Source organism: Humulus lupulus, chromosome X (genome assembly GCF_963169125.1).
Source record: "Humulus lupulus chromosome X, drHumLupu1.1, whole genome shotgun sequence".
In the NCBI taxonomy this organism is placed as follows: domain Eukaryota; kingdom Viridiplantae; phylum Streptophyta; class Magnoliopsida; order Rosales; family Cannabaceae; genus Humulus; species Humulus lupulus.
The window spans coordinates 225,378,610-225,450,698 of record NC_084802.1 but is presented as its reverse complement, the minus strand read 5'-3'; the positions used below and the strand labels follow the sequence as shown (position 1 = coordinate 225,450,698).

At 38.0% G+C, this 72,089-nt stretch overlaps 4 protein-coding genes across 4 annotated transcripts; 1 reads left to right on the top strand and 3 right to left on the bottom strand.

Annotated features, from left to right (window-relative positions):
- Positions 1-13,416: 13,416 nt before the first annotated feature.
- On the top strand, positions 13,417-14,985 carry LOC133804132 (uncharacterized). Its single transcript, XM_062242290.1, has 4 exons — positions 13,417-13,881; positions 14,007-14,069; positions 14,198-14,272; positions 14,369-14,985. The coding sequence occupies exons 1-4, from the start codon at positions 13,495-13,497 to the stop codon at positions 14,723-14,725; spliced, it is 882 nt and encodes a 293-aa protein (XP_062098274.1). The 5' UTR covers positions 13,417-13,494; the 3' UTR covers positions 14,726-14,985.
- Positions 14,986-36,766: 21,781 nt separating this feature from the next.
- On the bottom strand, positions 36,767-40,312 carry LOC133804093 (tubulin beta chain). Its single transcript, XM_062242247.1, has 3 exons — positions 39,819-40,312; positions 37,868-38,137; positions 36,767-37,766 (listed from the first exon to the last, which is right to left on the bottom strand). The coding sequence occupies exons 1-3, from the start codon at positions 40,216-40,218 to the stop codon at positions 37,084-37,086; spliced, it is 1,353 nt and encodes a 450-aa protein (XP_062098231.1). The 5' UTR covers positions 40,219-40,312; the 3' UTR covers positions 36,767-37,083.
- Positions 40,313-43,302: 2,990 nt separating this feature from the next.
- Positions 43,303-48,809, bottom strand: LOC133803282 (uncharacterized). The gene is made up of 13 exons (XM_062241260.1): positions 48,533-48,809; positions 48,295-48,385; positions 48,036-48,228; positions 47,839-47,929; positions 47,522-47,557; positions 47,302-47,400; positions 47,068-47,198; positions 46,910-46,958; positions 46,725-46,814; positions 46,595-46,648; positions 46,248-46,313; positions 43,744-43,841; positions 43,303-43,651 (listed from the first exon to the last, which is right to left on the bottom strand). Exons 1-13 carry the CDS (start codon positions 48,608-48,610, stop codon positions 43,585-43,587), a joined length of 1,143 nt encoding a protein of 380 aa, XP_062097244.1. The 5' UTR covers positions 48,611-48,809; the 3' UTR covers positions 43,303-43,584.
- A 5,914-nt stretch (positions 48,810-54,723) lies between these two features.
- Positions 54,724-55,355, bottom strand: LOC133806811 (uncharacterized). The gene is made up of 2 exons (XM_062244898.1): positions 55,074-55,355; positions 54,724-54,978 (listed from the first exon to the last, which is right to left on the bottom strand). Exons 1-2 carry the CDS (start codon positions 55,353-55,355, stop codon positions 54,724-54,726), a joined length of 537 nt encoding a protein of 178 aa, XP_062100882.1.
- Between the last annotated feature and the right edge of the window lie 16,734 nt (positions 55,356-72,089).

Below are 72,089 nucleotides of genomic sequence, written 5' to 3'. Positions count from 1 at the left end.
CTCCGATAAGCATGTCCCGGAAGTTCAACAACGAACGGGAAAACAACTAATGGGTCATGGCGATACCGAAAGTTCAGCGTCACTGCCTCTGAATCCAAACCCCGATTACTTGACCACCGTAGAGATTGAGAACATGCAGTTAAGAAGTCATCTGGCCCAAGCAAACAAGAAAATCGAGGAGGTTTTGGCTCGATTACCCCCTCTTGCAACCGACATTAATGTCGGAAAGAGGCAACGTGGGTCTCGTAAGACCCACAGGAATGATCGGTCCAAACCAAATCGGTTAGATAGAATTGCCACTCCAAGTTCTGTGCCCACAGCGAGAAATCGCCTAAATGCTCAACCTGGTGGTCCTCCCAGGGATCTTCGGCAAGACAGCCAATCGGTTAGAACCTCGACCCCAAGCTCAATACCATCGTCGAATGTGCCTGGGAATATTCACGGCAATTCGCGGGGAAGGGCTAGAGAAAACCCGCAAAGGCAACATATTTCCTCTAACCCCCCTGCCTCACGATCAGATCGCCAAACGCAAAGAGCTAGAAGCGGGGGAGTAGAACGATCGCGGGAAAATTTAATCTGCTCTGATGGGACGAGAACCACCTCGCCAATCAGACATCACCTGTCACCTATAAGACATCCAACGCCACTCCATTCTGCACGGAATGTTCTTGCCTATGGGGACAACAGGAGAAGTCCTCCTCCAGCTACCACTGCCCATGTCCCCCGGACGCGCGAAAATGTCCCTGATCCTCAGCCTCAACCTCAAGCACTGATTTTCGCTAACAAGAGTTACTGGACTGAGGACCGGCGAAGTGGTAGGTCTGGTATAGATTTGAGAAATCATCTGAGTTCGACTCAGAGCCCTCGAGTCGATCCACAGACCGATCTGCGAGATCGCCTAAACTCACAGGGGAGAAATTCGGCCCACGATGGAGTCAGTTACATTCATCAAGAGGGAGGTCCTTCCGAAGTACGCGATAACGGGAATGTCCCACCAAACCAAGCTCGAGCTTGGAGGGACAATAACCCGCTGAACGCGTACAAAAGGATGGGAGTTGTTGAAAAACCCCATAACAACCAAACAACCAAGGACCAAACCCTCGAAAGGTTAGCCCAGATGGAGGAACTGGTTAAAAGACTCCTATCCGGAAAGGAGAAGGACGAGTACAATTCAGGGGATGAGCTCGAGTTGTTTGACCCGAGCATAGCGGCGACGGCATACTCGCCAGGTTTCAGGATGCCCTATTTATCAAAATTTGACGGAGATGGGGATCCGTCCGACCACTTAGGGATGTTCAACACCCTAATGATGGCCCACAACATTGGGCCTGAACTAAGGTGCCTGATATTCCCCTCGACTCTGATCGGGCCGGCTAGACAATGGTTCAAACAATACAAAAAACACTCTATCACCTCGTGGAAGAGTTTCTCCGCTGATTTCAAGAGAGCTTTCCGGGCTTCTCAGGTGGCTCGTATCAAGGCGGACTCCCTCGCAAATGTAAAGCAGCAGCCCGAAGAATCTCTGAAAGCATATCTGAGTAGGTTTGCCAACGTTGTTGCACGAGCTAGAGACACTGATGAAAGTTCTAAGCTCATGGCGATAAGAACAGGAATTCTTGTTGGAGGCGACCTATGGCAAGAACTACAAAGAAAGGGAGTCAACACTGTGGATGAGTTCCTGAACCGGGCTCAAAGGTGGATTAACCTGTAAAAGGCACGAGCTTCAGTTGCTGGAACCAGTTAAGTCCCTGTTCAACCCGTTGGAGCAACAACAAATGTGGCCGGGGCTACAACTCTGGCCGTTGCTCAGAATAACCAAAGGGGTATTAAGAGAAAGGGAAATGGCTCGGGCAATCGGAGCGGGTTAAAGAAAAACAAACCCGTGGAGAGGTTTAAACCAGTCTATGCTACTTACACCGACCTCACTAATACTAGAGAGCACATCTTCTTGGAAAATTATGGTCGCCTTCCATGGAAAAATCCCGAGCCGCTAAAGGATCAAAGGGCGAAGAGAGATCCCTCAAAATTATGCCAGTTCCATAATGACATCGGTCATAACACTGATGACTGCAGACAACTGAAAGATGAGATTGAGACTTTCATCAGTGCGGGACCTTTGGCCCAGTACGCCCGGAATCGGGTAACCCCCAGGCAGCCCGCTGTACAAAACACTCCAGCGACCCCAGAGGCTCTAATAAGCCAAAATGGAGCTCAGATGAACCAAGAAGATCCTCCTCTGATAACGGGAGGAGATATAATCACCATTTCTGGAGGTCCTCACCTGGCAGGCACGAGCAGGGGTGCCTAGAAGAGGTATATCAACGAGCTAAAATCCCACAACGGAGTGGAATTTGTTCTGGAGCTGCGATCGTCAAAGCTTCAGCGATTGGAAAAGCAACCAATCACTTTTACCGGGGAAGACGCCAGTCATGTCCAATTCCCGCATAACGACCCTCTGGCCGTAACGGTTCAACTCGCCAATCGAAGAGTTAGGAGGACACTAGTAGATAACGGAAGTTCTATGAATCTACTTTTTAGGTCCACCTTAGAAAAAATGGGGATATTATGTAACAGACCTGAAGGCAACTTCCCTGATTCTATATGGATTCTATGGTGAGGGGTCAACAGCCATCGGGACAGTCGAGTTAGTGGTAACACTGGGTGAAGGACCACAGACTGTCTCTAAACTCCTGGAGTTTGTAGTCATTGATTGTCCGACAGCCTATAATGCGATCTTGGGCCGACCTACGTTGATGGTGTTTGAAGTCATAACCTCTATCCGCCACCTAGCAATCAAATTCCCCTCCTCTGTGGGAATATGCATTGTAAAAGGCGATTAGTTCGCTGCCAGGGAATGCTATAGCATTTCCATTAAGAGAAAATCACAACCCGGGCAGCAAACAATGGCCTTACATGGCAGAGGCGAGGAGTCCCAGGAAGTAGAAGCTGCTTCTAGAATGGAAGAACCTCAGGGAGCCAAGGATAAAGGTATCGCCCCAAGTGATGATATTGATCCGTGAGTGGGCGAGGATAGATCTGAGCTCTAAGCTATTGAAGAGCTCAAGGAGGTAAATATCGATCCCAAAGACGCTTTGAGAGTTGTTAAGATTGGGAAAAATCTTGACGATGAGAGGAAAACGGAGCTGATAAAATTTTTACAAGGGAATCTAGACGTTTCGCCTGGTCCCATGAAGACATGTTGGGAATAAGCCAGAGTGTGATCATGCACACCCTAAACTTGGATAAAAGCGTACCTGCGAAATCCCAAAAACAGAGACGTTTGGGAACAACAGAAGCTGAGGCCTTGGAAGAACAAGTAGCTCGGCTATTAAAGTGCGAGTTTATTCGTGAAGCAAAATATCTGATCTGGGTCGCAAATCCTGTCCTGGTCTCGAAGCCAAATGAAAAGTGGCAGATTTGCATCGATTTCTCCGACCTGAACAAAGCTTGTCCTAAGGATTGCTTTCTATTGCCGAGAATTGATCAGTTGGTAGATGCCACTGCGGGGCACGAATTCATGTCCTTCATGGATGCGTATTCTGGATATAACCAAATTGCGATGAATCTTGCAGACCAGGAGCACACTAGCTTTATGACTCCAACAAATGTATACTGTTATAAAGTTATGCCCTTCGGACTAAAGAATGCCGAGGCTACCTACCAGCGGCTAGTTAAAAGAATGTTCGTTGGCCAGATCGGAAAAAACAAGTGTATGTCGATGATATGCTAGTCAAATCCAAGACTGCTGATAACCATGTATCCGACCTAAATGAATGTTTTGATATCTTGAGGAAATATAACATGAGGTTGAATCCCCAGAAGTGTACTTTCGGAGTGTCGTCAGGAAAGTTTCTGGGATTCATAGTCAATACAAGGGGGATAGAGGTAGATCCATATTAAATCAAGTCACTATTAGAAATACCTTCGCCCAGCTCACGTAAAAAGGTCCAGAGCCTAACTAGAAGGGTGGCAGCCCTTAATCGGTTCATTTCAAAATCCATTGACAAATGCTTGCCATTCTATAACTTGCTCCAAGGGAATAAGAAATTTGAATAGACTGAGGAATGCAAATAGGCATTTCTCGATCTAAAAATGCATTTGGCCGAGCCCCCAGTATTGGCTAAGCCAGTGGTAGGAGAGCCCCTATTCCTTTATTTGGCTGTGACAAAAAATGCAGCCAGCGCCATGTTGGTTCGGGAAAAAGACCGAGTTCAAAAACCGGTATATTATATAAGCAAAAGACTTCTCGGAGCTAAATCACGGTACCCCCTGATGGAAAAGATGGCGTTCTGCCTGATATTAGCCTCCAGGAAACTTAGGCCGTATTTCTAGTCCCATACAATCCACGTCATGACCGACCAACCTTTGCGGCAGGTATTACAAAAACATGAAGCGTCGGGATGTCTCTTAAAATGGGCGATCGAAATCATCCAGTTCGAAATAATGTACGTACCATGGACCTCGATTAAAGGCCAGGCCCTTGCTGATTTCATGGCTGAGTGCACCGGATTCCAAGTAAAGTCTTTGAAAGAACCGGTGCAGCAGTTGTGGAGAATCTTCGTGGATGGCGGAGTGGGGATCATCTTGATCTCTCTGGAGGGGCACCGATTCCATTCGGCGCTACGATTCAGATTTGAAGCATCAAACAACGAAGCCGAGTACGAGGCTCTGTTAGCCGGGCTTAGAGTGGCAAAGGAATTAAAGGCCAATGTCGTCTAGTGTTATAGCGATTCCTAGCTCGTGGTCAATCAAGTGTTAGGGGAATACCAAGCACGGGGTTCCAAGATGGCGGCTTACCTAGCCAAGGTGAAGAAAGAGCTATCAGAATTTGAGTATGGCACTGTCGAACAGATCCCTCGTGAGCAGAACGCTAATGCAGACGCTTTCGCGAGGCTCGCCACCTCAAAGGAAGCTGAGACTTTGAACGTAGTACCAGTGGAATTCTTGGAAAGCCCAAGCGTGGCAGGAAACACGATGGAGGTCGAGATGATCGACATTAGGCCGACTTGGATGACCCCCTTAGTGGAGTATCTTACGACAGGAAAGCTACCCGAAGAGAGAAAGGACGCGAGAAGGATACTTTATCAAGCCCCAAGATATGTAATTGTGGATGGAATGTTCTACCGACATGGCCATTCTTTACCCTTTCTACGGTGTGTTCTGTCAGAGGAGGCCAAAACCACTCTGCAGGAGGTGCATGAAGGGTTCTGCGGGGATCATGCTGTGGGGCGAAACCTCGCCTTAAAAATATTCAGGCAGGGTTATTTTTGGCCCACTTTAACAAAGGATTCCATCTCTCATGTTAAGAAATGCAATAAATGCCAACGCTTCACCATAGTCGCGCGAGCAGCACCGGTCGAACTAACGATGATTTCATCCCCATGGTCGTTTGCAATATGGGGGATTGATTTAATATGAGCCCTACCTATGGGAAAGGGAGGAGTTCGTTATGCAGTGGTGGCCATTGATTATTTCACGATGTGGATAAAGGCTGAGCCTCTGGCAACCATCACCTCAAAAAGAGTCCTCGACTTTGTGACTAAGAGCATTGTGTGCCAGTTTGGGCTTCCCAAGAATATTGTGTCAGATAATGGAACTCAGTTCGACAGTGATCTGTTCACTGAGTTCTGTGAAAAGCACGGCATAGTTAAAAGTTTCTCTTCGGTTGCGTACCCACAGGCCAATGGGCAGGTCGATGCCGTGAATAAGACCCTCAAGGCAAGTCTTAAGAAAAGGTTAGACGAGGCCAAGGGAGTCTGGCCTGAGCAGCTCGCGCAGGTACTATGGGCGTACCGAACCTCCCACCGGACCTCCACGGGACACACCTCTTTCTCCCTGACTTGCGGAAGTGAGGCCGTCCTTCCCGTCAAAACAAAAGTAACTACACATAGGCTCCAGACATTCAGCTAGGAGCGGAATGATGAGTTGCTCAATGCGTCTCTCAACCTAATTGATGAGAAACAAGAGGATTCACAACTACAGCTTGTGCATTACCAACAAAAATCACTCGTTATTTTAATTCCAAGGTCAAAAGGCGTAGTTTTGGTTTGGGCGACCTAGTCCTTCGAAGGGTCTTTTCGGCAAACAAGGACCCTAAAGATGGTGCTTTAGGTCCGAACTGGGAAGGGCCCTATCAGATAATGGAAATCATGCGTGAAGGAACTTTCAAATTAGCTTGACTTAGTGGAGAAACAGTCCCACGGACCTGGAATGCCATGCACCTGAAGAAGTATTATCAATGATGATACCATTATTATATTTTAATATAATGTTTGATTGATTAAATAAGTGTTACAAAAAGTGATTATTTAATCTAGTGAGGGAATGTTATATTATTTCATATAATATAATATTAGATTAAATAATGTGACAAAATATGATTTGTCACACCTTGTAACATATTATTGAGAGTCACAAAATTGGACACATGTGTGTGCCCAAATGTGACATATTTTGGAGTTACAAATTTGTAACTCACAAATATTACCCAATAATGTGTGTATTATATGTTACATATTTGAGATTGGATTTCATAAAGCCATAATGAAATATGGCTGTTGGAGACATGTTTTTAACCCCAATAATGTGTTTTGGGAGTTACAAAATCATTTGGGAGGGTTTGGAACCGTTTGGAAAAACAGCACATTTTCAAGTGCTGAAAATAGGCTGTGGCCGCGGCCACTGAATGATGGTGGCCGCGGCCTGGGGGACAGAAAGCAGTGGCCAATGTCCTTGGGCGCGGCCACAGGTGCATTTTAGGCCAATTTTTTAGTTTTTTCCAAATGTGTTGAACGGTTCCAAAAACCCAGATAACTCCCAAATCTCAATTTTAATTCCATATTAATCCAATTAAACATTGGTAACAGCCATGGGGGTTGGTGGAATTTGAAATTCAAAGGGTATCTCAAACTCTATAAATAGGAGTCTAATGCTCACTTGTAAGACACCATTTTTCACCCACAAAGCACTTGGCTGAAAAATACACCTTAAGACTTGATTATTCCAGAGAGCTATTTCCTTGAGAGATACCTTAGTGCTTAAAGAATAGGGGGAAATAAGCTTTTGGACAAATTTTTTGAACCTTGTTCAAGTTGGTGATCCCCATTACTCTACACTTTGGTTGAGTGTGAGTTTGTGTTTTTCATTCAGTTGTTCTTCTTGTATTATTATTGTTTTGAGTTTGTAATCCTCTTCTTCTATTTCTATTTACATATTTATTGGTATCTCTTGTTTTAGAGTTTTAGTTCTAATAATTCTCTTCTTTCTCTCTTTTCTACAATTTACTTGTATTGTAAGTCATTGAGTGGTAAACTTATTTATCTATCATCTTGTCCATTGTATTCTTTGCATAAAGTTGTATTTTGGCTTCTCCACTTTTCATTGAGCAATAAAATATATTCTCTAACAATAGTCTAACAATCAAAAGCTTAGTTTCTCTTTGTTTCAATGGAAGGGGAGACCATCAAGATCATGAACTAAGACCTAGTGAGGTTGGATAGGTTTGATGGATCCAATTTCACTAGGTGGCAAGATAAGGTGAAATTCCTTTTGACAACACTCAAGATAGCCTACATCCTTGAGTCATCCTTGGCACCTCTAGCCGAGCCATCCGACAAAGACACTCCCGAGGAGGTGGAGAAAAGAAGGAAGAGAGAAGAGGACAACCTTCTTTGTAGGGGTCATATCCTTAATGCCCTATCCGATAGGCTATATGACCTCTATACCAATACCAAATCCGCGAAGGAGATTTGGGATGCCTTGGAGAGTAAGTACAAGGCTGAGGAAGAAGGTACAAGAAAGTTCTTAATTTCTCAATATTTTGAATTTTCTTTCATTGATGGGAAAACTCTTTTACCTCAAATTCATGAGTTACAAGTGATTGTGAACAAGTTGAAAGTGCTCAAGATTGAGCTTCCCGAGGCCTTCCAAGTTGGTGCAATAGTGGAAAAGTTGCCACCAACTTGGAGGAGCTATAGGAAAAGAATCCTCCATAAGAATGAGGATTACACTTTGGAAGAGATCCAAAAACACATTAGAATTGAAGAGGAATCGAGAATAAGAGACAAGGGTGTGAATGAATCTAAAGATGAGACTTCCAAGGCCAATGCGGTTTCACACAAGCATCCAAAGGGCAACAACAAAAAGGGTAGTGGGAACCCTTTAGGTCCAAAGAAAGATCATGGACAATTCAAAGACGTGAGAGGTCATTGTTTTGTTTATGGAAAACCCGGGCATTATGCTAGAGTATGTAGGTACCGAAAGGACCCACATGAGAATGAGGTAAATGCTATAGAAAAGGAAGAAGAGATCCTAGCATGATTACCATGTTTATGTACCTTGTTGGGAAAATTGATAATTTGTAATAAAGCTTGTACTCTTGAAAGCTATCAATAAAATTAAAGTATTATTCTATGATAATTCTTTATTTTGCTATGAGACAATTGTGTGAGACATTAACAAAGTTTCAAAATGAACTTGTTAAAATAATAGGTAAGTGTGTAGACCTATTATTTCATAATGTGATTATTTGTTTGAGAAATTCTCACATTACACTTGTGTTCACATTTTATTTTGTGAAATATATAAAAGAAAGCAACCGAGTGAAAGTTACTTTCAAATAAGTGTGCCTTGCTTTAGCAAGTAAATGAATCAAGATAAACATTGAGGTTTTTTATCTTGATCTATTGAGTGTTTATCATGAAGCTTAAGGACTCATGATGAACTTTGAGAATCATAGGTCTAGATTTATCTTGGAGGATAAATGACTTATTAGAAATGAAGAGATTTCTATTTTAAAGTGATATTTTATTGTCACTATGTGAGAAATGTGGGGGTGATGCTCCAAAGTTAATCAATTTATTTTGTTGTTAATTAATTGATTAATTTGGTCATTCTATCAAATAGGTGATTTGGAATTCCACATTGGCTATATATGTATAAAATGGATAAATCTAGACATGCTTGGTGTCTAAAGTTACTGTTTGTAATATTTTGATTCAAGAAGGAATCAATTTAAAACATAAAGGAGAATTTTAGAAACAAAGAGATTTCTAGAATTAATATTCAAATGTTTATCTTGGATATTAAACTATAAAATAGTGGGGGTGTTGACTATGGTCAAAATCACTATTTTAAAGGGGTAACTATTTTAATCAAACTATGGCTAGCAACAAAGTTTGAATAAAATAACTAGAGTGTCTAAGTATGCATACATGAGAAAAGAAATGATTCAAATGAAATCATTTCTACATCTCAAGGGGTGGGACTTAGACTCCCTAAAGAGATTCACGGTTGATGGTAACCTATCTTAATACTAGTCACTAAACTAGTATTAGGTTCAATAGGTAATAACAAGTCAATCAAGTGAATAGCAGTAGTACTCAAATTTTGTCCCATCTAAGATAAGAGTACTAGTGTGTTACCAAAATGAGGGTTAAAACCGAAAGGTTTTTAATAGAACTTAGTCTTGAGAAGACAAGTATTTTAGGGTAACAAAATACTGTAAGAGTTCTACCTATATAGACCTAGGGGTGGTGCCGCCCCTCATGAGAATTGGGAGTCATTCTCAAGAAAAGTCTATGAATGGAATGTGCACATGGCCATTAACGGTGCAAAACCGAGACATTAAGGTCTCAAGTGAACACAGCAAAGGTGTGTGTGTTATCACCGGTTTGTTATCAAGGGATAGTGGTTCAATGCTTCGACAACCAAAATTTCAACAAACTTTGTGATAATTAAACTAAGGTAAAATTTAAGTCGAAAGACATTTTACTTTATGCACCAAAGCAAAGGTTTCAATAGAGAGTGATTATTTAATCAAGTGGCGGAATATTATGTTTTAATATAATGTTTGATTGATTAAATAAGTGTTACAAAAAGTGATTATTTAATCTAGTGGGGGAATGTTATATTATTTCATATAATATAATATTAGATTAAATAATGTGACAAAATATGATTTGTCACACAAATGTGATTTGTCACACCTTGTAACATATTATTGAGAGTCACAAAATTGGACACATGTGTGTGCCCAAATGTGACATATTTTGGAGTTACAAATTTGTAACTCACAAATATTACCCAATAATGTGTGTATTATATGTTACATATTTGAGATTGGATTTCATAAAGCCATAATGAAATATGGCTGTTGGAGACATGTTTTTAACCCCAATAATGTGTTTTGGGAGTTACAAAATCATTTGGGAGGGTTTGGAACCGTTTGGAAAAACAGCACATTTTCAAGTGCTGAAAATGGGTTGTGGCCACGGCCACTGAATGATGGTGGCCACGGCCTGGGGGACAGAAAGCAGTGGCCGCGGCCACTGATGTCCCTGGTCGCGGCCACAGGTGCATTTCAAACCAATTTTTCAGTTTTTTCCAAATGTGTTGAACGATTCCAAAAACCCAGATAACTCCCAAATCTCAATTTTAATTCCATATTAATCTAATTAAACATTGGTAACAGCCATGGGGGTTGGTGGAATTTGAAATCCAAAGGGTATCTCAAACTCTATAAATAGGAGCCTAATGCTCACTTGTAAGACACCATTTTTCATCCACAAAGCACTTGGCTGAAAAATACACCTTAAGGCTTGATTATTCCAGAGAGTTATTTCCTTGAGAGATCCCTTAGTACTTAGAGAATAGGGGGAAATAAGCTTTTGGACAAAGTTTTTGAACCTTGTTCAAGTTGGTGATCTCCATTACTCTACACTTTGGTTGAGTGTGAGTTTGTGTTTTTCATTGATCTTTTCATTCAGTTTTTCTTCTTGTATTATTATTGTTTTGAGTTTGTAATCATCTTCTTCTATTTCTATTTACATATTTATTGGTATCTCTTGTTTTAGAGTTTTAGTTCTAATAATTCTCTTCTTTCTCTCTTTTCTACAATTTACTTGTATTGTTGGTCATTGAGTTGTAAACCTATTTATCTATCATCTTGTCCATTGTATTCTTTACATAGAGTTGTATTTTGGCTTCTCCACTTTTCATTGAGCAATAAAATATATTCTCTAACAATAGTCTAACAACCATACATCTATGTAAAGCTTAGTTATAAAAGCCATTTGATTAAGAAATTAAGGGATCGTTATGTATTTCTTGTCTTTCATATAGTTTATTTATATATTAGTTTGTGTGATAACATTTGTCCAAGTAACCGAGAAAGTTCACATTCTGGTTACTTGGGGGGCATATAACCTGAGATAGATCAGAACATTTGAAACACTTAAAATCCTGGATATAACCAGGTACAAAACTATCCTGGATACAACTAGGTCCAAAACTTAGAAGTTAGTGAAATTGATTAACAGATGTTTTTTTTTTTAAGAAAACACAAGGTGTCAATAAACCTAGCACAAACTAAGTTTTAAATCATTTAAAACCCTGGATACAACCAGGACCAAAACTTAGAAGTTAGCAAAATTGAAAATTTGATAGCTTCCCTAGAAATATTTAAACCTAACGTGAACTAAGTTTGAAATATTTAAAATCTCGGATATAACTGGGTCCAAGGCCTGATACTTAACAGGTATGATATAAATCAACACATTAATTTTGGATATAACCAAATTCAAAATATCTATCCCGATCTAAAAATCGATTCCTAAGATTTTGAGTGTGCAAGTCTAGAAAAGCATAAACATGAGAGACAATCAAGGAAAAGACAAATAGATCAAAAGTTAGATATGTGAATTAAAAGCAAATTGTCTCGAGGAAAAATAACCTCAAACTATACCAAATGGCGAATGTTTGCAAAAAGAAAAAGAAAAGAAGGGAAAACGTCATCAAGCCCCTCCAGGGCGCTCTGAGGATGTAACCTCTTCATTCTCCTGCTCGCCCGCAGTGGAACTTCTCGAGGTATGGATCCCACACTTCAGGAGCCAGGAAGGAGAATTTACCATCCTGGTTGAAGGCCCAACAATGATACAGCATGCTCTCCATGGAAGACAGGGAGGCCACTTTCTCCTTTTTAACAGCAACCTCGGCCTCCAGCTGCTTGGCTTTGGCCTCAGCGACCTCGACTTGAAGAGCGACCAAGGCAACCTTTGTAGCCTGCTCGCTTTCTTGAGACGATGCAAGGGCAGCCTTGGCATCGAGCTCGCCTTTTTGAGCAGCTGCAAGGGCAGCTTTGGTAGCAGTTAGGGCGGTCTGAGCAACCTGGAGCTCAGCTTGAAGCTCCTCATTCCTAGCCTTGACCTGGGTAATACTGCGGTGCTGAGCTAGGACCGACTGCAAAAAATAAGGAAACAAGTTAGACGCATACTGGGGTGGCACGCAGCTCCGTTCCCCTTCGAACAGAGGGCGAGCAATTAGGACGCCGGACCCGACCTCTATGTTGTGGCTCAGCATTATTTTATTGACCCTTCCTTGGGTCGTGATCTTGGAGACAATTGTCTCTACCTCGAAGAACGCATTAGGATCAACCACGATCTCCCTCTCCACCACGGGGCCAAAATGAGGAATAGGATATTCAAAGGCGATCTCTTTTCCCTTGTTAGTTTGTTGAGACAAGGGACCGACTGCATTCTTCTTGGGTGCCATTAGATTGCCTAGCGAACAAGAACGACGAGTCACTTAATAGGTGACCTAATATTTTATAAAGATAAAGGCAAAGGAGCACGAAGGGAAATAATGCTTTTGATGTCCGAGCTGAGTTAATCTCAGCCCGTTGCGTGATGCCACGCGCTACCCTACGCTACACGCTTCGGTATCCCCAACAAATCCCTGGTGTTTAGGGATCCGTATGTCAGAAAAACCCAGCCACTAAAACAACAATTATAACATTCAAATATAATAGAATTATACTTTTATTTAAAACCAATAAAATTTATTTACATACTTTTAGACATCAATCCTAACTTTTACTATTGAATATTTTGTTATCATATTGTTTTAGAAAATATGCGAAGATGGGGGAAGCAACAAAGAATGAATTTCATGCATATTCCCTTCCACCCTGTAGACATCACTGATATGATATATATATATATATATATATATATTAATCTTTATTTTTTTAAAATATATTGGAAGAAAAGAGGGTTCGAAGTTCGAACTGATACCTCTACTTTGAAAGGAGGATATAATGTCTACTAGACTATATGTCTATTTATGATCAAGTATCAATCTTAATTAAATTGGTAATTTTTAAATTTTATATTATATTAGTTTATAGGGCATAACATCACATATAACACTTCCTAACCATGCTCACAAAATTATATAATAATTAAAATTAAACTCTTAACACCTGGTGGCCAATCTAAAAAGTTTACTACGGTGTAAATCTCCCAGTCTTTCAGGCAATAAACCCTAGACTAACCTCAGTCGTCATCCTCTCGACACGTGTCAGTTGCGACAGCCTCGCTAAGAATTCGTCTTATTTAAAACCCCGTCTCCAAGAAACAATTCCACTCATCCAATCCTCTCTCTTTCCGTAATGCACAACTCTAGAGAGAGAAAGGGAAATCACTGTAGAAAGTAGAGATGATCAGGAAGAAGAACGACGACGACGACGAACGTTCCGGTTCGAAGTTTGAAGCGCGCGAGATTAAGGTGGCCGAAAGCTTGATACTCCTTCACAAAGGAAGAATGCTGTACGAAATTGAAGATCGTTTACGACTCAAGTGGGGATCCAAGAGGAGGAGATCTGTACTCAACGACAAAGACTCGTCTCCTTCGGCCATTCCGGTGGGCTCGCAGACGTTGAAGCTCGTTACTTGTGATGTGGGGCCTAGTTCAACCGAGCCCGCGGTTAAAGAACCTCGCATCACTGCCAAGTATGAGAACTCAAGTCCTGCTTCGCCGCTTTCTTTTCCGCCGAGCGAATCAGAGGAGAAGCCTAATTTCTTGAAAAGAAAGCGCCCTGGAAGGGTATACATACAATCTCTTTATCTTCTAATTTGATTTCATTTAGTTTTCTCTCTCTCTTTTTCTTTTTGTTTAAATTATTTGGGCTGCACTGACATCTTAATTAATCTCTGTTCTTGATTATGCAGAACAAAGAACAGTTGTCGAAGCTCATAAACGAGTTTACAGAGGGCAAAGAACTGTTGACTAAAGTGAGTGGTTTTTTCTCTTTTTTTTTTTTTTAATTTTGTAGTAATTAGTTTATTGTTTTCTAAAAAAACCCTTATCTTCTTGTTTTTCTATTTTTAATTAAGATTCTAAAAAAATATATTCTAAACAGGAGCATAGGACTGTGACTACATATTACGACAACCTGAAAGCGTTGAATTCTGATTTAAAGGCAAAGATTGAGGAGGTACTCTCACAATTTCCTTAATTTTCTCTCTCTCTCTCTCTTTATTTTTATTTTTAAAAAAGAATTGATATATATATAAATATGTCTATATTACAGATTAATGCAGGAAGTAAAATAAGAACACCAAAATTGGGAATTGGTGAAAGCTCGAATGCTGCGATGGAATCTTGCCAAATCCAGTCTTGTCCCAGTCAACGGCTTGATCATCCGCCGTTGATCACCATCGATCGTAGGGCTCAAGAAAGAGGGAACAACTACCAAATTCCTGATCTGAACGTGTCAGTACCAGAGGAGGAGTGCTGTTGGTCGGAATATCATCCACCGTTCGATGTATCCGTGGCTGATGTGAAGAAGGTGCAAATGGCTGCTGAGGCTAGAAAAAAAAGGCTTAACATCTGCAGGGTCAAGAGTCGGGTTTCTTCTGCCAACAAGCTGCGTTATCCCTGTACCTGATTGTCTTCTATTCTTTCTAACCATTATTCTTATTTAGATAAGATATTTTTTTCCTACAGTAACAATTAGGACTCATTTTCTTTTAAAGTAGGAGGAATTTTATTCAGGGCATTGTATCTAATTGGGTTTCTGAAAATTGTAAATTTGATGGAAACTCTATAACCAGATTTTGGTCAGTTCTATAGGATTAATTGAGCTGGGCTGTTGGTATTCTTTTTGAGTAATTTGACTCAATATAATGAGTTTTGTCTTTTAATCAATTTGAAACTATTCATTCGAATTCGGTATGTTACTTTGCAAAAAAGTACATCTTAGTCAATTACCTACTTGAAAGTCGGGGACAGCAGTGACCAGTGGCCGAAACATACTAATACTATGGGTCACGGGCCACATCCATTAGTAGGCTAAGTTTAACCACTTGAAAGTCCAATTAGCAACACTCTTTTAGATATTAGAACACAAGGTATAAATGATGAAATCTACATTTAACACCTATATTACAATGGGAATTTTTAAAAAATATGGCTTTTATACTATTAATGTGCAAAAATATGGGAGTTATACTTCTTTTGTATAGAAAATTTATTAAAGAAAAAGTCAAAATATGGGAAACACAATTAGTAGCTAACTAAAATATGGAAATGTCACATTTTTTTTATCATAGTTATGTTTTCTTTGATTTTGAAGATAATTTTATTTTTATTTTTTTCCATCATTTTTTTATTATTTTTTCTTTTTTTTTCCTTGTTTTTTCTTCCATTTTTTCCTTTTTCTTTTTTTTTCTACCAATTTTTTCCTTTATTTTTTTTCTTTCTATTTTTTCATTCTTCTTTTTTTTTTTTAATTTTTATTCATTTATCTATTTTTTTCTTTTATTTGTATTGTTTTGTTTTTTTTTTCATATATTTTCAGTTTTTTTTTTCATTTTATTTTTTTCTTCATTTTTGTATTTATTATTTTCTCTTTCTATTTTTTTTCTTTTTTCACACATATGGGCTTTTTTTTTTCTTCTTCCATTTTTTTCTACCAATTTTTTCATTCATATTTTTTTTCTTTTCATTTTTCTATTATTTTTCTTCTTCTTCTTTTCATTCTTATTTATTCATCTATTTTTTTTTCATCCATCATTTCTTTTATTTTTTTTCATTTTTGTACTTATTCTTTTCTCATTCTATTTCTTTTTTTTCACACATATATTTTAACATTACATAATTATTCTACTATTTTTTTATTTATTATTGTTAACCGAGTTTTTCGGCAACTATCTTAAAAAAAGATATTTACTGATTATAATAAAGAGAATAGAGGATCGACACAAGATTTTTACGTGGTTGGGGCATTAACTAGCCTTAGTCCACGAGTCTGTATTAGAGCTAGAATAAGCTTTTACAATGGAGTTGTTTAACTGTATTTGAGCAGAGTTTCTGCCTTCTCCCCCCTTTCTACGGTGCATTACAACTTATATTTATAGAATGAGGGGGACATCAGGTTTGGGTCGTGCCTGACCCGGGCCCATTTGGAATATGTGTACAGGGGGCCTTCCTAGTAGAGGCCCGAGCTAAAAAGATATATAGTACATCAAACCCAAACCAGCTCAGGCCCAATTAATTACCCTGAGATGCAAGCATTCTCCCGACAAAACGGCACTTTGGCTCTGACCACTTCGAATCACGAGGCAGATTCAGGGGACAAGACCGGTTAGAGTACTTGGCTGCGCAGTCCTGACACGCCAGCAGACAATCCCAAGGAGACCCTTTCTGCAGGTGAAAAGTGGGGGGACAAGACCCACGCGAAATGAGGCGGCTTCAGTGTCCTGGACGCCTGGCCCATAGCCTGGGGATGAAGCGGTCCAGGTTCGTTTACCTTGGGCCCGCTGCGTTTACTTCGGGCCCGGACCATTCTGGGCCCGGGAGCGGGACGCGATGGCCGCGATGGTCCGGGGCACTCCGGACAGTGCCGGGACCGTTCGAGCCGAATCATGAACCCGGAGGTACTTCCCGGACCCTTCTACACAGGCCCAGTCCGTAGTCCGCGGATTGGGCCCAAATACCGAACCGGCCCCTCTGACCGTGGGCCGGGGCGAGGGCCCAAAACCCTGAGAGGAAATGGGGATAACAATTATCTTTTATTATTGTAATTTTTTTATAGCTTTTTCCACTATATGTAAAAAAAATTCAAATCAATTTTTTCAACATTTTATTTTTACTATAACACTTATAGGAATACCGAAATTTGGAAAGAAAACTAATAAAAATATGAAAACGTGAATGAGTAACTGGTTACCTTCACATTCTTTGTGTGTATATTTCTGATGGTAACTGGTTGCTTTCACGTTCTGGTGTGTATATTTATGGTTTCTTTATGGTAACTAGTTACTTATGATACTAAAATCATAGTTACTTATTCTTCCTTTTTTAATGAAGTGTTCTTCCATTTTTTTTCCTTCAAATTTGATGTTTCTTTTCATATTTAATATGAGTAACTCGTCACCCCTCTTAGGTAATTGGTTACCCCTCTTATGGCAGAAAGTTACTCATCTCAGGATAACTGGTTACCCCTCCGGGTGCATGTTATTTAACCTAGCTCTAGAATTTTTTTTAAGATCAATCAAGTAACTGGTTATCCTACCCAGGATTTGAAAAAAAAATATACAATCTTAAAAAAACATGTTTATAATAAATAAATAATAATTTTAAAAACAATTCATATTACAAAAAAAGAATTTGCAAAACAACCAAAGAAAAATTTTGTATAAAATTAATAATATAAAAAACAAATAACCTAAAAAAATAATAGTCAAATTACAAACATAGCCTTCCAAATTTGATTAAGAGTAAAACTATGACATAAACCAACTTTTATACAAAAATATGGGAAAATAAACCCATAAAAGTGAAAATTCTTAAAAAAACCCATAGATTAACTTTTTTTTTAAAAAAGTCATATTTTTGCACACTCTATTAAAAATCTCATATAACATGTAATTTCCTCTATTAGAAAAGGGTTTTCCACGATTTTTTTTTATTCTTCTAATGTATAGTTCTTCTTGAATTTTTTATCTATCTTTTTTTTTTTGTGTGATGAATTGATAATAAATAAGTGCTCTCAAAGCTAAATTGATGAAACAATAGTTTTATTTTGGCTCTTTTCTAGGTAGGGTAGTCCTCCCAGATGGGATCACATGACGTAGACACTCATGTCATTTAATCAAAAACAATAAACAGGCATAGAAATTTGTAGGATTTTTAAAATTTAAATGTGCAAATATTTGGATTTTTGTGTGCAAAATGATTTTTTTTTTAAAATTACTACCTTATTGATTCATGATTTCAAAAATCTACCCAATCGTCTGATAGTCGAATCAGCCAATTAAATAACAAGAAGTTTATTTATATGTAACATAAAAATGTGAACATCTTTTTATAAAATATGAGCAACGATATATGCACATGTATTAAAATAAATTATATACTTACATAATAGTTTTCTCAATTAATTATATTTACTCGTAATAAGATCCACTATTTTAAATAATATTTTAGTTCCAATGGTGTTGTTTGGTAACTCTATTTTTATTTTTTTAAATTTTAAACAAAATTTATTAAATTTTGAAAATAGAAATTTTTCACTTTCAAAATTTTTTTAAACAGTTTTCATTTTTTATCTCTCTTCTTCAAATTAACACATCACATTGTTAAACAAAAAATAAAAATAAAAGTTATCAAACACGTTTATTATTTTTTGTTTTTAAAAACAAAAAACATAAATAGTTACCAAACATATTTTTATTTTTTAAAAATAAAAAAACAAAAATAAAATACTATTTCTATTTTTGTGTTTAAAAAATTTAAAAACAAAAATTTTACCAAACGGACTCGTACACATGTGGACATATCATAAAAATACAATACACAAAAGCTATGTCAGGTTGAGTTTCAAACTTAACCCTGTTTCTATTTCCATGACAAAATTAGAAATTAATGACAACCTTGAAATCTCCATTATACATCGACTATTTTCCTATTAATGTTATCTCTATTTCTTCTTCATGTTACTCCATTGTTGCCGAATTATAAAACAAGATTTTTTTTACACTGTTATTTTATTAAATTGGAGAGAAAATTTATGCTAACTTAAATATCAAAAGTTATTTTTACATGTATGAGAAGATATTTTATTCTTTATTCAATAAAAAACATATTAAATAAGGTAGATACTCGTTTGGTAGCCTGTATTTTGATCTAGTACAACTTAGATACTCTCTATTATGAATAATTATAATCGAGTACCATCTAATTGTAAAATCAATCAAAAACGGTACCCTTTGCTTGAATTTGAACATAATTTTTTTCATAATATCTTAATTACCCTCAGTTATAAATCCTTAACTAATTAGAATATAGGGAATATGCGCATTTAGTATCCTACATTTTTTGTACCCTCTATTATGAATAATTATCATTTGGTACCCTGTAATTATAAAATCAGTAATAAAAAATAGTACCGTAGACACAAATTTACTCAACATTTTTTTTATAATACCCAAATTACTCTCAATACAATTTTTTTTTCTTATTCATACTTTCAAACAATGAATGAAATCATATATAGAATTCAAATCAAAATGCATAATATTCATATTCCAATTTTATACACAAAATCATACATAATCTGAAATATCAAATCTGAAAGTACCAAAAATATCTATGGCTAAACGTGTAGCGAACTTGACCTTGTGGACTCTGTGGGTTTTAAAAGGTGTTCTTGATTTTTTGTATGGTTGAAGTAATATTTCTTTTTCTGTCTACTTTTCGTACGATTTTTTTTACTAATTTTACAATTATGAGGTACCAGAAAATAATTATTTGAATAGATGGTACTAAAGTTATACTCGGACAAAACATAGGGTACTAAATACACATATTCTTATTTAAAGAAGAAAAAAAAGTAATTCAGGTTAAGCAATGGTAAATTTGTCATTTTAAAAAATTATTGATCAAATTTGTGTATAGAGTATCATTTTTTACTAATTTTACATATACAGAGTACTAGATGATAATTATTTATAATAGATGGTACTAAAGTTATATTAGGCCAAAATACTGGATAACAAATGGGCATATTCCCATTAAATAATTGATAAAGTCAATAAAAAATATAAGTGATAATAACTCTTCCAACTTTGGAAGGCTCATCATATACATCTCTTATAAGGTCAAGTCCAACACTGCAAAAGGCCAAAATAGTGTTCATTTCACACCTTATATCAATCCAACCAAACGACATTTTCTCCCTCATTGGTGATGAGCTATCATATTTGGTGGGACACTCTAGCGGCAAATTTTGTTTTGTTTTTTTTTTTTTTTTTTACTTTTTAAATTTTAATATTAATATATTTTAAATATATATAATAATGACTATAATTTAATAAAATAATATAATAATGTTGTAAATATTGTGTTATGTAATTTTTTGTGTTGTAAGAGTACTCCCAATGAATGAGCTAAAATATGTTATTATTTATAATATAGAGAAAAAATAGTTAAGTAGTCTTCCAATGGATGATGTAAAGTTATATTTTTTTACCTAAATGAATAGTATTTCTCTATATGTAGTGAAATACTATTCATCAAGCTATAAATATTTTATTTTTATTTTTATAAACTTTTGTATATATATGAGTGTGAAACTATTATATTTAATTATTTTATTTCTTAAAATGAATAAAATATTTTTTAAAAATATAATATATAAATGATGTAGAGAAAAAAATAAAGAAGTAGATGCATGATATAATGTAAAAGTTTTGAGGTAAATTATAAAAATGTATGTTTTGGTAATATATTTTGTAATACACTTTCTCTATAATATTTAGCTAAAACTCATAAAAGCATCTTCCATCAGCTCATTTATACATATATTTATAATAGCTATACACAAACTTCAATTAATTCATATCTCCATTAACATAACATTCACATATCATTTATATAATATTTTAATATTATTATTTTTCTTTATAAGTTTTCTCTCTCCCATTTAGTATATATATTTATTATTTCTTTTTTTTCAATTATTTTATTTTACTTTAATTAATAAAATATGTTTAAAGATATAATATTTAAATGATGTAGAGAAATATATAGAGAAGCTTGTTGACGCCGTTTTTCGTCAACAGATAAAAGAAGAGAGCACATAAACAATTAAAGACAATGGCCAAAAGAAACAAACGAATCAAACACACGGTTTTTTACGTGGTTCAGCAGTTAAATCTGCCTAGTCCACGAGTCACTGTTATTAACCTCAAGATTATCTCTGAACAATTCTTTAGCATGAATTCTACAGAGTTTTCTCTCAAGGATCAGAATTTCGGTCCTTTACAATGGTGCATGCCTTCTCTATTTATAGAGAAGGATGCAGAATACTATCCCACATATTTTGGGTAGTTACTCTTTTGTGAATAAAAATAAATAGCTTTAAATGCCAATAATCAGATATAAAAGGAAACGTCCCCCAAAGATCAGGGGGCGTATAACTGTATTAAATAATATCCCACAATCCTTGGGGATTTACATCAATAAATGAGGATTACATCTCATGCTTACAATACTTGTAGATATCCAAGGTGGTTATAGCGTATCTCCAAGACTTTAACATTTCAGGTTTCATGTCATTATGCGAGCTATTGACATCTCCCGAGCTAACGTTGCTTTCGAGATGGGATATCGAGCTCAAGAACCATGCTCCGAAGTTCCTGAAGATGAAGGTGTTCTCGGAGCTAGCTTTCGAGATCGAGGTCATTTCGAGATCACCGCATTCGAGATCATAGATCATACTTTGCAGGCTCGACTTACAATCCTAGATCACTCTAATCCTCACGAGACCATTTGTTGCGAACTCAGCTTTCGAGGTCATATTTACTATGGCTCGAAATCTGGGTATAACATCTTGCCCCCTCAAAAGTATTTGTTCGAATCCTAAGAGAAGGAAACTTTTGAACTACTCTTTCTGGGAACCATACCGTCACACTCTTGAAAATGGACACGTGCCAGATGGGTATTGCTCACTTTAGGTACTTGAGTACCTTGGGAACACGCCCACGATCGTTCGCCTGACAACTTTTCGGCGCCATCTTGTCACCGATTCCCATCCATTCGATCTGTTGAGGATTTTAACCAACGCTCCTGATCAATTTAGTTTTCCCACCTATATATATACAAGACCCCCTCTTCGTCTTCTTCACATTTGTTCATCACAAGCCAGAAAAAAGAAAAAACACTCCCTAAACTTCTTATCACAGTTTACACTCAGTACATGTTTTCTAGGCCGAAGAAACAAAGGAATCCTGGTTTGTACGAGTCAGTGAGTTCTTTCTTGCAACCTCTTCTTCACTCGACGATTTCGCTGCAATCACCATCACTGTGTAAGTACGCCATTTTTGTTGTTCTTTTTATACTGTATTTGCTGTGTATGTTAGTTTACGTTCTTAGCATGATACGATAGGAGGTTTTGAACCGATAGGTTTTTATGCTTTCTGGATTTTCACTCTGGATGGTCGTCTCTGGTTTATACCCAGTTTCGACGTTTGAATGTGGTTCCTATTTTCTGGGTTTTGAAATTCTTAGGCAGCGTTTCTTGTACATTAAGTTTTCGGGTAAAAACCCTTGTTCTTGACAATTACACGAAACCCAAAAATGCCCTTTCCTGGCTAACCGCCACCTTTCTTTCCCTTGAATTTCGGGATTTTCAAAAAATCATCCACGTTCTTTTTCTTCCCTGTGGAACACGCGCTCTGACTCTTTAGTGAGGGTCTTAATACTTAGTTTCTTGTCCTTAGATCTCCGAGCTCATCCCATCGAGCTCGTGATTCTTGCATGCATGGCCCTCACCATTTTTTCTTTCTCGCTAGATGTCACAGAATCCGGAAAGACGGTGGGGGTCATTACGAGCAGTCCCTTACGAGCCCAAATCTCCGAGCCCGGAATCGGTCTTTGCCCGGAACCAACGTCGGATAAAAGAATACAAACTTGCGCGCGAGCAGGAGGACATTCGAGCCCACTATCGTCGTCAGATAGACGAAGTCATTGAAAAGAAGAGAAGAGTTCTTCGGGAAGCCATCTATCCGGAGCCCAACCCTGGACCTAGGCCAATTCCCCTCGACCCAGCGTTAAAAGTCACGGTTGCATACCACCCAGGGGAACTCCAGTTTTCCTTAATGGAGGAGCCTTCGTCTTCGCAGCCTAGGAGGGAGATGTTTGAAGCTGAATTCTACCAGAGCTCGGTTACCACCACCGACCAAATAACTGATATCTTGGCCCTCCATGGCCGTAGTTCGTTGGACACACTGAAGTGTCGAGCTCCGACAAGGCATGAACGGAGCTGTTTCGCTCCTGGGGGCCGCGATTCCAGTGTGAAATACGCGGCCTGGAGCCAGGAACATATAAGGGCAGGAGCTTTGCTGCCCCTGAAGTCCTTTTTCAGAGACTTCATTGATTTCGTTGGGTTGGCTCCCTTCCAACTCAACACCAACTCATACAGGGTGCTGTCTGCCCTGAGGTCCTTGTTCCACGAGCTGGGGTGGACAGGGCCTTCACCCCAAGAGATTTTATATCTCTTTTGTTTGAAGAGTAATCCCTCCCGAGCTCGGGGAGGAGATGGTTTTTACTATCTTTCGAGCTACCCCAAAGAGACAAAGATCTTTGAAGATCTTCCGAACCACCCTCCTGACTTCAAGAAGGCTTTTTTCTGGACAGACGGTCTGTCCCCGTCTCGACACCGTTCGTTCAGGCGGATTCGTAAGTGTTCTCGTTACTTTCTATTTTTAAGCTCGGAATTTTAGCCCTAAAATCCATATTTAGTTGAAGTGTACCTCGTCTTTCAGCTAACTTTCAGCGTCCCACCCCTAACGAAACAATGAAGGAGCACAGAGAGACCCTGCTCCGACTCCCATACGGCAGGAGGTCTCTCTCATTTCTATTACATGAGGACAAGCTACGAGCTTGCGGGTTGTTGGGACAGGGCCAGTCAACCTCTGACTGGTCCAGTAAAAAATATGGACGCTGGGAGGAAGTGCCACTGCCCACAGGCATCCTTCCTCCTAGGAGAGAAAGGAAAGCATCTCTCCCAATTCGCTCGAGAAGTCCGCGGTCGGGAAATGAGGCCAATGACGAAGCCTCGAGTTCGGACTCCGGTGGAGGTAAAACCCTTCCTACTTCGCGAACGTGGTCCCCCACTTTGTTAAAACACAGGCCCAATAGACTAGTCTCGTGCCCACATGATAGATACCACTTCTACATATGGAGTTGGGTAGATGACTGTGTCCATAGGTTTGATAGTGGGCTCGGGAAATATGATACCATGTACACCACGGACGAGGTGTGGAATGGGATAGCGGTGCAGTATGGGACCAATGACTATAGGGACCTCTCGAGGTTATCACCAACTTATAGGGAAGGCACTCCCCCCGCCTCTTCTGAAGACGGGGGAATTTCATGGTCCCCAAGCTCGAGCTCGGGGGAGAGTCTCAGTTAGGTTTTTTCTTCAACTGGTTTACATCTTTTCCCAAAGTTATTATCATTGTTTAACTTACTGTCATTATGCAGGTGCCATGAATCCCGACCTCGACGCCGTGCTCTTTAGTGATGGGGGAGCTGGCGCCCAGAAGAGCAAACGCCTGAGGATACCAAAGAGGCCCGAACGACAGTCCAAGGTACCTAAACATCGCGAGACGACTCCCACGGCCCAGATCACTGCGAACACCTCCAAGGAGCTGACTGCCCAGGTTGATGGGTCAGGCCCTACTGCATCCATCTCGCAGCTTCCCACCGAGACCCGGTTAATAGTTGTTCGGCCCCCGAAGAAACCTTCTACCTCAACGGTTCTGCTGCCAACGGCCCGAACTCATACTGAGGAATATGTACTTGATGGCGTCGCTGGGACAGAAGGGGCGATTCTCAGTTCGGACGTCCTTTCTCGGGTGGGTCAGAGCTTTTCTGGCTTTGGTGCCGACCACTGGGACCTCGTGCGCAAGGCCTCGGACTGCAACACTCTTTATGAGAAGAGTATCGAACTCTCCGCCGCGGTAGCCTTCTCAACTCTATTTAGAGTATTTATGTCTCTGATTGTAATTCTGATTGTAATTCTGATTCATTCTTTGTGTTTCAGGCCCTTGTTGTTTCAGCACAACTCAACTACAAGCTGACCAACGAGGTGCAAACGAGCTTATCTCTGGCTCAGAAGTCGAAGGATCTCGAGCTGAAGATGGCTGACGAGCTCAAAGACTCGAAGTCTGAACTTGAAAAATTGAAGACCCGTCTCGAGGAGCTTGAAAAGTCAAACGCTGAGCTCGAGAAGGCCAATGCCAAGCTCGAAGAGGAGAAGTCTGCCACCCTCGATTTCATGGAGAGCGAGAAGACCCGCCTCCTGAATGAGTCTAAGGAGCAGAGGGAGAAAGCGGTCGACCAAGCCATGTACAAGCTTTGGGCCGACAATGCCGAGCTTAACACCAGCTTCCTGGGTCCTCTCGAAGCCACATATGTTGAGCGGTGGAATGCCCGTCTTTTGGCAAGTACAGCTGCTCGAGAGGCGGCCCAGCAGGATAGTCATGCTATTCGTCCTGAGGGATCCGGTGCCACTGATGCTGAGAAGGCCAAGGAGACTCCTCTTCCTTAAATCTGATCTCGGAGAAATCAGTTATCGGGGCTGCGTCCCCTTATGTAATTATTTTATGCCCATGGGGCTGATACAATTTCTTTAACTAATTCTTTTACATGCTTTACATTTCTTGGCTCGAAATATTTTGCACATTTTTATAATTAATGAATATGTTTATTTACGCATACAAACATAGTTTGGATTTAGGCTCGAAATTCGATGCATTCATGCATAGTTTATTCGAATTATCCGTTTCCGACCTCGTTATTTATCAAGGTCGGATATTACTTCAACCATGAACTCGAAAGTACTTATATGGTATGTAATATGAATGATTTGGTTATCTTTTTAGTCACTTTTCCTCTTCCTCAGTATTTTGGCTCCGAGGTTACGAGTTCGAAACTATTTTTCTTTTTAAGATATTCCAGCCTCGATCTCGACATATTTTGCGATAGGTTTAGGTTCCCATTTATCATCGATCGATAATTTGGCTGGTTTGTTCCAAACCTGTTAAGCTTGCACATCTGGTTAACCCAAACGTTTTAGGCGTTTGGTAGTTCGGTTATGTCCGAACTATCTAAGCCCGCGTATTTGGTTATATCCAAACACTTAGTATGTTTTTGATAACTCGGTTAAGTCCGAACTATCTAAGCTCGCTAGGTTAAGTCCGAACTATTTAAGCTCGCGTATTTGGTTATATCCAAACACTTAGTATGTTTTTGATAACTCGGTTAAGTCCGAACTATCTAAGCTCGCTCGGTTAAGTCCGAACTATTTAAGCTCGCGTATTTGGTTATATCCAAACACTTCATGTTTTATTTATTATTTTTTATTTTTTTAAGCTGGTGGTATGTATACCAATGATGCCCCCTTAATATCCTATGAGTGTGACCATAGGTTATTAACTTAAGAGAGATTGCAAAAATAAAAAATAAATTACATGCGGAACAAAGTAGACATGTTATTCAAAAACAAAGAAACATAGATAGAAAATCATGGTTACAGGCAACACTTTTCCTATACTATTGATAATAAGGTCTAAGGTGTTCGCCATTCCATGCTCGTGGTATGAGGCTCCCATCTAATCTCGCAAGTTTGTATACGCCAGGGCGGATGACTGATTCTATCTGGTATGGTCCTTCCCAGTTTGGCCCGAGTACTCCTGCTGCTGGATCTCGGGTTGCTAAGAATACGCGTCTCAATACCAGATCTCCTACTCCGAACTTTCGATCTCGAACTCTTTTATTGAAATATCTTGTGGTTCGTTGCTGGTAAGCAGCATTTCTCAGCTGAGCCTCCTCCCTTTTTTCTTCGATCAAGTCTAGGGTTTCTTCGAGCTGAGTATGGTTGGAGCTCTGGTCGTAAATCTGAGTTCGAATCGTTGGAATTTCGACCTCAATGGGCAACATTGCCTCGCAGCCGTATGCTAGAGAAAATGGGGTATGTCCAGTTGATGTCCGAGCTGTAGTTCTATATCCCCAAAGGACTTGAGGTAATTCCTCAGGCCATCGTCCCTTTGCTTCTTCCAACTTTTTCTTCAAAGAACTTTTGAGAGTTTTATTAACGGCTTCGACCTGACCATTCGCCTGAGGGTGAGCCACTGACGAAAAGCTCTTTATTATACCGTTCTTGTTACAAAAGTTGGTAAATAAGTCGCAATCAAACTGGGTTCCGTTGTCAGACACAATCTTTCTTGGCACTCCATATCGGCATACGATGTTCTTTACCACGAAATCTAGGATCTTCTTCGAAGTTATGGTCGCCAATGGTTCAGCCTCCGTCCATTTTGTGAAGTAATCAACCGCGACCACAGCATACTTTACTCCTCCTTTGCCAGTTGGGAGCGAGCCTATGAGGTCGATGCCCCACACCGCAAAAGGCCATGGGGATGTCAACATGGTCAGTTCGGAAGGTGGAGCTCGGGGTATCGTGGCGAATCTCTGGCATTTGTCGCACTTTTTCACGTACTCGAAAGAGTCCGTTTTAATGGTTGGCCAGAAATATCCTTGGCGTATAACCTTCTTGGATAGGCTATGCCCCCCGGTATGGTCTCCGCAGAACCCTTCATGAATTTCTTCAATAATCTTCTTTGCCTCGGGAGGAGTTACACATCTGAGCAATGGCATGGAATACCTTCTTCTGTATAGCCTTCGGTCCAGGATGGTGTAACGAGGAAGTTGATACATTAGTTTTCGAGCCTGATTTCGATCTTTTGGAAGAATTCCATTTTCGAGGTACTCAACTATCGGGCTCATCCAGGTCGGCTCTGTTTCGATCATACACACATCTTCCTCGTCAGGCTCAGTAATACTGGGTGCTGACAGGTGTTCTACGGGTATAACATTCAGCTCTTCATTTTCGGCGGAGGTGGCGAGCCGAGCTAAAGCATCTGCATTTGAGTTATGTTCTCGGGGAACCTGTTCGATTGCATAAAACTCAAAAAACTCTAATGCGGACTTTGCCTTCTCCAGATAAGCTGCCATTTTTGTGCCACGAGCCTGGTATTCTCCCAAGATTTGATTAACCACGAGCTGGGAGTCGCTGTAGCAATGTATAGCTTTGGCCTTGAGCTCTTTTGCTATTCGTAGTCCCGCAAGTAAAGCCTCGTACTCAGCTTCATTATTAGATGCTTTAAAGCCGAACCTTAACGCAGAGTGAAATTTACTCCCTGCAGGAGTGATCAGAATAACTCCTGCCCCTGCTCCATTTTCATTTGACGAGCCGTCGACGTAGAGTTTCCACAGCTCGTGGGCCGTGGTTATTACCTCGTCGTCGGCTATACCAGTGCACTCCACTATAAAGTCTGCTAAGGCTTGTGCCTTAATGGTCGTTCTCGGATGGTAGGTGATCTCGAACTGTCCGAGCTCAACAGCCCATTTAAGGAGTCGACCAGACGCCTCTGGTTTAGACAAGACTTGCCTTAGTGGATGATCTGTCAGTACATGGATAGGATGTGCCTGAAAGTAAGGGCGGAGCTTGCGAGATGAGTGGATTAGACTGAGGGCGAGCTTCTCCATCAGTGGATATCTTGACTCTGCCCCCAGTAATCTTTTACTGATATAGTAGACGGGTTTCTGTACTCTCTCTTCTTCTCGAACGAGCACCGCGCTTATCGCGTGTTCGGTAGTTGAGAGGTATAGGAATAGTACTTCTCCTGTCTCAAGCTTCGATAGGATGGGCGGCTCGGCTAAGTGCTTTTTGAGCTCCTGAAAGGCTAGCTCGCACTCATCTGTCCATTCGAACTTCTTACTTCCTTTTAATAAGTTGAAGAATGGGAGACCGCGGTCCGTCGACTTCGAGATGAACCTGCTCAGAGCTGCCATCCTGCCGGTCAAGCTTTGAACATCTTTATGTTTCCGAGGTGAAGGCCTATCGATCAGGGCCTTTATTTTGTCCGGATTAGCCTCGATCCCACGAGAATTGACAATGAAACCCAGAAATTTTCCTGAAGACACCCCAAAAGTGCACTTCTGAGGATTCAACTTCATGTTGAACTTTCTGAGCACGCCAAAGCACTCTTCGAGGTCTTCAACATGGTTCTTGTTAAGTTGAGACTTTACAAGCATGCCATCAACATAAACTTCCATGTTGTTTCCTATTTGCTCTGAAAACATCATGTTTACGAGCCGCTGGTACGTGGCTCCGGCATTCTTGAGTCCGAACGGCATGACATTGTAGCAGTAGAGCCCTTTATCTGTGATGAAGCTCGTATGCTCTTGGTCGGGGGCGTGCATGGGAATCTGGTTATATCCAGAATAGGCATCCATGAACGACATCAGCCCATGTCCCGCCGTGGCGTCTACGAGCTGGTCAATTCTCGGCAGGGGAAAACAGTCCTTTGGGCAGGCCTTGTTGAGGTCCGAGTATTCAATGCACGTTCTCCACGTCCCATTGGGCTTCGGAACCAACACTGGATTGGCCACCCAGTCAGGGTAAAAAGCGTCCCTTATGAAATTATTTGCTTTCAGCCTGTCCACTTCCTCCTTTAGTGCTTTCTTTCTGTCTTCATCCAGCTGCCTTCGCCTTTGCTGCTTCGGGGGAAAGCTTTTGTCTATATTCAATGCGTGGCTCGCTACATTAGGGCTTATTCCCACCATGTCAGAGTGTGACCACGCGAAGACATCCTGGTTTTTCTTCAGAAAGCAAATTAATTGCTATTTTGATTCGTCTTGGAGGTGTTTCCCGACCTTCACCTTCTTTGAGGGATCAGCTTCCTCGAGCTGAACCTCTTCGAGCTCTTCCAAAGGTTGGAGGTCAACCTTTTCCTCAATCCTCGGATCGATCTCCTCATCAATTTCTAAAACTGTCCCATCTTTATTCTGTATGACAACGAGTGCTTGAGTGCTCGTTTGTTTCTTTCCCCTCAAGGAAATGCTGTAGCACTCCCTTCCTGCCAATTGATCTCCTTTCAATGTTCCGACTCCGCTCGGAGTTGGGAACTTAAGGGCTAGATGCCTTACAGATGAAACTGCCCCCAGCCCGACCAGGGCGGGTCTCCCGAGCAATACATTGTAGGCAGATGGTAACTCTACTACCACGAACTCCATCATCTTGGTCACCGAGACTGGATAGTCTCCCAAGGTCACAGGGAGTTCGATGGACCCCATACAGGCGGTTCCTTCTCCAGAAAAGTCGTACAACGTGGTTGCACAAGCCTTCAGGTCGCGAAGGGAGAGTCCCATTTTTTCTAGTGTTGCTTTATAAAGAATGTTAACTGAGCTCCCATTGTCTATGAGAACTCGGCGCACTCTTTTGTTGGCAAGCTGTAGGGTGATGACAAGTGGATCATGATGAGGGAACTGGACATGGGAGGCATCCTCCTCGGTGAAGGTTATAGGCTGAGTTTCAACCCTTTGGCTTTTTGGTGCCCTTGGTTCGGGTTCATAAGGAGACCCGTCCCCTGTCTTCAGCTCATTCACATATCGCTTTTGAGCATTTCTACCCCCTCCTGCGAGATGAGGACCTCCCGAGATGGTTATTACGTCCTCTCCATCTATCGGCGGAGGCCTGTCTTCTTCCCGAGATCGGGAGTTATTATTCTGTGCTGCCGGAAGCGCGGCTACTCTCTGGTTGGCAGTAGTCTGTCCAGTATTCTGGTTTTTGACATACTGCCGGAAATAACCTCTTGAGATCAACCCTTCGATCTCGTCCTTCAGCTGTCGGCACTCATCAGTTGTGTGTCTGGTGTCCCTATGAAACCGGCAATACTTGCTGGAATCCCTCTTGGACTTTTGATTCCTCATAGGGTCCGGACGCCTGAAGGGGACCTGGTTTTCATTAGCCAGGTATATGTTTTCCCGAGACTCGTTGAGCTCGGTGTGCACTTTATATACGGAGAAATACCTTTCTCCTTTCTTCTTCTTTCCTCCATCAGCCTCGGGGTTATTTCCCTCGCTCTTTTTCCTCTTGGAGGGATTCTCCGAGGTAGGCTGTGGAACTGCTGGGTCAGCCGAGGTTGAGGCGGAGTTAATGTTTATCGTTGTAGTTTCGGTCTGCGAGGTCGCCTTGAGCATTGACCTCGCCTCCTCTACATTGAAAAATCTCTGCGCTCGTCTGTTAAACTCGGTTATCGACCTCACCGGTTTCCCTTGCATGTCATCCCAAAGGGCACTCCCGGGTAAAACACCAGCTCAGATAGCCATTAGGTGCCCACTGTCATCCACATCTCGAGCTCGGGCAACCCAAGATTAAATCTTGTTAGATAGCTTTTCAGTGTTTCGCCCCGCTGTTGTCAGACGTTGGTCAAAGTGGATGCCTCTGGTCTGACTCCCATCATAGCCCGGAACTGCTTCTTGAAGTCCCTAGACAACTGATCCCATGAGGTTATCGAGTGTCTCTTGTACTTCTCGAACCAACTCTTGGCAGGTCCGGCTAATGATGTTGGAAACAACATGCATCTGAGCTCGTAACCCACGTTACTAGCTCTCATGATAGTGTTGAATGTACTCAGGTGGCTACATGGGTCGGTTTTTCCTTCAAACGCTGAGACGTGAGGAATCCGGAACCCTTGAGGAAACTGAGTGTTAGAAATATTGGGAGCAAACGGCTCGAGCTCCTCATCAGAGTCCTCGTATCGACCACTCCCTCGTTCATTCTTCAAAAGCCTAAAGGCTTTTTCGAGCTGATCAATCCTTTCTTGGACTGGGTCCTTAGGGGGTGTCTGGAATTGATAGTCATTAATCGCGATCCCAGGCTCGCGCCTCCGTGAGGGATCTCTACGCCCATTCAGATGATTCCTTAGATCCGGATTTGTCTGATCTCCTTTCCCCCTGCTCTGATTCAGATGATTTCGCAGGTCAGGATGGCTCTTGTGATTTCCAGTATTTTTACGCCCCCGGTCGTGTTTACTGACGGACCTAGTTTCTCCGGACTCATCACTGGTGAAACTCATTGATCGGTCATTTCGTGGTGGATCCTTTCTACGTCGCCTTGTCTCCGCAGTGCGAGATCGGGACGTCTGACTTCTCTCAGATGGCGCGCCTCTCCGCCCCTGGAACGTCTCTCTGTTTCCTTGTCTTTCCCCTGTACGCCCTTGATCCTGATCTCGACCAGGTTGAGCGTTTCTGCGGGGAGGTGAAGGATATCTTATGGGAGACGGAGGGAACCGTATAGGTGACGGTGGTTGTCGTCCTTGCCTCGGCCTGGAGGGTCCAGAATTTGCCCGAGATGGGCCAGTTGCGTTCGGTGCACTACCAGGAACCTGAGTCCGAGCCTCGGCAGGAGCTCGGTTGTTCTCAGTTCCTGCAGGCACTTCCACAGGTGGATTAGGCGGGACCCGAGCTCGGGTACTCCTCTGAGGCCTAGAAGGAGCAGATGGCTCTGCTGGTGCTGGAGGTTGTGCCGGCCTCCTTGTGGCAGCATTTTTTCGTGGACGTCCACGGGGCCTCCGGGGAGGAACGTGCACGTCCCTTGGAGGAGGGACTTGGTCTTCGCGCGGAGGCGGGGGCTGAGCCACCTGCGCCTCTGCGGCTATCCTAGTCAACTCCTCGTTACGTTTGTTGGCTTCCGCCAACAACTGTTTCAGCTGCCGATTCTCCAATTCTACAATAGGGACATAACGTTCAGGGTTATAGTACATGTCCTCATCCCTTGGTTGTGGAGGTGGTCCCCGGGAATCAGAGGACCCACTCCTTTCATCAGCGTCCGGGTTCTCCATTGGCTGTTTTCCAGGACGCCTTGGGTAATTTTCTTCAGGAGTGTTCTGATTGTTTGCAGCCATGAATCTTTTAGGGATGAATGCTTAAGGCTCTCAATGAAAGCACCAAACTGTTGACGCCGTTTTTCGTCAACAGATAAAAGAAGAGAGCACGTAAACAATTAAAGACAATGGCCAAAAGAAACAAACGAATCAAACACACGGTTTTTTACGTGGTTCAGCAGTTAAATCTGCCTAGTCCACGAGTCACTGTTATTAACCTCAAGATTATCTCTGAACAATTGTTTAGCATGAATTCTACAGAGTTTTCTCTCAAGGATCATAATTTCGGTCCTTTACAATGGTGCATGCCTTCTCTATTTATAGAGAAGGATGCAGAATACTATCCCACATATTTTGGGTAGTTACTCTTTTGTGAATAAAAATAAATGGCTTTAAATGCCAATAATCAGATATAAAAGGAAACGTCCCCCAAAGATCAGGGGGCGTATAACTGTATTAAATAATATCCCACAATCCTTGGAGATTTACATCAATAATTGAGGATTACATCTCATGCTTACAATACTTGTAGATATCCAAGGTGGTTATAGCGTATCTCCAAGACTTTAACATTTCAAGTTTCATGTCATTATGCGAGCTATTGACATCTCCCGAGCTAACGTTGCTTTCGAGATGGGATATCGAGCTCAAGAACCATGCTCCGAAGTTCCTGAAGATGAAGGTGTTCTCGGAGCTAGCTTTCGAGATCGAGATCATTTCGAGATCACCGCATTCGAGAACATACATCATACTTTGCAGGCTCGACTTACAATCCTAGATCACTCTAATCCTCACGAGACCATTTGTTGCGAACTCAGCTTTCGAGGTCATATTTACTATGGCTCGAAATCTGGGTATAACAAAGCTGATGTATGGTATAATGTAAAACTTATAGGTAAAATAGAAAAATGTGTGTTTTGATGATGTATTTTAAAAGATGGAGTAGAGCACCCATTGAGAGTGCTCTAAGGCCATCTCCAACTTTTACTTCATTTTAAATCTACTTTAACTTTGGTTGTGTTTGGTAAAATTTTTGTTTTTCAATTTTTTAAACACAAAAATGGAAATATTATTTTTATTTTTATTTCTTTATTTTTAAAAAATAAAAATATGTTTGGTAACTATTTTTGTTTTTTGTTTTTAAAAACAAAAAATAATAAACGCGTTTGATAACTTTTATTTTTATTTTTTGTTTAACAATATGATGTGTTGATTTGAAGAAGAGAAGAAAAAAAAGTAAAAAACTGTTTAAAATTTTAAAAAATAATAAATAAAAATAGAGTTACCAAACATATTTTATATTTAATTGTCAAATTTTTAATTAATTAAATAAAAAACTATTTTTTTAAGTGTTGCCAAACGCAACCTTTATTTTTCACTTTTTTCAATTCAAATTACTATTTCACCTCCAATCACTACTTCAACTTGTACTTAAAAAAAGAATATTCATTTTTTTAATTCTTTTTAATCATCAATAAATAATTTAACTAGTAATAATCTTATATATTAACATTAATATATAATTAAGTAATGATTTTATATCAATAAAAAAATGGTAAAAATTATTAATAAACTTAACTTAAATTGCTACATTATGAAAATTAAACATTATATTTAATATAAATAAGCGAAAAAGTACAAATAATGATTGTACACTAATTTTTGAGCTTCTTTATCAATGAGTGCATTTCAAAGTGAAGTGTGAGCTTCTTTATCTTTGATTTGTTTGTATTGATTAAAAAATTCTTCACATTTGGTATTCTCATCGACCACATTCTCAACATTTGGTACTAATGCATCCATCAATTCATTAATTGGTGCATTAATATCATGTTCATCTTCTATTATCATGTGGTGCATAATAATGCACGCAGTCATTATATCAACACATGTTTGTTCCAAAAATGTGATGATCCAGCAACAATTCCAAAACGTGATTGAAGAACTCCAAATGCTCTCCCAGATTATTAAATAATTATTCTAGCTTATGTTGCTTGTATTTGTTGTTGTTTTTTTTTAATTATTGTTGATTTCATTTCGTGTTTAAAATTTATGTTTTTAATATTATTGTATTCCTAAAAATAAATTAATTTTTGTGTTGTATAATTTTTATTTATTCTTATAATATTGGTGTATATTTTAAAAATTAAAAACTAACAAAAATTAATAAAAGATTAATTAAATTATTATATTTAATAAATGATACATATGTAATTATTAATTGTACAAATGGATATATGGGTAATTTTACCTCTTGCATCAAATTAACATAGTGGAATAACATCAAAATAAAAATAAAGTTAGTGGTAGGTTGGAGAAGGAAATTTAGCATTTTTGAAGTTGAAGATGATTTTGATGCATAGGTTGGAGATGGCCTAATTAGAATGGAAAAAAAATATGGTGTTAAAATCCCACCATTTTGGTATAGTAACAACACCAAAATAAAATTTACGATTGTTCTTGCCCTAAGTTATCCTCCACCCAACCATCCCCATTGACTTCCTCTATTTACATACTCATCTATATTTTATTCTTCATATTTATTAGATGTAAAAAAAGTCTTATGTAGAAAATATATGGGAACAACAATATCTTTATAAAGGAAATTGCGACTCCACTTAACACCAATTGGTTTTAAGATGGAACTCAAATCCTAGTCCTAGTGGCATTTCCCCCTCAAATTGTAATATGGTATCAAGAGCATGTTCGACTTCCACTGCACTCCACTCTTGACCTCGGTTTGGGACCTTGCTGATGTATGTTGGATTCTATGACATGTTTCGGACAACGTGTATAACCACAAATTTCCCGACTAGACTTGTGATGTCCTATATTCCCACAAATTTCCTGAGTCGACCTTGTGGCATTCTATCAAATATTTACGTTTGGTCATATTGTATCTAAGGTCGTTCATAATGTCTACATTTTCAGGCTAAAACGTGAGGGGGCGTATTAGATATAAAAAAAAGTCTCACAAGGAAAATATATGGGAACAACAATATACTTATAAAGGAAATAATTACTCCACTTAACATCAATTAGTTTTAAGGAAACCCCAATCCTAGACGTATTAGCCTTTTTCCCCTCAAATTGTAATGCTCTTCACAATCAAAATATATTTTAAATTATTTTGTAGTAATGAGTTAAATTACCGTTGGTATTTGTATTTTTAAAATTAAAAATTGTGAATACTGATGATTTTAAATATTAATTTAAAATCCAAATTTGACAACATTTTATGTAAAAGTAATTTTGTTCTCATTACGGAAAGACTCAGGGTATCAATAATAGTTGTTTTATCTTAACTCATTATTTTATATATTTTGTGACCTTTTAGTATTTTTCATGAGTTAATTTATTGAGTAATTTGAATAGAGATTAGAGATTGCTCTATGAAGTATTACTTTAATTTTTGTATGAATATTTAGACATTTCACTACTACATAAAAGGGATTTTATAACCAACATCAAAAACCTTAGACGTAGCTCGACATCAAAGACCTTAGACGTAGCTCGACGTCAAAACTCTTGATGTCTTATTCTTTTAAACTATATGACGTCGGAATATGTTCCATGTCACAACACATTCTAAAAACATAAATCAGTTTATTTTCATCAACCATTTATGCATCAATTTTCAACACAGTTTAACAGAGAAGTAAAATAGTTTAGGAAACATTCACATCATTTTGTTATAAACAGTTCACAACTCCAGCAAAATATCAAATTTGGGCATTGTGCATTCATAACAAATTGAAATGAAATATATGCCAAAAACCGTTATCATGATAGCGTCTAGTTATGTAAATACAGGCGTTCTCATTTTGTTAACTCCCCAACTGATGACGCTGTTACTTTTTATTTAAATTTATTGTCGTTGTGATGTAGCGCTGGAGCAACTTTCGCTATCATATATGTTGCCGTTTGTGACCATATCTTTTTTTTCTTTCCAAATTGTCGTCGTTTCTTTTATTTTGTGCAAGGTAATTAACTTTGTCGTCTCTTCAATCTTATCGTTGTCGTATGTGAATTTGCAAGGGAATGTCTCACTTATAGCTTCGTCGTCTCTGTCTACGTTGTCGTTTTTACCTGCATATTGTCGTTTATGAATTTGCGAAGAAAACTTTTGCTCGAGTTTACGTAGTACCGATATGTGTGTGTATATATATGTATATATATATATCCAGAAGTACTAAATTTAATCATTGTTACGCACATTTAAGTTTCACAGATACATACATACAACCCCAAAAGAGAGAAAATCTTAATATCAAAATGCATGGGAACCTAACACGTCATTCCCTCGAATATATAATATTTATTCAAATAATTGGAAAGGAAGAACAGCAACAGGGGTCGTCTCTTAAAAATGAAATAACAAACAAATGAGTAGAGCAAACAAAAACAGGTTGATATTTATCTAAGCAAACATATAAGCAGGTGAGAGAAATATGGGCATACGATCCACAATCCTCCAAAGCGTAGACTTCAGTTCCAATCCAAGATTTTAGTTCTCGTAGCTCGCACCTAGATCTTCCTCTTCCTCATATTCACCTTCCTCATCAGCAGTGGCGTCCTGGTATTGTTGGTACTCAGCGACCAAATCATTCATGTTACTCTCTGCCTCTGTGAACTCCATCTCGTCCATGCCTTCCCCTGTGTACCAGTGCAAAAACGCCTTGCGACGGAACATAGCTGTGAACTGCTCGCTCACCCTCCTGAACATCTCCTGGATCGACGTCGAGTTACCGACGAAAGTAGATGCCATTTTAAGCCCCAATGGTGGAATATCACAAACACTTGATTTCACGTTGTTTGGGATCCACTCAACAAAGTAGGATGAGTTCTTGTTTTGCACATTGATCATCTGTTCGTCCACCTCTTTAGTACTCATCTTACCCCTAAACATAGCCGAGGCAGTCAGGTATCGACCATGGCGAGGGTCAGCTGCACACATCATGTTCTTGGCATCCCACATTTGCTGAGTAAGCTCTGGCACAGTGAGGGAAATGTACTGCTGGGATCCACGAGAAGTCAGAGGCGCAAACCCCACCATGAAGAAGTGAAGTCGTGGGAATGGAATCAAATTAACAGCCAGCTTACGAAGGTCCGAGTTGAGTTGTCCAGGGAACCTCAGGCAGCAAGTTACACCACTCATAGTTGCAGATATCAAATGGTTCAAGTCACCAACTGCAAATTGGCAGAAGCAGAAAAATCAGGCACTGTAAAAAGATTGTCATGATTTGTGGTGTTACAGCTAATGGAAGAAATATACACAAATTAATACTTACAGCTTGGTGTGCTGAGCTTTAGAGTCCTGAAGCAAATATCATAAAGTGCTTCGTTATCAAGTACCATGCACTCATCAGCGTTTTCAACCAGTTGATGCACTGAGAGGGTGGCATTGTATGGTTCCACAACGGTGTCAGAAACCTTTGGAGAAGGAAAAACTGAGAATGTGAGCATCATTCTATCTGGGTATTCCTCTCTGATCTTCGATATGAGAAGTGTCCCCATGCCAGAACCAGTACCTCCTCCAAGTGAGTGACATACCTGAAAACCTGATCCAAAGCGAGAAATGACTGGTTAAATAACAATAATAATAATAAAATAAAACCAGTGATCTTTACTAATCCATGATAAGAAAGGATGTATTGAGAATTGGGAGGCTTTTACAGTCCATTATCTAGTTCATATGTCTTAAGGCAAATTATACATTTTTATCTCCATTCTTGCAAATGTTTTCTCTAAATGATGTTCCGAGCTTTTTGTGTCGTCGATATTATTCAGTGTCGTGACAATTAGAGACTAGTGTAGTAAAAATAAATTACTTTCATAAGTAAAAGATTAGTAAAGTCACTGTAGAGTCAATGCTTTCAACGAGACTTCGAAAATTACGAGTTAGAGAACTTTCCGGCGAAAACAGGACCAATCAGTCCTTGCCCCGGGTTTGATAAATTTCTATTCAATACATTGGTCAAAATATTAAATATATGTCGGTGTGTATATAAATATATATATATATATATTTATACATCCGGAATGGTTGGGCCATCAAATAATGACAGAAAACAGATATTTACATAATTAATTTTTTGAAAAGAAAATCTTAAAAGATAGTATAAGATTCTATCATGACTGTCTCCACGCCAGACAAAAATGGGGCCTGCAAACAACTCAGCCTTATCGGCATGTATTATATGAATATGTGTGCCTAACCCCAATCCAAATCCAGAAGCAATATAATAAGTGTATCAGCACACTACCAAAGCAACAAATGATTTTTATCTACCATTAAAGAAAATAGATTTCTCATATATCTCTTTTATACAAAATACAGTCAAAGAAATTCAATAATAAAATACAATAAATGTGTGTGCAGCATGGAGTACTATCTTATAAATTAAAGTCGCATCATCAGGTCTTGCGCTATATTACTATATATTACTTTGACAAATTCAACACGACTATTAGAAAAGGAAAAAGAAAAAAATATATACAAAATCCTACCACGGTTAGATGCAATGCACAGATCAAAGTACCAAACACTAAAGAGCCGAAGAAACAGTACAAACATAAGGAAACATATCAACAAACTTTGAGGTTACATTACCCACTGAGACAGATTTACTACTCTGTAACAGGCACAAAAACCGAGGAACCTGCCCATTTCTGTATCTCAACTTCATCATGTCCAATTATTTAAGTCATGAATAAGACCATTACTGTATCTTAAATCCATCCAATCCAATTATTTAAGTCGTGAATAAGATCAAACAAAACAAAGTTGAGACTTTTTTTTTAGAAACAAACACAAAAACAAATGCATTCAAATAATGAATGAATGATGCTCATAAAAAAATAAAAGTGCAGAAAATACAGAACTGTGAATTCTTAAGTTTAAAGTTTGCTAAAATGCTTCAAATCAATAAAATAAATTTGACGGATATTGCATCGCGTTAGTATAATATTCAATTACAAGTAATTTAGAACATAAATATATCAAAAAGCCAAGAGAAATAATTAATTATTTCAAATTCACAAATCACAACCACTATAAAATCACATCAAATATGGTTTCCACAAATCAAACCAATCCAATAAGTTCTGTACAAATTAAACAAATTTTTTAAGTAGTCGATACTCTCAAAATAAGATTCCAATTCGCCAATTCACTCAAACAAGATTCATATAATCACACACATGAACGAAATAAACTAAAAAATTCAGATCCAACATTACCTTGGAGACAGTCACAATTCTCAGCCTCTTTGCGAACAACATCAAGAACCGAATCGATCAACTCAGCGCCTTCGGTGTAGTGACCTTTGGCCCAATTGTTTCCAGCACCGGATTGGCCGAAAACGAAGTTATCAGGGCGAAAGATCTGTCCATACGGACCCGATCTGATGCTATCCATGGTTCCAGGTTCGAGATCCATAAGAACAGCCCGAGGAACGTACCTTCCTCCAGAAGCCTCATTGTAGTAGACATTAATCCTCTCCAACTGAAGATCAGCAGCACCATCGCTCTGGTACCTCCCGGTTGGGTCTACACCATGCTCGTTACAGATTACTTCCCAGAACTTGGAACCGATCTGGTTACCACATTGACCTCCTTGGATATGCAAGATTTCCCTCATTGTCGAAGAAAACGATTCAAGGTTTGGGGTTCAGAGAGAGAAAATCTATGCAGAGAGGCGGAGAAAGGAAGTAGAAGAGAGAAATATAAAGAAGTGAGTTTGAGGGTGGGAGAGAGGGAGATTCGGAGGTTAAGAATGTAATATCCTAGAGCGGGATATTTTTAAAGTATTTTCATTTATTATATATATTTTTTAAATTAAAATTTTTAATTAATTAAATATTTTAATAATATATATTATATTTCTGAGTTGGGTTGGGTGTGACAGCAAGAGAGTACGGACACTAGTGCCAACTAGGCAACTAACTGCTGTCTTGGGTGCCCACGTTAAGACGCTGTGCCCACACCACGCACCGTTTCGCATTTATTTCGGGCACGTCCGTTTATCTTTCATTTTTTGACAGAAACCGCCTAATGCATGGGATGAAACGTTGCCGCTTTGATTTTACTCTGCGGCCACTTTAAGATGGGCTGGGCTTACCTTCTGTAAGGAGATTTTGGATCACATCACACCAACACCATGTCGGAAAAAGCATGTGACTGCAATGCTGTCAATTTATCTTTCATTATTTTTTACCATTACTTTTTAGAAAAAATATTATTTTTTGCGTATTTTTTCCCATTACGTTATCGATTTTGGTGTATTATTAAATGATAATTCAAATCCTCCGTATTATAAAATAAATCAAAATAATATTCTGATTTGATTTTGCTCAAAATATTTTTCAAAGATCAATTATCGGGTCGTTAGTGATGCGATAAATTTAGAGAAGCAGAAAAAATGGTCGAAAAGCTGATAATAAAATATTATATTTGAATTTTTTTTACTAAAATTAGATATAAAGTGTTATTTTGATCTGTTTTGTAAAATACAAGATCCGAATTGCCATTTAACAAATGACTGTGACCGATCTCGCATTTGAGAAAAATTCAAGAATTAAATTAGTATTTCCCTTATTTTTATTTTCTTTCTTTTTTTAGGGCATTTATTTCTATTTTCAAAAACAAAATTATTCTTCTTTTTTTTCCTTTTTCTTCATGTGAAATCTTTGCTTTGCTGTGGATCTATTGTTCAGCAGGTGAACCCATTAAATGGGTATAGAACACTATCAATTTGAGGTTAATTTAATATAATCAAGAGTAGGTAATCATTTGGTACTCTGTGTTTTTGCAAAGTATCATTTTGGTACTTCTGTTTTTAATAATGCTCATATGGTACTCTGTATTTTAAAATCGTACATATTTGGTACCCTAAACTCAAATTTAATTAATAAAATTTTATCAATTTAATCAAACTGCTATCAATTATGTAAGTTCCAATTTTAAATTTAATTACATATAACTGATGACAGTTTGATCATATTGACAAAATTTTATCTATCAAATCTGAGTCTAGGGTATTAAATATGTATAATTTTAAAATACAGGGTACTATGAGCATTATTGAAAACAGAGGGTACCAAAATAATACTTTGCAAAAATATAGGGTACCAAATAGGTAAATTCCCTATAATCAATCTACTTTTTAATTTGATTAATCACTTACGTCAAAAATGCCTTCAATTCCAAAAAATATAGCCGTTAAAGGATTTTTGTTCAAAGGTGTATGAAAATGTTTTTTTAGTTTTAGTATTATTTTGCATTAAAAAAAGAGATAATGACAGTAAAAGTACTTAAGTAGATATAAATCTTGTAGTTAAATACTTATGTAAAAATTTTGACAGCAAAACTCTCAAGTAATTAAAATTCTTGCAATTAAATACCCATATAAAAATTTTAATAATAAAACTACTTAAATAGTGGATTTTCTTAAAACTAATCATATAGGACACGTCAAATTCGTCCGAAATATTTTTAAAATATTAAATAATTCAAGAAAATATTTAAATATATATTTTAATTCCTAAAAGTTTAGTTTTTAAATATTTTAAAAATAATTAAAAATTCATAAAAAATAAAATAAAATATTTTAAATTCCAAAATATTAACACAAGTGTTTTTAAACTAAAAAACATTAATTTAATGAAAATTCTAAATAAATTCATAAAAATTTCATTTTGATTAAAAATGAAAATTTTATGATTTTTATTTAGATTTTTCATCAAATAATGTTATTTTTTAGTTGTTAAAATACATGTTTTAATTTTTTATAAATTTAAAATATGTTATTTTTTTAGGAATTGATTTTTTTAATTTTTTTTTCTAAATTTTTAATTAATTTTAAAATATTTAAAAATAAAATAATAGACAAATTGGAAGTTGTCACGTGTATCATAAAGTTAATTTTAATAATTAACTTAACGATAAATAATTAAGTGTAATAAAATTCACTACTTAATTATTTTTGCCGTCAAATTTTTTCAATGATATTTAACTACAAAATTTTTAATTATTTGAGTAGTTTTACTGCTAAAATTTTTATATATGTATTTAATTGCACATTATCCTTAAAAAAAAAAAAAAAACAAAGCACCGTCTAATCACTTACTTATCAAGTGACTGTCACACACAACAGGGCGAGTGACTTTCTGACAAAGTAATGCAATGGAACAAACATGTACATTACATAGCATAGCATAGCACACGTGTAATTTTCCAACATATAATCAAATTATTATTATATATACAAAGTACAATAATGGTTTCAAAGCTTCCCAAAATCCTGACCTAGTTTATCAACATCCATCAAACAGCCTCCTTGTACGAAGAACTACCCCTCGTTCTTATTCTCTAGCCTTGGCCCTTGCTCACACCACGTCTCTCCCAAGAAGATGGCATCGACATTCGACAGTAAGAACAGTCAACGCTTGGATTTTATTTTTATTTTTTTGACATTAGAATAGGGAAGATTTGAACTTAAGACAAAAAGAAGAGTATTACTATGTCTATGAACACATCTGCGTTTGGCTTTTGTTAGCTGCAACTTTGTGTGTGAATATGCTACGTTTTAAATGTATTTTAAATGTATTAAACAAATTGGAACTCAAAAGCAGGTGAGTGTAATGGGGTGGGCAGATACTCAATACAACTTAGGCTTGCATTGGCCGCCGGGATGGGGCAAGCAAATTGATAGAAACCAGTGTGGTAGAATAACAACAAACTTAACTTAGGTTAACATTTTTACTTCAAAGTATTTTAAAGTTAGTATCTCAGTTCAGATGAGGCCAACTTTCTCTTGCCATTGCTAACCTTCCTACTAGGCTAATAATATTAACATATAAAAAAAACCGTACAAAATACACAAGTGACTGACTACTCTTTTGGACCATAATCATATTCAACAACAGCAAACAAGAGTTTTCCACGGTTCATAACTTCTTTACACAACTGGGTTGCCAAGACAACACAGTAACACCCACCAATTACATTAGTGCTGGAGTTGAGCCTCATTGCAGTGTCTCTTGAAGTTCAAAGCCTCGTCCACCAAATATTCACTGATCAAAAGATGAACCACATCAGCAAAATTTCACAAGAAAAAAGTGGTGTTACAGTCGAGCTAAAAACATGTGCTAGCTAATGAACTCACAAAATCCGCCCCGCCATTAGTGATGGTTCCCATCTTGGACTCCAAGGATAATCCACTAGCTGATGAGACTTAATTGGTGCTCCTTGGGAGTTAAAATGCTGCATCAATACATTAATATACCTAGTGTGAGTGACAGACTTCTAGTAACAGACCATATAAATTTTTAATTAACTGTTAACCTTTCATGAAACCAACAAATACAAAGATTTATTAACCCTTTTAGAGAAGTCTCGCCAAGATACATTATAGTTTACTTATGTCCATTATTCTGAAATCCATTATTCAAGCACTGCCCTTTTCATTCTTAACCAGTTGATCTTAAAAGCTAAGTCCTTAGAAAACATAAGGGTGTGATTGGTAGTTGATTTGGAAATGATTTTATGATTTTGAAAACTCAAAATTTGGAGGACCTACCAAAATATCTAATTGGTAAATTGTTTTTGAAAATTATATCATAATCAGAATTCTAATTTTGTGTTGTAATTTAGAAAACAACAATTTCACGTTTTCTCTGTTTTGTGATTTTTTCTCCAAAAACCTAAAGTCAAAATCAGGTTTGTTTGTTCTCTCTACTCCTATCCTCTGTATCATTACTTGTATTTTTTTTTTTTGCCAATTTTTATGACTTGAGTATGTTCCCACTAGTAATAAGGTGTTTATGGAACATTTTATGACATTTAGGATGCCCAATTCAAAAATAACATGTGTCTTTTATAGATGACAATGCAATATTGTTATGAATTTAATCAATAATTATTATTAAATTTTAATTTATCATTATAATTAAATTTTACTTAATTAAATCTATTGATAAATCAAAATTTAATATTATACAACTTATGTATATAAAATTAAAATAATATTCATGTTCCAATCACGTAATTAGTTTCTATTATATTTTCAAATTTAATACCAATCACAAATTCATTTTTTTTAAACTCAAAAACAGTTTAATGACATTGAACCAATCACATTTTCAGAAACATGATTTTAGTCACTAAATTCATATTTTCATTTCAGAATCTCACTTTTCAAAAATACAGTTTTCTAATCGCGAACCAATCAGACCCTAGAAGAGGGTGTTTGGCTCCATAATTAAAAGATTATTTTTTGTTTTTAAAAGCTAAAAACTTTTTTTGAAAATAAGGGGATTTGACATTGTTTTCAAAAAAATTTAAAAACAAAATTACAAAAAATATAAAATTTTTATAAGAAAAAGTTATTTTCTATTGTTCTCAAAATATTTTTTGTCCATCTTTTTTCTTAATCTCACATCAGATTCTCTCGCATCATCACTTTTGCTTTCCTTATTTTTTTCTAAAATCAATTTCTTTCATCACTTTCTATCTCATCATTTTCTCTTTTATCATTTTTACTCTCCTCATTTTTTCTCTCTCCTCACTTCTCTCTCTTCACTTTCTTTCTCATCACTTTCTGTTTCTCTATCATCTCGTATCACTTTCTTTCTTCTCAAATTATCTTTCATCACTTTCTCTTTTCTCAAATTTTCTTACTTTCTTTATTTTTCATCACTTTTTATTTCACATTATTTTATCTCATTATTTAGTACAAACTTTTAAAAGATTTTTCTTTGTAAATATGATTATTAATTTTTTATTTAAGATTTTTTAAAAAAATAAAAACTAAAAAATTGTTTTTTAGAAAGCATTAACCAAACATCTCGTATTTTTTTTTAAACTACAAAAACTGTTTTCTGATCTTATTTCTGAAAATACAACTTTGAAAATAAAAAACATATTACAATACCAAACAGGCCCTTAATAATTAAAATTCTAATTAGCAGCATAAATTTTTATATCCTAGGCTGAAAATGACTTCCTTGGGATTTACTATGTTTTCTCTTACATTGAACAAGCAAGTCATGTGGTGAGGTTCAATTTTAAGTGCTGAATGACTTAAGGACAGTTGATATACTTAATTTGACTCTACATGGAGAACAATGAAAAGAACGCTTAATTTTAAAGGTATCAGGTAACTTATCAAAATATTTTCACAGGGAACAGGCACAAGTAATTATTTTGTTTGTTGGTGTGGTTCAAGAACAAATTAGATAATAAATAAAATAAAAAATAGTTGCTCAATCCAATAATATGACTTGTTGAAGCAATATATTAAATTAAAATAATATATGCACTAAAATATTACACCAACTGATGTGGTACTATTTTTTAAAACAGATGATCTCGTCTAAAATAAATGCGATTGATTAAAGAAACTGTCACGTCAGTTGGTGTAATGTTTTGGTGCACATATCATTACTCGTTAAATTAACTTTTACATTGTGAACGGAAAAAAGTACTTGATTATAACCATATTGCTTAACTAAGCCACTTTACCACTCAAAGCTGAGGTAACTAAATAGTTGCAGCAGAAAAAGAACTAACTTGTTCGGACGTCATCCAACCAGCTTACTGGCAAGACATATAAGTGACAAAATAGACATGCGTACAAACATTTTAAGATTAGGAAAAGAATATTGTTACCTGGGAACTTTGAAGTATCAGAATTGGATGTTGCCTTGGAAACTGAGTTGAAATATGGAAGTGAACCTGAAACAACAAAATACAGAAAGGAGTGATCAGCAGCAACTTGAGAGTAAAGATATGCAGCAAATTAAGATATACATTTACAGTTACAGTGACTTGAACCCGAACCAGTCACACACACATGTGGTTCAAAAAATAACCAGTCTTATGCCCTCTAATCCACCCAATATTCCATGCATTAAAGTAAAATATTAACTAGGAAGTGAATCTGAATTTGTCACTACTCCAAATAACGAATGACTTGAAGAAAAATAAAACAAATAACAACCAATGTCATATAATACCATGAATGTAAATACTCCAGAGCAAGCAAGGAATGTTGCCCTTCTACAAAAAACCTGTCAAAATAGAATTTGAGGCTGGTTACTAAAAGTTATATTTATTTTGTAAATAATACATGGCTTGGATGCTTACTGGATCAGCTTCTAAAGGTCTGCCAAACACAAGGGCTAATGCCTCAATAAATTGTCTTCTAACATCAATTAAGTTAACAGCCTCCGAGACCTTAAAAAGTAGATCAAATAAAGTTCTAATCATATTAAAAACTCATGCTTCCAGTTATTACCAAAAAGAAATGAAACATAACATATGCAGTTGACCTGTTTTGCCAGAGATTCTTCCAGATGGGGAAGATATTCAGCCATGCACCTATGAAAGAAGAAAACTATTAGAATCAGAACAGCCAATAAACAACAGAGGTCAAATTGAGAAGACATACATAGGGCATAATAAATATGTGACAATATGAGAGACCTACATTCCATCCACCCACACAGGAAGCTTAACATCTTCAATGAGAAACAGTGCCTTCAACTCGGAGGTGGAAAATAATTTCACCCGAGGAGCTGAAGGAGTAGAAACATTTTTTTTCCCAACAGGATATATGACCTGCAAAGTCATATAACACTGTTATAAACAAAAATGTGAAAGGGGCATCGAAGACATGTGGAAATGAGAAGATGAGTGAGAGAGTAAAGGGGACAAATGTGACCTGTAAGTATATCTTCTGTGGAAGTCTCCAAGGGCATCCAATAACCATTTTATTTATGTCCATGTCCATTAAAGGTATTGCAAATTTGACTTCTTCTGGCTACGCTACATTCAAAGGTGTAAAAACCACACATAATGAAAAGCCATAAGAAAAGGCATATTCAGCATTAAAAAGCTCCTGCATTTAAATTGAAAAAGTACATTCTGCTTTGGAAAAATACCTTTTCAACCCCAGATACCGTATGCATTTCAATCCCCTGATGCGAAGTAAACAATAGTTAAAACAATCTGTTATAGGAACCATATTCAAATCCAAATATCCTTAACATAAATATGCACGTCTCATAATACAAATATGCTTCAGCCGATGAACATGACATATGGTTATTTAATATGTCAAATAAGTTAAATTTTAAGATTCAACCCAATTGATGAATATCAGTTATTCAGTTTTGATCAGAAGTGTCATAGTCTAACAACTTAATTCAATTAGCATCCGAAATTATTATGGATCCACATAATTTTAGTTAATTATTACCTCTCTAGGTAACATTGTACCAACTTCAAATTTCAACCTATCATCATCAACCTCCCCAACAAGCCTGTTCTGGTAGGACTTGTATTGATCCCTATTCAAATAAGTAAATATCATCCACAACCATGTTGTCCACGAACTACATTGTCTTCAAGAAAATTCTAAAACGTAACCAAAACCCATTGTAGTGAGCTCCTTACCTGAGTTGTTGAACAAGAAACATAAGCTGAGTAGGGTCTTTGCCATTCCAATCACTAAAACAGTTCTTCGGAGACTTTAAGTAACCTTCTCCATCACCACCCATCAGAAGAAATGGATTAAAGGTTTCGTCTTCAGCTCCAAATATTACATCCGGAGCAGAAAACGGAGACTCCGCATCAAATACAATATCCCCTAAAATAAGTTGAACTTGTTATAAAAACGAAACCGATAAAGTATATAATTTTATACGATACTCACATTTGAGAAAGTCTAGACAATAGGGTATAGCTAGAGTGAACCGATCAAGAGTTCCAGGGTAGTATTTGCTACCAGACCACATCTGCTCAATCTGTAAAAAAACAAATTTCACTCAGACCCATAATGAAGGAATGATTTTTCTTTTTCTGATTGTTTCCCGAGAAAATTAAGAGAAAGGAAAACGAGATTTGCTTACTTTGAAGTTTAATTAGAGAAAAGGAAAAAAGAGAGGGTTTACCTTAATGGAAAGAGGAAAATGAGAAACGAGATAATTGAGCTGAGCAGCGATGAGAGGATGAACATTCTCGGAGGACATGTTTGGTCGGAGAGTGACTTCCGGTGATCAGCTCCGGTCTACTGGAAACTCAGAACAACCGACCACTCTTTTCTTGTCTTTGCTTCGATTTGTGTTTTGTAAGGAATCGGAGAAAGAGAGACAAAAGCTACATGCCTTATTAGCATTAATAAACAAAAAATTGCTTCAGAAAATAGGGGTGCTCGGAGTCACCCGTTAAATTGACGGAACGTGCAGCACTTATTAGCACATTCAGCTAGCAAGTCACCATAAAACTCATACATATAGCAAACAAGCCTATCGGCTAGCCACGATACAAGTCTCGTACATGTAAGAGTAATAATGAAGCATGAGCAAGCACAAAACAAGTCATCTAAACACAACATCTCACACAATAACTAGAGCATACAACATAGACAAATGACACATGATGGCCCAATGAAAGTAACAAACAAACAACACATAGACCATAAAGAAAGCATACACAACGAGCCATGGATAAACGTCATTTTATTCATATATGGTCTTGATAGGGCGTGCTCGAAGAACCTCCCCCACTTAGTTCTTCGGCATCCTCGAAGAACCTGCTCCTTGTTGATCTTCAATCTTCTGTGTAAGCTTGTGCAAGTCCTCCGCCATTTCCCTACAAATTTATTCATCTGCGAGCCATTTCCACTTCACTAGAAACTCTTTCTTCTTCTTTCTGTCTACGACCACGGTCCTCTCTGCTAGGATTTCTTCAGGTTGTCTGCTGCTTCGTGGCTTGACGTTGACTCCTTCTCTGGTAGGCTAGTTGCGAGCTAGATCTTCATGATATGGTTTGAGGTTGCTGACGTGCAAGACGGGGTGTATCTTCATCCATTCTGGTAAGCTGACTTTGTAGGAGGTTAGACTCACTTTCGAGATGATTGGAACAAGACCCTCGTATTTGCGGACGAGTCTAATGTCCTTATTCCCTCATAATCTCAATTGTTCGGGCCTTAGTTTGATCATCACTAAGTCGCCTTTCCAGCGGTCGTCTTTTTTGGTCTGCCCACTTCTTCATTCTCTTTGAAGCATTCCCTAGATTGACTCGGGCAATCTCCGTGGTTTTCTTCCAGTCTTTCGTGAAATTAAAGGCTCTTGGATTTCTCCCTTAGTATTCGTCCACTGTGTGGGGTAACAGTGGATGTTGACTGTTGATAACTTCAAAAGCGCTCTTGTTTGACGAAGAACTCTTCTGAGAGTTGAAGCAAAATTGAGCTACATCAAGTAGTTGCGACTAATTCTTTTGGTTGGCATTGACAAAATGGTGCACGTACTCTTCCAGCATCCCATTGAATCTTTTAGTCTTTCCTTCCGTTTGTGGATGATAGTTCGTGGAGATGTTTAGTTGTGAGCCCAAAAGATTGAATAACTCGGACCAAAAGGTCCCTGTGAATCTTCCATCTCGGTCACTGACTATATTTTGGGGTACTTCCCAATACTTAACAACGTACTTAAAGAAAAGTCTTCTTGTCTCTTTTGTCGAGCAATACTTCGACACTGATATGAGTGTTGCATACATTGAAAATCTGTCCATGATCACCAAGATCGCACTCAAGTCTCCTGTCTTCGGCAAACTAGTAATGAAGTCAAGCGACACACTCTCCATGGTCGGCTTGGGACTAACAAAGGTTCTAACAACCCAGGCGTCTTATACTTCTCCACTTTGTCTTGCTGGCAGGTGAGGCAGGTCTTGGTGTACTCTACTATATTGTCGCTCATTTGTGGCCAGTAGTAGCCTTGCTTCAAAAGGGCATGTGTCCTCTGCCACCCTGGATGACCCGCCCACAAGGTGTTGTGACACTCACTCATCAGTTTCCTCCCCAAATCTTCAGTTTTGGGAACATACAAACGACCACCTTTGGCCCACAAAAGATCATCTTCCACCCAAAATTGGCGATTTTTTCCTTCTTTTACGAGGTTCATGATGGTCTTCACAATTGGATCTCTCTCCAAGTTCTCCTTAATGCGCTCTCGGATAGGAGTAGTCAGTGTGCTAGCCAACATGTTTGCTAGCAATTATAGAGCCACTAACTTGATAACTCTAAAAAATAGAGTTATTTTACCACTTTTTATGTGTTAATTGTTGCTTAATTCTTTAGTTTTTAATTGATTTATTAAGTTTTAAAGTAATTTTAAATTTATTTTGATTTTTATATATTTTTGTGTGTTTTTATAGTTATTTTGTTGTAAAATGTTGTAGTTAATTATTTGAATTATTGTAGTTTAATTTGAGGTAAAAAAATGTTGTATTACTGAGCTTAAATGTTAAATATAAATTAAGTTATAATTAATATTTTCAAAGAATTAACTTGATTTATTTTATAATGAAAATATTTTATTATGATTTATTTTATGTTTATTTTGTTAGGGAATTTGTGATATGTTTGTGTTTGGAAAAAATAATAAAAAGCTAAAGCAAGAAAGAAAAAATGGCATTTTTAAAATGCCATAAGCAAGCAAAAGCTCACCTTCCACCCCAGCAGCCACTTGGGCCCGTTTGCCTCAGCCAAGCCCACGAAGTAGCCAACCCACCTTCGGTTTCTCCTTTCCTCCAACCACGGGCCCGCCCGCCCGCCTCCAGAGGCCCACACCTAGCTGCTTCCCTCCCTTCAGTAGCTCAAGCCCCACGGTTTCAACACCAGCTCTCCAACCCGTGCACCCACTTTCTCGCCTGCCACAGCCCACCAACACTTCTTGAGCCCAACAAAAGCATAATGTACCATTGTCCCCTTTGCCAAAAATGCCAACTTTTTACCCAAACTTTTCTACACATTTTACCTCAAAATCATCATTACACCTTATAATTTACTCATATTTGCCATATTATTATTAATTTAATCAATTTAATTAATTTAAATTGATTATTTTAATACTCTCATTTTGGCTATAAATAGGAAATTTTCAAGACTATTTTGGAGTGCTTATTTTTGGGAGAGGTCATAGCACAAAGTTTCTACACTTTCAAACCTCTCTATTCTCTTCATCTTCTTCTTCTTTTTGTTTAATTTTCTATGTATTTTTAGAGGAACAATTTGGAGGTTTCCTCCAAATGTTCCTAGTTATGTTTGTATTTTCTATTCTAGTAATGAGTTTCTAATCTTTTTAAGATTATTAAGGTGATGATGAAACAATATGTAACTAGATAGTGTTTATTTTGTATGTTGATTTCCCATTTTGTGCAATAAAGTTTATGAATTTTCTTCTTCAAATATCTTCTTTCATCTTAAATATCATGTATTTTGGATTGTTAGCACATATTTACACTTTGTTCTTCATTAGTGCAAAAACATAATATTCTTTGTGTAAGATGTGTCATTAAATTGTACACATCCAATGCTTAGAACAAAAATTTATGTTTTGCCTTATAAATAATGTTATTTGATTTTTTGTTGTTTCATTAGGTTGATTCATATTAAATACTTTAAAATTATATTTTTTGAAAAGTGAAGAAATATCCTATCTTTTTAGAAGTAATTTGTGCTTAAAATTATAAATCTATTTTGAAAATGATAATTTGATTTATTTTAACTATCACTAAAACTTGTGAATCAATGTACTTATAAATATTATTGAACTTATATTTTGTGGATTCTATTATCTTAATAATCTTTCTTCTACCATCTTGTTTACAATTATTAATTTAGTTATATATATATTGTCTTTAATATCTTTATTATTATCTTTTATTTTGTTTTTATTGTTACAAATTCTCATCAATCTTTGGAGCTAGGTTAGAATTTATTAATTTTGGTTTAAAATAGTTTTCTTTTCGATTTTAGACAACTCATTTGGATTCGACATCCTCGCTTACACGATCACTATTCTATATGAACGATTCGTGCGCTTGCAATTTATAAATATTTAAAACATACCCGTTTTGGGTCCATCATAACTCAGCTTTGTGACTCAGGGCATTTGCTGCCTGATTCAGATGATCCGCCTTGTGTTCAAAATGAAAGTCAATTTTGATGGTATTAAATGAGAAAATAAGTATACGCAGCGGAATATGATCTTTTAAAAAATTTATTAATACCAGTCAGGATCATAAATATATAGATATATTAAATGACACATAAATAGATAAGAGATTACCTCTAGTAGCCTATCAAGTCTCCTTAAATCTTTTCTTATAAATCAAAGATCTTCTTATCCTTTCTGAAAGCGCGCACCTTAGCCTTCCAAACTAATCCTTAAACACACAAGGACGGTGTGTGGGCACGTAGGATTCAAATGTTCATTTAGGGTTCATTTGTTTGTTTTTAAGATCCAGACTTCTGAATCTAGATGCACATCTGAATAATAAGATATTATCTCTGAATCTGAATATTGAAATATTTAGACTATTTGTTTTTTTTTCACATCTGAATGTATTTCTCAGTATTTTTAATTATGTAATATTAACAAATTTATAAAATTATATTTTATTTAAAAAAAGTATGAAAATATTCAAATACAAAACATGATTAATATATTAAATTTAAGAATTTTCAAACATCAATTGTGTTCCTCTTCTCTATATTAGCTTTAGTGCAAGTTCATTCCTCAACATGATTTGTGCATCCTCTGCTCTCCAACTAGGTTCATTTGTTTCCTCCAATATTTGTTTTTCTGGTCCTTCATCAAAGATTACTTGAGGTTGATCAAATTGATTGAAAAATTCATCATTGATATGCTCTTTCCTAATAAAGTTATTAATTTCAAAACAGGCAATAACAACATCTCTTTGGACTTGAAACTCATATGGAGTCATCTTATCCAACATTGGAAATCTTGCTTTCAAACCTCCAAACGAACGTTCGATAACATTTCAAAGTTGAGTGTAGGCATGGTTAAACTTTTTCTCTTTTGTTACAGCGCGCCTACGACGATAATCTCCTAACCAATATACTAATTTTAGAGAAAAAATACTACTAGGATTGATAATATAAAGGAAAATAAAACTTTCATAGATCATTATAATAGATCAATAAACTTCAATACACAAAAGGAAAATGTGTTCATGACATGATATAACAAATGAAAAGTTCTCTAAGCACAATAATAGCCTAATTAACTAAATAAAAAATATCCCAATTTTTCCCCATAGCCTTAACCCAATTCTTCATTATGTTGACATCTTTCATGTTCATCCATGCTTTTCTATTTCTATCCCCTTCGCGGAGTATACCAATACCTAGACCGCATTCAATCGATTACTTTAGAGACTGATACGCGCTCACTACAGAAAAATAAGTTAAGCAACTTCCCGCCTCTCTTTCTCAAATGAGACAAAGGCATTCAAGATCACGTATTTTTATATATGTCGTTTCGTCACGTACATGTATTCAATCAATATTTTTTATGTTCCTGCCGTCAAAGTGCCTATGAGGATGTAGAAAACAAGAGTTGGTCTTAGACGTTATCTTAGTTGTTTAAATAAAGCAACAACTTGGTGTCAAAAGGCGAGTTCCTTTCTTGTCTTACCCAAAAACTTTTTATGAGACTCAAAGTTGAATAAGCTCTGCACTTATCTTGACTTTTTTTCTCTCGTACTGACTAGCTTTGGGCTATTGGACTCAATTGAGTATGAGTACCCAAGAATTCTTGGAATTCCTTGGGGGTTCTTCTCACAACTCCTTCTTCTTCTTCATCACCAAGAGTTTATTCAATTGCTGAGAAGACATTTCCTCCAAGAGTTTCTTCTTTCACAACAACCATGGCATGAGATGCTTGACTTACAAACTGGTCATTTACATATGTCACTGATAGCTAAGTAGCTAGCTCTCGAATTGATAGACCACCCTACCCACTAATGGACTATTGGGGGTGGGGAGGCGAATGAGAACCAACCGAGAACCCAAACTGCTTGACTGACTAACCCAAATCAACTGCTTTTCCAGATGGCTGGTAATATCACTTAAGGGCGGATAGACCGACCACCCAGTGCCGCTACCCACTTCTATTAAGGCTAGCTGCACTATACAAAGGCTTCTCCCATCCAAGTCCATCTAATTTTCCCATGCATTCCTCAACACCAGGACCACTATTCTTTTTAATTAACAACTCCAATGCAGTAGACATCTTATCATATCTTGTTGAGATGATAGCTTTCTTTTCTTCCTCATCATTTATCCTTCTAAAGGATTTGAATATTGAGATGGAGAAATGTTAGCAGCTTCATCATTTTGGTTACTAGGTGCACTTTCTTTTGCAGAAACATCTGTCTCAATATAAGGAGACGCAGATGAGATAACAAGTCGAGGAGTTGTACAACTAGGACTCCAACCATAAACTCTAATTGCAGTAGTACCATCAAAGAGTGCTTTATAGAGGTCTGGAAAGGGTAATGGAGAACTTTTTAATGTTTTTGTCGTTGGGTGAGCCTATATCCAATACCAAAATACATGCATTTTAATATGCAACTAAAATATCCAAAATTATAAAATAATATGACTAGATCTAGATAGAGAGAAATAGCCTTAATGTACTCATCCCATTCAACATTTGACATGAGAATGATATTAGTTGCAGGATCATAAACATTCCCTGTTTTCTTAGTTATTGGCAACCAAACTTGATATTTATCCTTTAGATAATCAAAATGATTCTTCATTTTCTTTTGTGTTGCAATAAAATAATGAGTGATATCCAAAACTTGTTTAACTTTATTCCATAAATCTGGCTTCAAGCTACTTCCAAGTCTTCCATTTAAAGATACTTCTTGAATACAAGTCTCCAAAAAAGTGTTTACTACTACCATATTCCTCCAACTTACTCTTTGATTTTCACTAGATTATTCCATCTGATCACCAAAACATCCAAATAATCATTTATCTTGTCCTCAGAGAACATCCACACCACAATTAAAATATAATCACTTTTCAAAGCCATATAAATAATCATTTATAAAAAAAAATATATAAATACAGATAATGATATATATAGTATATGTTATATTTATATATTTAAAAAAATTAATCACCATTCTAATATTATATATATTCACGTTTCTAATGTTATATATATATATATATATTCCTATATATGAAAAGATAGATACAAATATAAAGAGAAACAAATAACCAAGTTTCTAATAATATATATATAGGGGAATTCTCTTATAGGGGCTTGACTTTAAGTCCTACCGGTAGGGCTCTCAGTGTTTACAACCTGTGAACAGTTTTCGGCGCGATTTTTTTTTTATGACCGTGTATATTGTAACTATTTAGAGCATCCTGCAAATTTTCAGAAAATTCTGAATAGTTTACAGTACCGAAAACTAGGTTCAAACATGTTGTTGCACACGTGACTAATTTTTTTTATGCGCGTAGAAAACAACATGTTTGAACCTAGTTTTCGGTACTGTAAACTATTCGGAATTTTCTGAAAATTTGCAGGATACTCTAAATAGTTACAATATACACAGTCATAAAAAAAAGTCGCGCCAAAAACTGTTCACAGGTCGAGAAACACTGAGAGCCCTACCGGTAGGGCTTCACTTATCAAAATATATATATATACCATAAAATCTATTTTACATTACCGACCTAATTTGATGTTGCGGGGATGTTACATAGAAATGGGACTTGATGTTGTAGAGAAAAGAAAACTTAATGCGGTAGAGAGAAGAAAATGAAAAATCATATATCTCATGTATTAGAGAGAAAATATAAATAAAATATAAATTGTAAGTCTTATGTAGCGTCCCGAAATTTTATTTAGCTAGGAATTTTAGTTTTCGTGAATATTGGTCAAAGCCGGAATTCAGTTGGAAACTCGTAGAAATAGTTATGGATTTTATAAGTTTAGCATATGGTTTAGAAATATTAATTTTAACATAAGGTTTGATTAATATAGTTGGTCCTAAGAATATTATTTATTATAACCTAAGGTTTAGACAGAATAATTAAGAATGCGACACTTGTCACAAGCATGTTTATTAAGGATTTAAGTATTTTTTATGGATAGTTTAATTAACAAAAAGATCTAGAAGCTCTAGAACCTTCCATCACCTGTTAGGATCACGTTTTACTCAGTCAATGTAGTTTTAATCAATTTCAAATTATCCTGAAATGTGCAAAAATGTGTTTAAAATATCAGCATATGCCGATATATCGCAGCTATAAGGGTCGATATATCGCCTATGATTGATACGGAAAACACGTCAACTTCGCACTAACGAAATCACGAACCATCAGAATCATGGTAGGGGAGATATATCGCCTACCCTAGGTGATATATCGGCTCAAGTGAGTCATTTTTGAATTTTCGTAGAATTCTAAACTAGAAACAACCCTCAACAACCTTGACTCGTTCCTGAACATTTTTGACCGAGTTCTGGGTATCTGTTGAACAGATAATTCAAATTTATTCAATTTTTAATCATTTATTTATTCATTGAAATGGGAGTTAGTTTCACTCCTTGAACTCTATAAACAGGACCCTTCACTGAGCCATTCTTTTCATCTTTCAAGCACAGTTCAGAGCCTCCAAGCTGCTAAGTTTATTCTAGAGAAAAAAACACTAGGGTTTTGGGTTTAAAAGCTTTTCAATTTAAGCTTTTCTAAACACTTGGGAAGTAAGTTTTTGTGTGATTTCGGTGTTCGAGGTATAGATCAAGGTTCTAAGCTATCCAAGGTATTCATTATCTTTAGGTTTAGTTCACTATAGTTTTTATTATTCTTTCATTTTTTTTCTTCAAATCCTAACTTGTGATAGTGACTTTTGGTTAGGTGTTCAATTTCTTTGAAACTTAAGGTTTTCGGTAAGTTTCTATCTCGATAGTTTAGATCTTCTCTTCATTTTATTTTCTTTAGGAAACTTATGGTTTCTTTATGTTTGGTTTTAGGAGTTTCAATCCCGCTCTTGTCTCTAATATTCCGATTTTTGGTAAGGAAAATTAGGTAGTTTAGTTTATGATATAGTTTATGTTTGTATGACCTAACATTTCAGGTACAATAAATAGGTAAGTGTGTCTGGACCTAAGGTGTCCAATGATGTATGACAGACTATGTCTGGTAGGGTCGGTTGCCAAAACTTTATGCCAGACCTAAGTGATGTCCGGTGTATGACCGACTATTGTCCGGGGCTTAATTTCCACCCTCTGTATCAACACTTATCTTTTTATTATATCTGACTTGTTATTATGATACACGACCTATAGTTATGATTATGACTTATGACCTATGATTTATGATCTATGACTTATAATTTATGGCTATGACTTAGATTATGATTCATGATTGTGACTTAGGCTATAATATGACCTAGGATATTATGATGAGGTATGATTAGTATAAATAAGTTTTGTAATGACCTTTGTGAAATTTATGATTTGTTTGATTATATGAATTATATGACTAACTCTTGTTTGTATTTCCTTACTGGGCTTAGACGCTCACTCCTTATGATGTTGTTGTTTCAGAAAATTAATGATAGAAAGGTCGGTGGCGAGTGGGGACCTGGGAGCTTCGTGATGTACTCATGGGGACCATATAGTCGAGGAAGATCAAGCGGACCTATTTATTTATTTTTATCAAATAGTATTTTCTTTTAAAGTTTTATTTAAATATTGCTCATTTTCATGTTAAAGACAATTATTTTATTTTTGTAAAGCCATAGATCCATGTATTTATTTTTAAGTTTTTATTCAATAAAAGAGCAATATTTATGAACTATGATCCAACGTTGTGTTCTCGGTAATCTATGAGAAATTAGGGCGTTACATTTTAAAACTTTTAAGAACCCAATACATATCTGATTGAATCAGATATATCAAGAGTCAAAAAGTGGTTGAAAAAAGTAAAAAACAAATGGTCTAAATGGGTCCAAATCTGACCCAATCAATTTTCTCTCTCATTAAGTGCAAACAAATGGACCCTTAGACTCTCTAAATGTACTCAACACATGAGATTTAGAGAGAATTGAGAAGAGAGAGGCTATAGAAATTTGTAGAATTTCAGGTTTAGGAAATTCTATCGTTTATTTTCTTAGAGAGAGTCAGTCAAAATTAACAACTTCTAAACTTATGAAAAATGTCGTTTCGTTTCAGGTTTATAAAGATAATTAACTAATTTAATTAATCTTTATTTTATTTAAATAAAACTTATCGGTTACATCTATTTTAATTATTTAATTGAAATCATATTTAAAATGAATAATTAAATTTAAATAAATTACCAAATTAATTTGAAATTCAAAATTTGAAATCACAGGGATAGGATATCCCTGAAAGTGGCGCCACTCATGGTGCAGCACAGCGAGTGGCGTGTGCCACTATTTGGCTATCTCTGATTTTCTCATTTGTTTATTTAATTAATATTTAAGATAATATATTTATCCCAAAATAAATATCAGTTAATTCAAAATTAATTTTATCTTAAAATATAAGTTTTAAATAAATAAATATCTTATAATAAGATAATAAATAAACTCTCTCTATATTAATCTAAACATGATTAATATTTATTTTAAGATAAAAATTTTCAGAATAAAAACTATATAGTTAAATAATAAATTAATTCACAATTAATCAATTGCCCATAATTATCACATAATTATTTCCTTACCTTGGAAAATTAATTCCTTTGCAATTTAGTCATTCTCTCTATAAATCTTCTTTATGACATCCTTACCCTTGACAATGTAGGACCAAGGTGACCTGGGGATCATGAACGTATACTACGAAGCTCCAATAAACTAAATTATTAATCAAACTCTTTAATCTAATAATCTTATTTATTAATTTCATGATTACTCCACTATAAATATGGAATTACACTCTAAGTATTTATAGAATTATATTTAGAGAGTTTTCTTTGTAGTCCATCGATATAATGAATAAATGTAGTTTTGTCCTCCAATTATTGGTTCGTTAATTAGAGCTAGTCAAAGTTACTGTTTTACCATTCTAATTACCTCTTGTTCCTTAAGTACCATTAATTCACTAGTGAATAATTAATCTATAATCAAATTATAAATTTGAGCTCAATAACTATTCAATTTCAGAATTAACTCTTAAGGGAACCAATATTCGATCCGTTATGAAAGTATGAATTCTAATATTATAAATCATGTTCCCAGCCATTCACGATATTGAATCTCCAAAACAAAAGTCACTAGCCTCATATACTAAGAAACTTGAACGAATGAATCAAAAGATCCAATAAGCACAAACAGGAGTTCATGACTACTCGGGATTTAGACTGATCTACAAATGATAATCTACTATGATAAGAATTAAATCTTTATGGAAAATGGTAAATTTATAAAGATAGTTAACTCATATCGGTCCTATCATATATAATCTCTATTATATACAGTACATTTACCAAGATGTCTATCCACATCAATAATCTGAATCTAGATTACTTGCATCCCGTATGCTTAGTAAACCTAATAGTAACCATTCATTTTAGATTCATTACTTTAATATGTTACTGGCTATTTTATTCTTTGTGCATGATCTTAGTTCTCTCGTACTAATAGAAGACCATATCCTCATAAATGAATATGGAATTTTCTTGATATTCATATAAATTATTCAAACAATAATTATAACATTCAAATATAATAAAATTTTACTTTTATTTAAATTAATAAAATGTCTTTACATGCTTTTAGGACATAAATCCTAACCGAATTGTGCTACGAACTCTTGCCATCTTGCTTGTTTAGGGGTAAGCTTCGACTAGGTGAGGAAATGACTCACTACTACATTGTCCGTTTTCATCACAAACTTCAACCCCAACAAATAATGCCTCCACACTCGTAGACAACGAACTACTACGAGAAGCTCATTCTCTTGCACAGTGTACCACCTTTCTGCCTCTGTAAGCTTGCTACTTTCGTAAGCTACAAGGTGACCCTCTTGTACAAGTACCCCTCCCAAAGCATAATTAGACACATATGTCTGTACTTCAAAAGGTTTATTGACATCTGGTAAGGCGAGAACAAGATCTCACATCATAGCTTCCTTCAAACTCTCAAACGCTTCAACACATCTATTGGTCCACGCCTGTAACGACCCAAAATCGCTATTAAGGCTTAAGGGCCTTGATTAGTGTGCCAGGAGGGCATGTTGGGATTTATGTGTGATTTTATGAGTTAAATGCATGGTTATGATTTAAAGCATGTTATTTGACTAATTGTTTATCTGAGATGCATGACTATGTGTATTAGTATGCATGTAAGCCCTGATTGTGTTTGAAGGGCATAATTGTAATTTTAGCCGCTGAGGGCATATATGTGATAATTGTATTCCGTGATTTGTACCACGTGAGTGTGGTGGTATTATTTTGATGCACGTGCCGAGACGGTCCTAGAGAGCAAATTAACTTAAGAGTCACAACGGGATTTCTATACCCGGCTCGGGAGGAGCCTAGGGGTACTTCGGGAATTTTATGGCTAAGATTGAGATTTAGCGGGTAATGGTTATTGGTGATTGAGTAACCTGGGTAACCATTAGTTACTACTGAGAGTAACAAGTTCTAGATAGAAAATGGTAGAAATGAAATAGAAGTAAAAGGACTTAAGTGCCCTTGAGGTTAGTTGGGAAAGGATAGGCAAGGAGGGGTAAAATGGTCATTTGGCTGGGAATTGGATATATGGCAGCTGGGTATTAAGGGGTACACGGTTTGGGGCTTGGTCATTTGATGCTTTGATAATTTGAAGAGAAGAAGAAGGAGAGGGAAAAAGCTAGGGCATGAAGAAGAAGAAGGGAGCTGAAACTTGAAGACTAAGGGGATGAACCAAGGAAGCTTAAGGTTGGATTCTTGATTGAGGTAAGAGTTTTAAACATCCTTGGGTTTTCTTTTCTGTTGTGGTTTAAGATTTTGAAGCCATGGTTTAGGTTTGTCAAGCTTGGGTTGTGTTTTTGGCCTTTGGGTTTGAGTTTTCTGAAATTTGGAATCAAATGGGTGATTTTGAGTGTGATTGTGTTATTGAGTTGGGTTATGATGTTTATGGGTTGATGTATGGTCTATTTGGAGTTTTGAGTTGGTTTTGGAGCTTGGGTGTGAGTTTGGGACGATTTGGGAGGTTTTAGCTCGGAGAAAATGCAGGGGAAAAACCCAGAATTCTGGGTCTGCGAAGGCGTGCCGCGACACAGGTTTTTCGTGCCGCGGCGAGGGAGTCCCTGACTGATGTGTGCCGCGGCACAAGGCAAATTTCAGGGCATCATTTTTAGGCAATTTTAGGCCTTTGCTCCGGGGGTTCGGGGGATGTCTCCGGGGTGTTGTTTTAAGGTTTTAGAGGTCCCGAGAGTGCGGGATTGGTCCCGGGAAGTGGTTTTGGGTTGATTAGTAATGAGGGATGTTTCTTGTGTGTTGTGACTAGGTTGTTGGTGAGGCTCATGCTAGAGGACCGTGCTCGCGGCTTTAGTGCATCAGGAGGCTCGGAATGCAGGTAAGAAAACTATAACACCCGTAGGATAGGGCGTGGCCCATAGTGTGATTGCGGGGCACGGCCCTATATTGCATTACATGTTAGGGTGTAGACTTACATGTATTGATAATTGTATGAATGTTGTTTGATTTATGCTATGTATGATTATAATGAAATGAACGGCAAGGGCCGAGTGCGGCGTAGGCCGGGTACGGCAGCGGAGCCGGAAGTAACACTAAGCACATGGGATGCTTATGGTCAGGGCGGGGCCCGGGACCCAGAGGATATGTGTGAGATCCTTGCGGTGAGGACCGAGACCCCAGGCTTCGGTAAGGCTTCGGGGGCGGCATGGCCGTGTTTGCTTAGTCTAATGGTTGACTTGTTTGTATGTGGATTATCTGTTATGATAAACTGTATGAATTGCATATGTTATGTTATGCATGAGTTTTCTTGCTGGGCTTCGGCTCACGGGTGCTCCGTGTTGCAGGTAGGGCAATGACTGAATCAACCAACCATGAGTACGGAGAGCGTGAAGCGACGCGTACATGTTCGGCCTGCCCGACTGCTTTGGTTGGGGGTTTATTCGAAAATGGCTGTAATAATCTATGATTTTGTAACTGATCAACTGTAAACTTATTTCAAGATGTAAATAGTTTTCAAACCTTATTTTTGGGATCCCAATTGTTTAATACTAGAAGTTTTTATTGAGTCAACGCATTTTCAAAGATTACAGCCTTAACTTTTATTAGTCACACTTTTGCTTCAAAACCTCGGTTAGCGAGTTCATTGCACTGTTTCGTCTTAAAACTCACTTAGTAACGGCTCTAAGGAAGTAGGGCGTTACAACGCCCAAGTTACACCATTCTTCAATAACTCAGTCAAGGGTGCCACTCTTCTTGAATAGCCCTCCACAAATTTTTGATAGTAGTTGGCTAAACCGAGGAAAAAATGTAGTCTTTCAAATTGGTGGGGGTTTTCCATTCTTGAATAGTCCGAACCTTCTTTAGATCCATGCAGATCCGACCACACTCCACAATGTGGCCTAGGAACTTGATTCTCTCTTGTGTGAAGGAGCACTTCTCCCACTTCACATAGAGTTGGTTCTCTCTCAACTTCTGAAACACTTGAGCCAAGTGTCATTGATGTTCTTCTATCATGGTGCTATAAACCACAATGTCATCTAAGTAGACTACCACGAACTTGTCCAGGTATTCGTGGAAAACTTGGTTCATCGGTGTACATAATGTGTCTAGTGCATTTGTCAACCCAAACGGCATGACTCGGAACTCGAATGCTCCATATCGAGTAACAAACGTTGTCTTTGGCTCATCCCCTCTACTATTCGCACTTGGTAGTAGCCCGATCTCAAATCTAATTTTGTAAAGAATTTTGCTCCACTTAACTGGTTGAACAAATCTGCGATCAAGGGGATGGGGTATGTATTGCACACTGTCACCTTATTGAGAGTCTGATAATCAATTCACAATCTCAAGCTCCTATCTTGCTTTTTCTAAAATAGCACGGATGCACCAAACAACGCCTTCGATGGTCTAATGAAGCCTGCCTCTAGTAACTCCTTCAATTGCTTTCTCATTTCTTCTAGATCAGGGGACACAATCCTATAAGTTGTTGGTAACTGGTTTACCATGTGCGCGGTGGAGTGCACGGGGTGCTGGGCCTAGGGATTTCAAAAAAAATTATTTAAATAATCTTTAAATAACCAGATCCATTAACATGCGTACATTAATCAAAGACATAGAAAAAGATAATTAATTTACCAGTTGTAGAACTACCAAGATTCCTCGCTATCTTTTTGTATCTCCTATGAACATCCAATCCTAAGCAGCCTCCAAAATACTCAGACCAAGATCTTCCAAGATGTATCTCTACACCTCAAGACATGAGTGGGCACGTACAATTATGGTGGGAATTATGTGATTCACAAGATATTCTCAACACATGAGATCTTGACTTGGCAAGTGTTGTGGATAAATCTAGAGAAACAAAGTTGAAACCAGAGAATGTTCACATAGTCTGTGAATTCCTGGAATTGTTTCCCGAGGATCTACCAGGATTACCCCCGGACAGAGAAATCGAATTTGTAATCGAACTTGCACCAGAAACAGCACCAATATCTAAGGCACCCTACCGAATGGCACCTGCAAAGTTGAAAGAACTTAAGACACAGCTACGGGAGTTGTTGGACGAGGGTTTCATTTGACCAAGCCAATCGCCATGGGGGCATCGACACTATTTGTGAAGAAGAAAGATGGAAGTATGAGAATGTGCATCGATTACCGAGAACTCAATAAGGTTACAATCAAGAACAACTATCCTATGCCTAGGATAGATGACTTTTTTTACCAACTGCAAGGGGCAGCAATGTTCTCCAAGATTGATCTGTGATCTGCATACCATCAGTTGAAGGTGAAGGAGAAAGATATTCCTAAGACGATATTCAGGACTTGCTATGGGTACTACGAGTTTCTAGGGATGCCTTTTGGACCCACTAACACCCCAACAACATTCATGGATATGATGAACACAATATTTAAGGACTTCTTGGACAAGTTCCTAGTGGAGGAGCATGAAGAGCATTTGAGGCTCATGCTCAACAGGCTTCGAGAACATCAACTTTATGCTAAGTTTTCCAAATGTGAATTTTGGTTGGAAGAAGTTGGGTTCTATTTTGAAGGTGTGAAAAATAATGTTGGGGTCAATCCTTATCATGTCAGCGTGAGACTAGGCAAAGAAGTCTTGGTTCTCACGGGGAAAACTCACCACAGCTTCTCGGACGTCTGCCTTGAGGTTCTTCCCAACCTTTGTTTTCTTTTATTGGGTTGGCTTCGTCAAGGACGACTTCTTCAACCTCCTCCATAGGCTCAATCGCCTATCATGTCCAACCTTGGGGTCCAACTCATTGGACTCTCTCTCCTCGAGAACAGCCTGAACTACCAAAGGAGGCTGCTCGGGAGCTGCTTCCACAATCACCATCACTGGAAAGTGTTGAGATTGATTAAATATAATGGTTAATTTATTTACACAATGAGGTACAAAAACACTTAACGATTTTCACTTAAGTTGAAGTGAAAGCATGAGATTGTGTAGTAGGCATCTAAAAGTGACTTTTATGGGTCTAAAATGATACAATGAGGTATCTAAACATTCTCAAAAAGTTTGGAGGCATTTGGAGACATTTTGGGGTCATTCTCATGGCGTTAATATAGAGGCATCTGCGTTGCGTCGCCTGTGGCAAGCGACGCATCGCCTATAAGTGCCTAGGAGGAAAAACCCCCAGTAGGAAACACATCGCCTGGATGGTCCGTACAAGACCATAAAATTATGTGACTTAGCTCCAAATGATGTGTTTAAAAGCTTTAATCATATTGGTTGGACTTAATGATGGTGCCCACACTATAAATAATGGTTATTATAGTTGAAAATACTTGATCACACTTTTCAACTCTCTCCCTATCCTCTCTCTCTCTCTATCTCTCTAGTTCTAAAAGACTATAAGTTTTCTCCAAGAAACTCATCAAGCATTGCTTGAGTTGCATGAGTTTCAATGCCTGTTAAATCCCAAATCTCATTCTACTTTGTTGGAGCTTCAAGCAATAAGGGAAGGCATGGAATAGAGATTTTGGACAACAATATACTTATTGTGTATAAGCCTTAGATGTTCCCCAAGTTTGAAGATTCAAGTTGCTCAAAACAAAATGTTGTATCTCTCTAAACCCTAACCTTGTATTTGTGTCATTATATTGTGTTTATGTTGTTAGTATTGATAATTAAATGTTTCTAAGTTCATCTTATAATCATTTAATCACTTAATCCTTTATTATCAAGATTTCCATTCATATCATGAATGTGGTTCTTTGATGATCAAGATTTGCATTCATACTTTGAATAAGGTTCTTGATTAACGTCTAGGGTTTGTAATTGTTGTACCCTAATTTTATCACGAGTTCACTCACTCAGCTTGGGTACAGCTGTCAGGTAAATATGTGAAAAAATAACCAAGTAGAATATCTGGTTATTAACCATGTGAGCAGCTCGAGACTCGTAGTGGTCAAATCCAGTATTAGGCGTCCTGGACTTATTATGAGCTGGGAGTCAGATAACTATCAAGCACGAGCTCGGAGTCAGATAACTGTCAAGCTTGAGCTCGTATGAGATATTTAGCTTGTGAGGACCTACATATAACGCATACTGAAGGATCCCAAGAGACTCAGGGATTCTTTATACGCTCATTAATGACTAGGTTGTATCGTATTTATGTCATTTATTACCCGAGATAGCAAGAACGTGTTTATTATGTTATCAAATCATATCCCAATGTAAATGGGAATAATCTGTATTAATTATATACCATATGTATAATTACGCGGTGTGTTGACACGATTACCCAAACCTGTCCATGGAATTCCCCTATAAATACTAGGAATATTGGACAGGGAATGGGACCATTTTTTTTCTATATTACCAAAACTCTGCCAAAATAGATAGAGAAACAGTAATAATATTGACTCGTGGACTAGGTGGAATTTAACCACTGAACCACGTAAAAGTTCTGTGTTTTTGAGTGAGTTCTGGTTATTTCCTTACGGTTTAGTATTAAGCGCTAATCTACCCTTTTTATTTATTAATATCTCATTGGAGAAAAACCGCGTCAACAGTTTGGTGCTTTCATTTAGAGCAAATTAGTGCTTCACAAGTTCCAGTCAATCTTAATCATGGTGGTTACTCGTTCAATGCACGATAATGAGGCAGAACAGCCTGGTGGGCAGGAGGCCCATCATACTGCTGTTCCCAACGAAATGGGTCTGGATGTTCATCAACGTCCAGGAAAACAATCGGTGGGTCAGGGCGATACTGGGAGTTCGGCGTCATTACCACCGAACCCTAACCTAGGTTATTTAATTGCCATCGAGATGGAAAACATGCAGTTGAGGAGCCTTCTCGCTAGAGCAAACATGCAGATTAAGGAGGTTTTGGCTCGGTTACCCCCTCTTGCAACCGGCGTTAATGTCAGAAATAGGCAAAGTGGGTCTCATAAGTCCCACAGGAATAACCGGTCTAAAGTGAGTCGATCTGTCAGAACTGCCACTCTAAGCTCTATGCCTTCAGGGCGACACCAGCAAAGTGCTCAGTCCACTGACCATCACAGAGGTCATTAGCATGTCAGTCGGTCGGTCAGGACTACAACCCCAAGTTCGGTGCCTTCTTCATAGATTCCCAGAAACGCCCATGATAATCCACGAGGAGGGGCTGGGATAGGCTCACGAAGGCACACCGCTCCAACAAATCCCTCTGTGCCACGATCGGAGCACCAGGCACAGAGACCTAGGGACGTTGGAGTAGAACAGAGGTGGGCTAATTTAGTTTGTCCTAATGGAACGAGGATGGCCTCACCAATAAGGCATCCTCTGTCACCTGTAAGACATCTGACACCACGTCGTCCTCAACTAGATATTCCAGGTTATGGTGATAGCAGGAGAAATCCTCCCCCATCCACAAATAATTCCGCCCCATGAATGCGTGTTGAGAATCCAGGCCCTCGATCTCAACCGTGAGGTGTAAGCTTTGCAAACAGAAGTTATTGGATGGAAAGCCATCGTGGTTGCAGGTCCGAGAGTGATCTAAGACATCATTTGAGTTCAGTGCAGAGTCCTCGGTATAATACACAACCCGACTTGCGCGATCATCTGAACTCACAAAGAAGGTATCCAGCCCGGGATGAAGATATTAGCTATACTCGACACGAGGGAGGTCCGTCCATTCTACGCGACAACGGGAATGCCCCACCTAAGCAAGCTCAAGCTTGGAGGGTCAATAACCCGTCAAACGTGTATGATAGGATGGGAGTTGTTGAACAACCCCCGGCTAACCTAGGGACTAGGGACCAAATCCTTGAGAGACTAGCTCTAATGGAAGAACAAATGAAGAGACTCTTGTCCGGGAAGGAAAAGGATGATTGCAACTCAAATGAGGAGCTTGAGCCTTTCGCTCCAAACATTGTGGCGGAAACATATCCTATAGGTTTTAAGATGCCACACGTGTCAAAGTTTGATGGAGATGGAGATCTGTCCGATCACCAAAGAATGTTTAACACCATAATGATGGCCCACAATGTCGGGCTTGATCTAAGGTGTATCCTGTTCCCTGCAACTCTGGTCGGGCCTGCCAGGCAGTGGTTTAAACAATACAAGAGGCACTCCATAAGCTCGTGGAAGAAATATTCTTCCGATTTCAAAAAAGAATTTCGAGCTTCACAAGCAGCTCAGGTTGAAGCTGATTCTTTGGCCAACGTGAAGCAGCAACCTGTCGAGACGCTGAAGGCATATCTAAGTAGATTTTCCAACGTTGTTGCACAAGCTACGGATGCTGATGACAACTCTAAGCTCATGGTGATGAGGACGGGAATCCTCATCGGGGGCGACCTGTGGCAGGAACTCCAAAGAAAAGGAGTTAAGAGTGTAGACGAATTCTTGGCCCGAGCTCAAGAATGGATAAACTTGGAGGAGGCACGAGCTTCTATCACAGGAACCAACCAGACCCCTGTCCAACCCGTTGGAGCAACAACGGATGTTGCAGCTACGGCTCAAACCGTTGTCCAGAATAACCAAGGGGGGAATAATAAAAGGAAGGGGAGTGGTGAGGGTGACTAGAGTGGGTCGAAGAAAAACAAGTCCGTGGAGAAGTTCAAACCTGTCTACGCTACTTATACCGACCTAACAGACACCTGGGAGCACATTTTTCTGGCAAATTCTAACCGCCTTCCATAGAAGAAGCCAGAACCGTTGAGGAACCAGAGGGCGAAGAGAGATCCCTCAAAATTCTGTCGATTCCATAATGACATCGGTCATAACACTGATGACTGGTGGCAACTTAAGGATGGAATTGAAACTCTCATCAGAGCGTGTTGTCCCAGTACACCCGAAATCGGGTGATCCCTAATCAGCTCGCCGGGCAAAACCCTCAATTAGTCCCTGAAGCTCCGATAGGCCAATCTGGAGCTCAGGCAAATCAGGTCGAGCCTCCTCCGATAGTGGGGGGAGATATAACCACTATTGTGGGAGGACCTCATTTGGCGGGTACGAGCAGCGGGGCCCAAAAGAGGTACATTAACGAGCTAAAGGCTCATAACGGGGTGGAGTTCATCCCGGAGCAACGATTATCGAAACAATAGTGATTGGAAAAGCAACCAATCATTTTCACGAAAAAGGATGCTAGCCACGTCCAATTCCCACATGATGATCCGCTGGTAGTAACCGTTTAGCTCGCCAATCGAAGGGTCCAAAGAACACTAGTGGATAACGGAAGCTCTATAAATCTACCTTTCAGAACCACCCTGGAAAAATTGGGTAATTCGTAACCGATTTGAAGGCGACCTCGATGACCTTGTACGTGTTTTTGGGTGAAGGGTCAGCAGCCATCGGGACAATCGGATTGGTGGTGACATTGGGAGAAGAGTCACAAACTGTTTCCAAAATACTCGAGTTCGTGGTAATCGATTGTTTAGCCGCATACAATGCGATTTTGGGTCGATCTGCGCTGATGGTATTTGAAGCCATAACCTCTATCCACCACCTAGCAATGAAATTCCCCTCTGCTATGGGGATATGCACAATCAAAGGCGATCAGCTCGCTCCAGGGAATGTTATAGTATTTTTATGAACGGAAAATCACAACCCAGGCAGTAAGCGATGGTCATAAATGATGGAGGTGAGGAGTCCCAGGAAGTAGAAGTTACTCGTGGGACGGAAGAACCTCAGCAGGAAAAGGAAAGTGAGGTCGTCCAACGCGTCAAAATTGACCTGCAGATAGGCGAAGACAGATTAGAGCTCAAATTCATAGAAGATCTCAAGGAAGTAAACATAGATCTTAAAGAAGCTTCAAGAGTCGTAAAGATTGGACAGAATCTTGATGACAAAAGAAAGACGGAGCTGGTCGATTTTATATAGAAAAATTTGGACGTCTACGCTTGGTCACATGAGGATATGGTGGGAATCAGTCTGAATATAATAATGCACACTTAAAATTTGGACAAGAATGTGCCTCCAAAATCCCAAAAACGAAGACTTTTAGGAACGGTCCGAGCTGAAGCCCTTGAGGAAGAAGTAACTCGGTTACTAAAATGCGGGTTTATCCGGGAGGCAAAATACCCGATCTGGGTGGCCAATCCTGTGCTGGTCCCGAAGCCAAATGGGAAGTGGAGAACCTGTATCGACTTCTCCGACCTAAATAAAGCTTGTCCCAAGGACTGTTTTCCACTACCTAGGATTGACCAGTTGGTAGATGCCATGTAGGTCACAAATTCATGTCTTTCATGGACGCAAACTCTTGATATAACCAAATCACGATGAACCTGTGAACCAGGAGCATACTAGTTTCATGACCGAGCATAACATATATTGTTACAAAGTTATGCCATTCAGATTGAAGAATGTCGGGGCTACATACCAATACTTGGTCAACAAAATGTTCGCTAACCAGATCGGGAGAAATGTTGAGGTGTATGTCGATGACATGCTTTTCAAGTTGAAGACTGCCAATAACCATATATCTGTTCTTGAAGAATGTTTTGGAATATTAAGGAGATATGACATGAAGTTGAATCCCCAGAAATGCACTTTCGGGGTGGCATCTAGAAAGTTTCTGGGGTTCATAGTCAACATGAGGGGAATAGAGGTGAATCCTGAAAAAATTAGATTGTTATTAGAAATACCTTCACCCAGGCCGTGAAAAGAAGTCCAAGGCCTAACTAGAAGGGTGGCGGCTTTGAATCGCTTCATTTCGAAATCCACTGACAAGTGTCTGCCATTCTACAACTTGCTCAGAGGAAACAAGAAATTTGAGTGGACCGTGGAGTGCGAACAGGCATTCCACGACCTAAAAATGCATATGACCGAGCATAACGTATATTGTTACAAAGTTATGCCATTCAGATTGAAGAATGTCGGGGCTACATACCAACACTTGGTCAACAAAATGTTCGCTAACCAGATTGGGAGAAATATGGAGGTGTATTTCGATGACATGCTTGCCAAGTCGAAGACTGCCAATAGCCATGTATATGATCTTGAAGAATGTTTTGGAATATTAAGGAGATATGACATGAAGTTGAATCCCCATAAATGCACTTTCGGGGTGGCATCCGGAAAGTTTCTGGGGTTCATAGTCAACACGAGGGGAATAGAGGCAAATCCTGAAAAAATCAGATCGTTATTAGAAATGCCTTCACCCAGGTCGCGAAAAGAAGTCCAAGGCCTAACCAGAAGGGTGGTGGATTTGAATCGCTTCATTTCGAAATCCATTAACAAGTGCTGCCATTCTACAACTTGCTCAGAGGAAACAAGAAATTTGAGTGGACCGAGGAGTGCGAACGGGCACTCCACGACCTAAAAATGCCTCTGGCCGAGCCCCTGGTATTATCTAAACTAATACCTGGAGAGTCTCTGTTCCTTTATCTGGTCGTGACAAAGAATGCGGTCAGTGCCGTGTTAGTTTTAGAAGAAGCCCGTTCTTAGAAACCAGTGTATTATGTAAGCAAAAGGCTTCTCGAAGTTGAGTCACGATACCCAATGATAGAGAAGCTAGCATTTTGTCTGATTTTGGCTTCTAGAAAGCTCCGGTCATACTTCCAATCCCATTCTATCAACGTCTTAACCGACCAACCTTTAAGGAAGGTTTTGCAAAAACCTGAAATGTCGAGACATATTTTAAAATGGACCATTGAACTTAGCCAGTTTGAGATATTGTACATGCCACGGACTTCAATCAAGAGTCAGGCCCTTGCTGATTTTATGGCTGAATGCACCGATTTTCAAGATGAGCTCATGAGAGAGTCGACACAGGAAAATCTTCATTGATGGATCATCAAACAAGAACAGATCAGGAGCTGGAATAATCTTAATCTCGCCAGAGGAACATCGATTCCATACAGCTCTAAGATTCGGATTTGAGGCATCCAACAACGAAGCAGAATATGAGGCTTTACTGGCAGGACTGAGGGTGGCAAGAGAGCTGAAGGAGAAAGCCATCCAATGCTACAGTGATTCACGACTCATGGTAAATTAGGTATTGGGGGAGTACCAAGCTCGAGGCATCA

Bases quoted from the DNA above. Each gene is read 5' to 3' on its own strand.
- LOC133804132 (XM_062242290.1), top strand. From the start codon at position 13,495: ATGATCAGGAAGAAGAACGACGACGACGACGAACGTTCCGGTTCGAAG. The intron at 13,882-14,006 runs GTATACATACAA...TTGATTATGCAG, and splicing joins AAAGAAAGCGCCCTGGAAGG to AACAAAGAACAGTTGTCGAA. The intron at 14,273-14,368 runs GTACTCTCACAA...TCTATATTACAG, and splicing joins TAAAGGCAAAGATTGAGGAG to ATTAATGCAGGAAGTAAAAT.
- LOC133804093 (XM_062242247.1), bottom strand. From the start codon at position 40,218: ATGAGGGAAATCTTGCATATCCAAGGAGGTCAATGTGGTAACCAGATC. The intron at 38,138-39,818 runs GTAATGTTGGAT...GCTTTGGATCAG, and splicing joins GAATTGTGACTGTCTCCAAG to GTTTTCAGGTATGTCACTCA. The intron at 37,767-37,867 runs GTAAGTATTAAT...GCCAATTTGCAG, and splicing joins AAAGCTCAGCACACCAAGCT to TTGGTGACTTGAACCATTTG.
- LOC133803282 (XM_062241260.1), bottom strand. From the start codon at position 48,610: ATGTCCTCCGAGAATGTTCATCCTCTCATCGCTGCTCAGCTCAATTAT. The intron at 48,229-48,294 runs GTGAGTATCGTA...AACTTATTTTAG, and splicing joins TTGTCTAGACTTTCTCAAAT to GGGATATTGTATTTGATGCG. The intron at 46,649-46,724 runs GTAAGCATCCAA...CTATTTTGACAG, and splicing joins GACCTTTAGAAGCTGATCCA to GTTTTTTGTAGAAGGGCAAC.
- LOC133806811 (XM_062244898.1), bottom strand. From the start codon at position 55,355: ATGGTAGTAGTAAACACTTTTTTGGAGACTTGTATTCAAGAAGTATCT. The intron at 54,979-55,073 runs GCTATTTCTCTC...TATTGGATATAG, and splicing joins AATGGGATGAGTACATTAAG to GCTCACCCAACGACAAAAAC.